The sequence below is a fragment of the Rhipicephalus sanguineus genome, chromosome 7 (assembly GCF_013339695.2).
Source record: "Rhipicephalus sanguineus isolate Rsan-2018 chromosome 7, BIME_Rsan_1.4, whole genome shotgun sequence".
Taxonomy (NCBI): Eukaryota; Metazoa; Arthropoda; class Arachnida; order Ixodida; family Ixodidae; genus Rhipicephalus; species Rhipicephalus sanguineus.
In genome coordinates this window covers 151,471,111-151,542,675 of record NC_051182.1, presented here as the reverse complement: position 1 = coordinate 151,542,675, position 71,565 = coordinate 151,471,111, and the positions used below count along the sequence as shown (strand labels likewise).

Sequence of the window (71,565 nt, the reverse complement as noted above, 5' to 3'; positions counted from 1 at the left end):
ACGTGTCCCAATATTGTTAGCTTGCGGGCGGCGAAACGGCACTTTTTGATGTTGAGCTGGAGGCCGGCAGTGGTGAGGCAGGTCAGTATATCACGCAAGCGAACAAGGTGCGTCGGAAAATCTGATGAAAACACGACGATGTCGTCGAGATAGCACAGACATGTTTTCCACTTGTAGTTACGAAGGATGGTGTCCATCATGCGCTCGAAAGTAGCGGGCGCATTGCAGAGCCCAAAAGGCATTACGGTAAATTCGTATAAGCCATCGGGCGTCACAAAAGCTGTCTTCTCGCAGTCACCTTCAGCCATCGGCACTTGCCAATACCCAGAGCGAAGATCTAAAGAAGAGTAGTACTCCGCTCCTTGCAAGCAGTCGAGTGCGTCATCTATACGAGGCAGCGGGTAGACGTCTTTACGAGTGATCTTATTTAGCCGACGGTAATCTACACAGAAGCGTATTGACCCGTCCTTCTTGCGTACTAGCACCACAGGTGACGCCCAAGGACTGTGGGAAGGGCGAATGACGCCACGCTGCAGCATTTCATCGACTTGCTCGTTAATCACCTTACGCTCGGCTGCCGACACACGGTATGGTCGCTGCCGTAATGGAGGATGAGAACCTGTGTGGACGCTGTGACTGACGTTCTCCGTACGGCCCAAGCGCGTTTGATCGCAATCAAACGATGAGCGAAAATTCTGCAGAAGCTCGAGTACTTGCATGCGGTACGGAGATGGCAGGTCGGCATCCAAGACAGATTCCAAGATGTCTGATGAAGGCGAAGTTGATGATGATGCAGAAGACGTGCGCTTAACGGGAGAAGTAAGGGCGTCGAGCTCATAACAAGGCGTGTCATCCGAAGTCTCGATGATGTGAAACGGATCAACAGGATCAACACGACCAAGAGATTCTCCTCGAAGCAAGGTGACGGGGTGCTGAAACGGATTGCACACAAGCATAGCCGATGATCCAGATGCAGTAGTCAGGACGGCAAACGGGAGAGGGAGAGCCCTGCGACGCAGAAAAATAGGCGATGGCGTAAAAAGGACGGTAGCATCTGGCGCGGTGGAGCAAGAGACGGGCACAAGCACTGACATTGCGGGTGGTATGTCCGTGTCGGACACAACAGTGAGCTTTTGGGCGGTACTTTTAGAAAGTTCAGGCAATGCGTCGTCAGAGAACGGGAAGAGCGCCACCTCGGCCCGTGCACAGTCGATGATGGCACGATGCTGAGACAAGAAGTCCCATCCGAGGATGATGTCGTGTGAGCACGAAGAGAGCACAAGGAATTCGACGATATAGAGCGCGCCGTCAATAACCACCCTAGCGGTACATGCAGCAACCGGTGCTACGTGCTGCGTACTTGCGGTGCGCAGTAGCATGCCGGAGAACGGCGTTGTGACCTTACGTAATTTTCGAATAAAGTTCTCGTCCACGACTGAAATCGCAGCCCCAGTGTCAATAAGCGCAGTTGCGGCAGTTCCTTCTACTATGACGTCGAGTAAATTGCGTGGTGACTGTGCAGGCCTTGTAGAAGTCGCGAAGCTGGCAGTTCGTGCCTGCGGAACTGCAGCAACTAGTTTCCCTCGCTAGGTGACTGCCGACTACGTAAGGGTGAAGGCGAGCGACGACGGGGTGACGGGGAGCGATGGTCGTCGTGGAGGCGGCGAAAAGTCGGAGCTGAGGCGCGTCGCATGGTCGCCAGTAGCGTATGGGTAGCCGTATCCGGGCGTTGCGGCAGCTTGATGAGCAGGTGACATGCGATGGTTGCAGAAGCGTGCCACATGCCCGGCGAAACCGCAAGCGAAGCATATGGGCCGGTTGTCGCGTGTGCGCCAGGGATTCTGAGCATATTGACTCCGAGTTGGCATTGGAGGAGGCGCAGGAGGCTGGGCTGTTCGCGGGTACATTGCTTCAGAGAAGGCGAATGTCGGCGGCGGAGGTCGCGCCGCGACCGCGGCATAGGTCAGAGGTGCAGCTACAGGCAAGCATGGCTGGGTCACTTGGTTGGGACATGGCTGGGGCAACATGGGCTGGGTCAACATGGCTGGGTCAGGTACCGATTCGGCAAGCTGCTCGCGGATGGCCCTCCTGATGGGAGTAGCCAGCGATGCGTCAGGTTGTAGGGATCGATCACCCAGAGGCAGCATAGAGAGCTGGCGCGCCACCTCCTCCCGAATAAAGTCTTTGATTTGGCTAGAAAGTGATGTAGCGGGTGACGGGTGGGAGGCTAACGTGAGGCTCGAGAGTGGTTCGGCAGCTGCGACAGCGCTGCGTGCAAGGACCCTTTGTCGACGCAGCTCATCGAAACTCTGGCAAAGAGTAACGACGTCCGCGACAGAAGCAGGGTTCCGCGCGAGAAGCATCTGAAATGCCTCGTCCTCGATGCCTTTGAGGATATGTTTAACTTTCTCCTCCTCGCTCATGGAGGCATTGACGCGGGAGCAAATATTTACTACATCCTCGATGTAGCTCGTATACGTCTCACCGGGCTGTTGAGCACGCTGGCGTAGACGTTGTTCAGCGCGCAGCTTTCGTAGAGTCGGGCGGCCGAAGACTTCTGCGATCGCTGTCTTGAACTCAGGCCAGGTATGGATCTCGCGCTCGTGATTGTGAAACCAGAGGTTGGCGACGTCAGAAAGATAGAAGATGACGACACGGAGTTTGGCCGGGTCATCCCAGTTGTTGGTCTCACTGACGCGCTCATATCTGGAAAGCCAATCTTCCACGTCAGCCTCACCGGTTCCGCTAAAGATGGGAGGGTCACGGTACCGCTGAATGGCGCCGCTGGAGCTGGAAGCCGCGGCGTCGGGCTGACTGGTGGCAATGTCGGTCATTGCAGCGGTTGAAGCAGCGGCCAACGTTCGGTTACGAAGTTCCAGGTTGAGGTCAGGGATTGCAGCAACCTCCACCAGATGTCGTACGACGGTTTATTAACAACGTCCTGACGACTTGTGCAGTCTAAGTAACGCCGGTCCAACAGGAACGCAGTCCACGCGCACAGCAACAGACGATCGAGCGAGGCTTCTTCTTCCTCTTCACTACATTCTGAATAGACTAGAACACCGCCACACATGCATAAATGACAAACAGCAGTAATCATGTAAGATAACTGCTGTAAACATACAAACTAACCCATGTGCACTCTATCCCCCTTTCTCAACTGGGCCTTAACAGGTGTACTAAATTCGGAAATTATAGATCTTATAGATAAGGAATTTCAATATTTGAATAGCTACGAAAATTTCGACCACCTGCGGTTCTTTAACATGCAAGTAGACCTAAGCACACGGGTGTTCTTTTCATTTCGCCCCCATCGACATGCGGCCGCCTAGGACGTGGATCAAACCCGCGCCCTCGGGCTCAGCAACGCGACACCCTACGTTCTAAGCTGCCACGGCGTGTTGGGGTGTGGTAGTGAATACTAGTGTGTGTGAATGTGTCTGTGAATGAGGGACATCCAAGTCGTGCTTAATTTTCGAGAAGCTCTCCAGGGTTACGGAGACTCCACAGAAATGCATACACCAACTTGTAGAAGCTACGTATATTCTACTGCATAGCATACAGAGATATGTCCATGGAGCGGGACCACACCAGGTCTGTGTCACATTACGTGTCTGTGTCACCTTACATTTTTCTTTAAACCTGTTCTCCGCTACAGAATTCTGCAGCAGCGGTTCCTAGGAACCCAAGTTCTGAGAGCCTTTAGATATGTGCACGATTTCTTAGTACTTTTACAGTGTGGTGCCTTGGGATTGCGTTCTGAGTTGTCACAAATTGTCGGAGCATTTGAAGAACGTCTTTCCCCAGTGTCATAATACGAAAAATTCACACGAGGATTCCCTTCGGTTCTGTAAAAACAGTAAATGCATGTGTATTCAGTGCAGCATTTTGTTAAGAGCGCATGTTGGCATTCTTCTTAGAGGTTCCGCCACCAGCATCTTGAGATTTGGTCCGTGACCGAGCAGGCCACCCCTCACCCCTTCAAACCTTGTCCGATTATCTTTCCCTGTATGGGGGTGGACGGGGGGGGGGGCGCTTGCTCGGGATTATACGACACACAATGACGAACACCACGACAGGAACAACACAGAGGAATGACGGGAGGCTCGGCCTTTGAGGACAACCTTTGGCTGGTCCAAAGCGCAGAGGTGATGGCAACGGCCAGCGAAGACCTGGAATTGGGGCCCCGACTATTTGCGATGCCCCGCCTTATGTGATAATAAAGTTTTGTTCTCTCTCGCCAGGGTTTCGTTACTGGTCCCCCCGTCCGGCATGTGGCAAGTTGCTCCTTCCAATCCTGGGGCAGCCGAGGCTCCCGGCTATGGTCAGCAGTATTACGACCCCGCTGCCCCGTATTACCCGCCGACTGCGTACGGACCGGAGCCGTACGTTGCGCACGCGGAAGAAAGCATCATCGCAGGTACAGAATGTGCGAAGTGTACACACAGATTACATTGATGTCACATCGTGAGGCCGCCATATTTGGGCACTATACTACGTTTGCATTGACATCTTGTCCACGACCATTTCAGGGCACTAGCATACCGTTAAGCGGTGTTGTAAGCATAAACAAACATGGCAGCAGGACAGGTGCATGTTGCACGATAGATCAATCAATAACGATAATCCGCTTCAAGGAAGGGACCCGCTCGAGAGCAAATTGATGCAGGCGTAATGATTCTGTCTATTTACATCACTGTGGCCGCCATGTTTGGGTGCTAGAACATCGATAAATGGATTCTGCAACGTCACATTCACTAAATTATTCTACTAATTAGATATAAATCTAGTGGCTTTTCCATTTGCCTGTTGTGTGGGGATGGTTGCTTACACTGGCGTAGCCATGCGGGCGGGGGGAGGTGTAAGGAGGAGTTCAGACCCTCCCTCCCTCCCCGAAAATTTTCAATTTTGCATGTGTATATATACACGCACAAAACCAAGAACAGGCGCTAACCTATATAAAGGTTAATTGAGCCAACTCCCCTCCCCTACCTCTCCCCCAAAAAGTTTGTGGCTACGCTCCTGGTTGCTTTACAGCCGCATTAACTGTGCACTGAGGCGTGGCACGGAATATAAATACGCCATTGTTGTTGCAGTTACACTCTGGAAACGTATTTACGAATGGTTCATTCCAGCAGTGTACTATCTCTCTGGAACAAAATGCAGTCTGTATTTTGGTTTACTCTACTATGCGGCCCGGCATCCCGTGTGCGAGTTCGGGGGAGGAATGCGAAGGCACTCTTGCCAGAAAGTGACGCCTCTGTATCCTTATATAGACCTTTCTTTAGTAATAATTAACATTAAAGTGTATATTTGCTCTTTATTATAGATTATACAATATAGTTGGCACCTTTCCTTCGCATCACCAAAGATTGCCCTCCACTCTCTCTCTGACTCGAAGAATATCTTTATAATAATAATTAAAAACTGCTCCTGGAAACTCCGTCTCATGGAAAATTTGCATTAATAAACACGTACAAATTGTTTCACCTTCAAATGTAGGTATAGGCTTATTTAGGTTAGCTAGAAGATCACTTTTGAATGAGCACAGGAGTGCTAATAATTCGTATGTTCCTACAGATTCTCCTGCCGAAGCCGGGAATGATTCATCGTAAGTGCAATCTTTCATATCCTAAGTCACGTAACTTCAAGTATGGGGCTGTGACACCCGTGCTATTTCAAAGGTGTCAATCAATCTGCTCATTATTACACTTTAGTTCTCTAACTTGTGATAGGACCACGGAAAATTTTTTCAACATAGAAAACGTCGCGCCTTTCCATTATCTTCGAAGAGATAAATGACTTCGCAGTCCTCGTATTTTTTACGTCCTGTAGCACGCAGGAAAAATGTGACAAGATAAATAAAAATGCCATATAAAGTTTATTGCGAGAAAAAGTGCGGGCGACGTTCGCATGGAGTCTTTGCTGAACGTTGAAACCAGGTGTACGTAGTAACCCGCAACAAAAGACGTCTGTTTATTCCGAGTTTAAACCGAACAAATGCTCACGTCGCTACAGCCTTTTACGGATGAAACAAGTTTTGAAAGCCTGTAGCCGCTCAAACTTGCGTAGAGTTTGTTGCTCTTGCATTACTTATGTTTGTCGTCGTAATAGGAATGCACACAGGCAATAAATAAAAAAAAAAGAAGAGCCAGAGCTGCCTTACATAGCCAAAGAAATATTCTCGCATTTGGAACTGTGATATCATAAAATGTCATCGCACGTTTTCTTTTACTTTTTTTGCAGAGACACCTATTCGCTAACGGCTGTGGTGGTGCTGTTGATAGCCACGTGCATCATCAGCTGCATCTTTTTCTTCTTGATGGTGCTTCAGGATAGTAAGCACGCGCACACTTACGATATCTTTTTTAAAAGCTTACAGGTTTGTTCACGCGTCATTTCGTTACAAGGAATACATAGATAAGTTCACAAAAATACTCGAGGAATGTTTACTTGCATCGCCTGAGTAGGTGGCGTTACTAGCAAGTTTCTGAAACTGTTATTCCCACCATAGGCTTCCAAAGCAACATCGAGTGGCGCCACTGCTCTTATCGTATCTGGGACTATCCAATCCGCGTGTCCTTTCACCACAGCACTGCCACCCCCGATACCGCGCACGCACAGAGCTCTGGGATTGCATCTGTGCGTCAGAACGCAACTATTGCTGAATAGCAGTGCTCCGGATGGAATGAGGAGCGCATGCGCGCACGTGTCCTTGCCGCCGCCGCTGCCAAATCCGGCGACAAACCGCCTTCGCCGGCAGCGTCTACCCCCAGTAACGCATAGTGCCGCCGCGCGATCGTCGGGACCAAACTTGAGCTTGGGTTCCCTACTATGGATTATTACCGATTGTTGCATTTGTTTCGCCTTTTCTGTGCCGAAATGAATAGCATATTCTTTACGTTTCGGCCCCAACATTGTTTTCAATCAAACCTACTCTTCTCGTATTTCCTAAAGGTGTTACTATCGTCTTAGTGGAATTGTAAATGTAATATATACACATCTCAAGAACAAATTACGTGTAAGAAATTCAGTTTTGCACCTTGTTTGCCGCTGCAAATATTTTCGAGGGATGCATTTTGTTTACAAGTGCTTATATCTGCAGCGATCCGTGAATAAACAGCGGAATAATGATCGCAATGTCATTAGAAATAGCTAATAGCATTTGTTGCCCACTATGAATTCTGGTCGGCTGACCTGACCGCAGTCCTTTTCAGAATACCAATTAAAGCCTTATCTCTATTGTATATGTAGTTGTCTATATGTAATCTATATATTGTCTATGCACGGGCAATATAAATAGAGAGAAGTATGTTTGCTTCATATCCGCAGAACATGATCGATTTATATGCAAGACGCAACTTGTCTTGTGAGAAATTGTACGATGAAAACCTTAAAATGTAGAAAGTATCTGATTTTTTTTTTGCCCGACTGTTGCTCATATTCAGCGGGTTGTGGTTAATTCCTGTTATGCCAAAGGTTATCAGTCGTGGGTCGCGGCTGTGGTCGCGTGGCTGTTGTCTGTTTCAGCATATCTAATAAATCTACTTCATAGAACTGCATAACCGCGCGGCACGATTTTATTTGTTCGTAATATTCGTATCATACGAGCGTATCATCATTAGAAGAAGAATCATCCCTATGAACTATTGCACTTCGTTGCTGCATCCCCACTTGAAAAGTTTTATTACAGCTCGCGCAACCGCCCGGTCTTTATCACCCCTGCAGCCCGCATATCTCGTCGGACTGGCCATGACTTACAAGTCACCCGGCCACGCGCAGGCGCAATACGTCATTGTCCGCTTCCCGCTATTCACGTGCAGCCTACGAATGGCACGCTCATCTCCACTTGCTTGAGGACCTCCACGCTTGAGGACCTCCTTCATCCGTGTGGCTGGATGCAACGCCGCCGCGATGCACGCTCCTTTTCCATGACGTCACGACGCTAGCTGAGCGGCTCTAAACTACGCTTTCCATTGTCCTTCTGCAGCCAATCTCTTTGCCAATTCCTCTCTCTTTTAAGCCGAAAGCCTTAAATGCCTCATCAAACGCGAAATTTGACCGTCGGCGTCCCGCAGCGTCAGACAGGAGTGATGCAAAAGATCATCGTCACGTGATGACGTCGTCATATGACGACACGATGACGCAAGATATCGCTTGTGACATCATCATGACGTCCCGGTGACGTCACGTAACGTCACATGATTACGTCATTACATGACATCGTAGCCCGGTCAGATGCGATCTGATCACGGAGGCAATGCAAAACCAGGTGAGGTGCATTCGATGTTGGAGGCAGTGCAAAACTACTTTACATGCAGAAAGCTTTCGAATAGTCGCGGGCCAGGGTCAATACATAGAGTGAGAAGAAAAAGAAGATGGCGTTCGCCTTCAAGTCGTCATTTAAGTGAATGCATAAGGGACCTTGTGAGTTTTCTTTTTTATTCCCCTCCAATGACTACGATGTGTGTCACAGTTGAGCTGTTCTCACCCGAGAGGCAGTTACCCATATCCTCTTCATAGCCTTCATATCCTTCATATCCCCATATACTCTTCCTATCAAGAATCAATATCTCTCACCACAACACTGCCACTATTACCTGCCCGATGTTATTTCTTTTGAGTGTAACATATAATCTGTCGAGCAGTTGACATGTGGTTACTATTGTTAGTATATATGTAATCACTCCCTTGAGTATTACCCGCCAGAAGGGTACCTAAGGAAATAAAGTGACGTGAAGCCTATAACGTTCGCTAGTGGACATGCCTGACGAAGTTTCTGTACTCTCAGGCTCCGCCGACAGTGACACAACAAGCGAGCCCGCAGATATCTTCGGCCAACATGTCTACAAGAAACCAGTCGTTGTTCCAAGGGAGACGTCGAGGGTGGTGCCGCCGCTAGGGTCCACCACGAGAGTGAGCACCGCACAGACGACCCATGCAGGAGACGCTACCACCTCGGAAGAGCCTACCACTAGAGTAGAGGCTACCACCAAAAAAGAGCGCACAATATGGTGGCCCGACGCAGAAGTCAGAGGTAGGTCCGCCAGTAGGGAAAGAAAAAAAAACATGGCTGATCCTTCCGTCATGGAATCGGTACAACACAAAAGTGAAACGTGTCTTCACAAAAGTAGCGCCTATTGTGTAGTGATATATGACAGCTTGTACAATGTCTATTCGTGTTTGGCAGCTATAGCACCGTTTCACGTGGATGCACCCACGTTGACGCCTAGTGGCATGTCTGCATCGCGACGACTAACGCCCATGATCATGAGTAAACCGTTGTGGTAGCTGAAGTTGTGAACATATACCTGGACACAGCGAATCGAGAATCCCGCGTAAAGATTACATCAACAAGCTCATCATCAACACTGGCACCCGATATGCACTTCTTCAAAACGTCGTCAAGGAGGTCGTCGTCGTCAAAACGTCGTCGTCGTTAAGGAGAGAAACGGCATGGTGTGCGCTTTCTAGTAACGGTAACCGACGCCTGTGCTCATGCATACAATACCACACACGGGAGGCAGATATTCGTGGCTTGAGCCACAAACGCGCGCGTCCCGCTGGCCTCTGTCTCGCTCCACCAAGGCACGATATTCGCCCGTCGAAATCGCGTCCTTTCTGCAACGCGTATTGAAGCAATTTTGTTGGCCGGTGCTCTCGCAGTCGAAGCAGTCTGCGGCGGAGAAATCACGTTGGTGCACGTGGAAGCTGCAGTAATCCGATGAGCCGGCGCACGCTAACACGAAGTGAATGGCAAAGAACGTAACTGCGTCTAGGGTGCCTGGGCGACGCCAGCGCGGCCAGTGTCCCTCGCTGGTAACGAGACGCTTTAACCATGCAGAAGTCAGAGGTAGGTCCGCCAGTAGGGAATCCGATATCGCGCACAATCTCGGGGTAAGCGCTAGTAAGTGTCGATCGTGACACATTACTGCTTTTCACCTCTCACAGACGGCGGCACCGCCCCGTTCCGCCACGCCTACCTACACCGCCAACAGAGAGCACCGTGCGAGAGAGAATGTGTGTAAGATATAAGGCGCGTTCGTGGGTTGTCCAGCATCTGCCAGGTAGCTTAGTCATTTGAGCGTCGGGCGCTTACCGTTACGCCCGCAAAGTCGTGAGTTCGATTCCCAGCGGCGGATCCGTTTTATGGTTTTTTGTTTTTCAGCCGTTGACGTCCTCTTTATCAACGTCATATCCGTAACGGATGTACTTGGTGGACCGCGGCATGAAACACTTTCGTTTTAAAAAAAAACAGCGATCTAATCTCCTTACAGCGGTCCTGCAACACTTTTCCAAGTAATTATGGAATGACCTCATTAAAGGTGTTTATTGCCTCACGAATCGACTGCACCAAAAATTTTGAGAATCCGTCAAGTACCAGTGGAGTTAAGAGATTTGTCGCATGCTTCAAGCGCTTTCTCATTTCGTACTATAATGCGCGCTGAAGACGACACAGGGCTCCCCAGGGTGGAATGACAAGGGGGCAAGAAGCTACGTCCGTTCGGCAGCGCGCGTCATGACCTTGGGCACATTTCCATTTTTTTCCCGTGAATTCGCGGCTTACTTTCAGTGAGCATCGCTGGCACATAGCGGCCTCCCGCGGCGGTCGCTGTATCTATGCAGCTCACGATGTTCGAATCAGCCGTGGACTTTGTGTTTATGACGCTATCATTTTAGAGTATGACATTATTTGTCGATAGACGAGTGAGCGATATTTAGCTGACTTCGAAAATTCCGTGCCGCGTGCTGCAATATAATGTTCGGCGCACATGTTCGTAGGAGCCTCGACTACCGATCGCCAGTGTTTCCTGACCACGTTCAAAAAGTATTGCAGGGTCCCTTTAACAACACCAACAGCGATTGTGCTTTTAAGCGTAAAAGAGATGGTGGTTAGACTGATACATGAAATCCCGAAAAAAGTTCGGCAGCATGTTCGAACCGTGGTTTCGGTGCGAGAAACCGCATATCTTAAATAATAATTTAATTACTAACTGACTACCTACCCGAGTAAATAACTTACTAAGCAGGTAAATCCATAGTATCATGGAGGAGTATGTAGAGAAGTGTATTGATCGCTCTCAAGATGGCTCGCACGATTTCCTGAGATTGTACCAGAGCACCGAATTCGCTTTGTCATAGGCATGCGCAAGTTTTTCCATTATAGCCAAACAGCCACTTATGTTTGTTGGTATTCCTTCATCTTAACGCAAAAAGTGGGTTGCACTTTCTTTGTCGCTGTCTGTTAGTGAGCCCCACTTTTTCCATGAAGATTTCTATTAGAGCAGTTGAAATATCACCGCTGTTCCCCTCTTCTCCCCCTCCCCCACCCCCCTCTTGATCCAGATCAAAAGAAAACAAGGTATGAAAATTAAGCGATGACTTACTTTTTACAGAAATCCGCCTCTGTTCCTGGCCTGAAGGGGGTAACGATGAAAAGTAACAGTTCTTGGAATGCAACATCAGAGGCCTTCGGCTGCCATTGTCGTCGGAAACCTGCGTGGCCATATCTGTGCACACTATACAATGAAGCTTACACTCGAACAAAACCACTGAAACGCGGAAATAGGAAAAAAAAAAAGAAATGGGCGACCTTGTACTAAACCACGCAAGGCTTGAAAAATCGAAACTGAACGATTCCGAAGACTAATATGGTTGCTTCTAGGTTGTTTCTAGGCTAGGTGATGCTAGGTTGTTTCTACATTGATTCTCAGCGCAGAGGGGTCCGAGATTAAACTACAGACACTCACAGACACGACACAGATGTCCAAACTCCAGAGACCTCATAGATCTACGGGCACGCCGTCGTTGGCGTAGGCCTTGCAGCGCTTCGGGGTCTTCTCGCAGCCGCCGTTGCCTTTCCCTTTCCCCGGTATTCTCTCGTTGTACGTACTCAGGGTCTTCGGCTCGCCGCCGTCGCTTCGCAGCCATTCGTTGTTGGGCTAACTGTTCGCTTCTTCATTTTTAGTGGACCAGTGGTGCGTAGTGGGATTTGACCACTTTCTGTGTCACATACCTATTTTTGATGATGACAGTTTTTTGGTTTGCTGGATAAGGGACGATTTGCTAAACAGCTTCGTTGTTTAGCAACACAGCGGCAGAAAGCAGGAGACCATGACAGAGGGGTGGCTTTCATTGTGTCACAGTCTCTCATTTCTTCCTCTGAGTTTTTAAAGACGATAGTCTTTCTTGGGGAACTTAAACGCAGAAATTTTGGTCTGTCTTTCTGCCTTTCCGTTTGTCGGCACGTCACCCAATTCAGCCGACCGGCCAAAGTTGAACCACTTGCTTACCGCCCACCCATATTGAACTGGTACGGCTGTTCATACTTGTGAACGTTGTCGATCAAAAAGTAAATATTACGCATATCTGAGGCATAACATCATTAGGTAAGTATTAGGTGGTGTGTTCCTTTAATAGAAACTACATAGATACGCAATTTTAAAGACCTTGATGGTATGCGTTTAACGTTGAGACAGTAACGCGTTTATTAAAAGATTGCCACAGCTGAAGCGATGAGCGGTCCAAGCCGAGCAAGCGCGAGCGCCAACAACCGTCTTCGTCTTCTTCTTTCGCAGGCGTTCTTGTCTACGCCCTACTATGTTACAAATCACTCCCCCGCGGAAAAGGAGCCATCCTGGCGACCTAAGGAACAGGTATAACTGGTGGGTCATAATGCGGCTTCAGTCGATCGACGTGAACAGTCTCGCGGCCGCGACGACGGCGGTCCGTAGATGATTGAACAGGCTCAATCAGTTAACTGGGGATGCTTGACGTAGGACGCGGTAGGGGCCTTCGTAGTTAGGCAGTAGCTTTGTGGAAAGGCCAGGAGCGGATGAGGGAACGCGAAGCCACACCAACGTTCCAGGCGAATACGACTGAGGAGGCAGGTTTTCGTCGTGACGGTCCTTCTGGCCCTACTCGCCCTACAATGTTACAACCCTAGTTTCTTAAGGTGCGCTGAAAATGCGACTGCGCTGAAACTTGTCTTCCTCCGTGCCCTCTGCACAAGCTCATGTTGTGTTTTGGTTTCGGTTCAGTAATTCATTGTACGAATGACAGGGGGCGCCGCTCTGGCATTCCTGCTTTACCCAGGCGACGTGTAAGTAAGAGAGTTTGTGGAGAGTAGTCGTTGAGTGCGGACGTTTCTTCTCCTTCGGCGCATTGCGCCAAACAGCGTGTTCGAGCTGGCCGGCGTCCCCACCGGTCGCGTTGGTCACCGCCGGTCTTCGCCTGCCGCTGCGCCGGGACTACCAGCCCGCAACACAGCACTCATGTTTCCCGACGTATTGCCAGATGGCGTCCATATCTCACGCAGCGCCTCTTCTATCGTCTTTAGACGACATTTGCAGCGAAGCACGCAGATACGCGGCCAATTTTTTTTTCCTTTTTTCCTATTTGCAAGTTTTAGTGGCTTTCATCGAGTATACCATCAAAGGCGTGCACGCGGAAGTGGGGGGGCGGCCGCCTCTCTTATTCGTGTGAAGGGGTGCGCCTATTCTGCTCCATGTCTCTACTCATTCGGACCTCTAATGCCATATTTATGCGCAGGGTTATGGCTAAGCATGCTTTTGGGAAGAAAATGGTGACCGAGGACCCCGGATGTTGGATTCAAAGAACTGCTCACTTCCCAACTCTACCTCCGGAAGAGCGTGAACCAATGGCAGGCAGTTGTGAGAATCACGTCATAGCTTGCTTTTCATTTTTGCATCTATCGTGTAGCCCTTTTGCTTTGGGACTCATGCGCGCGCACGTCTATGGTAACCACGCTCCAACCTGCCCAACAATCAACTCTATTGAAGCAATGACAGCACGGGTCCGACTAGGTAAAGGTATTGGATCTATGCGCTTCTTAACGTGAGCCATCTCAAACCGTCTGCTGTCCCTTCACCGTGTTAATTTCTGTTGATTGTGTCGCAGAATATTGGGGGGGGGGGGGGGGACAGCCTTTCGCCCAATGAAAACCCGTGCGCATGCTTATGCACTTCGTAAACGTCAATCATCTCAACCCTTCTTCTCCCACCGTGTTAATTCCTGTTGATTGCGTCACAGTTCTGCAGGTTCGACGTGGCGTACCTGTACACGCACTTCGCCATCGCCGCTCACGACCTGGAGTACGAAGGCAACTCGAACGCTTGTCTCTTCGCCAAGTCGCACGGGGACTTCTCCCGGCTGAAGTCGCTGCGACAACCGGCAAAACGTCTTCGCGATGAATTTGTATCGTCCCTTGGATGGGCTTGAATGGTGGCGCAGACGCTTCACGTCTAAGGATGGGCGCTACGCAATTTTTTTTTTTTTGCCGAACGCAGTTAGTGACGCAACACGCAATAAACGAGATACGCTGTTTGATAGAAAAGTGATAGTGAAATCTTGTTTGGCGATGTGTTACATTTGTCATCATTTCTGAAAGTGATTTGAAGCCAGATTTGAGAAACATACTGATAGCGATCTCCAGAATGACTTAAATCTGGACACCCATTCTTCAGTACACAGCTTTTGTCCCACGGTTACATTTTAACACGTCGTGACCACATGGGATATCTCACGAAAAAAAATACTTGAGACCAGTCAAGTTTGAGTAGTTCACGGGCTTACTTATGAATCAACAACAAATGGGACAAGGACAGTGATGTGCGGTCTAGTGAAAAGTCCGCAGACCGCGTTTTGATGTCTTTTTTAAACTAATGATTTCGTATGCAAAGCATAAGCTGCTCCTACAACACGCAGAAACAGTAGCGAACACTAACGACAGTAACAAACACAAGGCAGCGTCAAGGCAAGAGTTAACGAACAGTATTCAACATTAGTGAACAGGTAGCGACGGAAATCGGGTAACAGGTAGCCAAGATCACTCCGCGCTAGCGGACTTAGTTAAGTCGGGTATTATGCTTGTAGATTCCTCTCATTTGAAAAGTCGCCTAAACGGCTTACGAGGTTATGTAACGAGTTAAGCTGTAACTAGGGTAAGTTATTTGCAGATTAATTTAAGCCGAGCATTATTAATAGTGCCTAGTGGCAAAAGTAGCCCTCCAAATTCACATGAGCATGACTAGGAAAGTTAAACTCTTTTTCACGAAGAGCACTGCTTAAAAACCACGATAATCAATGTAATGTATTCGTTTGTTTTTTCACGAAGTTTATATTTCTTGTTTAAAAGCCGAGCGTATCAATAGAACTTGTAGGTTTGGGCGAGTCGGTTCATCTTGCGCATAACTTGAAGCAGCGCGAAGAAACGAGGACAACGAAGGTACACGCACAACAGGACTAGCGCTGGTCCTGTTGTGCGTGTTCCTTCGGTGTCCTTCTTTTTTCGTGCTGCTTCAAGTTATTCGCAAAAAATTGGGCAGATCCCACGTGTTGTGAAAATCGGTTTCATGCGAAGCAGTCAGCGAGTACTTCTATGCTGTATTTTATGGCTTTGAGCCAAGCGTTACGAGATGGATCAACATGTTCATGTAAGTGTAGTAGCTGTGTGTACATTGTCGGCTTACCAGGCACGTCGACAACACTGGCGTGTAAAGGGTAACTTATGGTGCGACGTAACGTCCGCCCTCACGTTAGAGTACATACCTCAGTATTATCGAAAGTAAGTGCATTTTGTGGTGCAATCAGGTGAATATCATACGCAACTTTCGTTAATGTATAAATCCGGGTCGAACAATGCTTCAATATAGGTTCCTATATCATAGAAATACAAATGTAATATTTATTAGACTGCTGTGAAAGCCGAGACAACACTGAAACCACAGACGCTAATCTGATATGACGCCTCTATCGTAGGAGTACATATGCAGTGTTTATTGCTCTTTTGTAAAATGAGATAGCCAGCATCACAACTACAATTGACGTGGCATCGACATTACGCCTTCATGGGCTTGTTTCTTCCAAACCAGTTCATAGACCTGGCGAAGCTTTGTGCTAGAATACCTGATTACCACACAGAATGCTTGGGTTCGATTCCTGCTTGGATCCTAATTTTAATTTTTTCCATTCGTCGGGTAAACGCGGCCGATGTCGGTTTTTGTTAACGCTTTTGCATTTAAATTGTCAATCTCTGTTCTCGATGTTCCTGGGTAGATATAAACTGTCAATAACCTATGGCGCATACCCGCACACCGCGGCCCGTGGTAGACGAATACGTGCCACACGTGTTAGGAGGAAAGGGTTTGACGACGTACGCGACGGGATTTCGCATTATTCATGATATGGCCCGACAGTCATATTCGTCAAATCCTCTTACCCTCCCATACCAATTTTGGTCTCCACCAAGTTAAGGAGGCAATCATGAGAGCACCCAGACGTAGGCGGCTAGATAGATAGATAGATAGATAGATAGATAGATAGATAGATAGATAGATAGATAGATAGATAGATAGATAGATAGATAGATAGATAGATAGATAGATAGATAGATAGATAGATAGATAGATAGATAGATAGAAACGCTCAAAGTGCCGAAGGTTTGCTAAGAAATGCTTCGCATTTAAGAAAGACAGGACACGAGAGACAAGCGTCCGTCCCGTCCTTTTTGCGCTCTGCTTTTCTTTTAAGACAACGATGCATGGGTCGAATCCTCTCCTCTGTGCTCGCCTTCTGCTCATTTGCCCTGTGCTCCAGCATACACTCGCTAGTAGCCGTCGAAGAACCTTTCTGGAACACACCACACCGTTGATTACCTGTTATGGGTTCGCATGCTCGCATTGGGGGGAGGGGTGAAGAGCAAAGGGATGTAGACTGACGGTAGGAGCCACTGTGTAGGTGTCGGCTATATATCATCATCATCATCATCATCATCATCATCATCATCATGACTACGCCCACTGCAAGGCAAAGATTTCACCCATGTTCTGCCAATCAACCCGGTCCTGTGCTTGCTGCTGCCACGTTATACCCGCAAACTTCTTAATTTCATCAGCCCACCTAACTTTCTGTCTCCAGCTCGCACATTTGCCTTCCCTTGGAATTCAGTCAGTCACTCTTAATGATCAGCGGTTATCTTGCTCACGCGCGACATGCCCATGTCCATGCCCATTTCTTCTTGATTTCGACTAAGATGTCCTTAACACCCGTTTGGTCCCTGACCCACTCTGCTCTCTTCTTATCCCTAAAGGTTACACCTATCCATTGGTTACGCCTTGCCATTGCTCGCTGCGTCGTCGTCAGTTTAAGTTGAACCCAGTTTAAGTTGGCTACATACCGTATGTTGCTACCTAACTCTTAAGGTGTTGCGTAGCATGTCGACACTGGCTAACAAGATTCCTTCCAGAGGAGGCATCCTGGCGCCTCTATTGTTCTTTTCCCTAGTGACAAACGCGCAACGTGTGTGACTCGCCTTCAACACTCTCGCATATAGGCTCCCTTGATGCCGCGGCCGGGACTGCAGGTTTCGACATAGATCTCAATGTCTTACCCGTTAAGCGTTGAAGAGCCTGAGTGAGTGAGGTCAAGATAAAGGCTGATTGCCGGCCACTCTCCCCGAGTGCTATAAGATCAATCATGATTACTAACTAACCGAGAACAATATTAACATCGGCTGCTTTTGTGGTGGCGAGCGTGGCCGCCTGGGACGCCACGCCCAGGGAACGAAGTACCGGGTGCACGCCGGGACGGCGTCCCTGAAGCAGATAGAAGAAACACAGCCGAGTGCCGAGCGAAGGACCTAATTTTAATAGAGACAATGAAATATACACATTGTGAATGCGCCCCTTGGGGGCAAGAGAATAGGTTTCGAAAGCGGAACCCGAACCAGTATCCCCACTCTTCTGAGAGAGGATGTCCGCGGCATGCTTACACAAGGTATAGATATGCAGTAAGGCATTTTTATACGAAGTTAAGAACGTGTAGCAAGGCATGCACTTTAAAATCATGCTACACAAATGTAGCCAATCGTTACATGTTTTACGTAATACTGAAGTATACTAATTTAGTTGTAAAACATATGGTATCATCTTTTTAAAATGGTTAATGAAATTCTTTTCACAGGCGATTATCTATTTTCTCCCTCTGGGAAAAATGACGTAGTCGGCATTTATGAAGAAAATGACACCAAGAGAAAAACCTGCCGCAGCGTACACTGCAAATCACACTCATTAAAAAATTATATCAGAATAAAGAAATTACACACGTCATACACGTATTGGTGCGTAGCGGGTATATGCCATCGAATATGAACGAGAACAAGAGAAGAAGAAAGAGACGCATCGCGCTGGCTGTACTTCTTTGCCTCGATACACCGAACTTCTTCCGTAGGCGTTACAAAATATCGAAGATCACTTCGGTAAGTGACATTACGTGTTGCATACATTATCAAGCTCGCTCCTGAAAATCGCAGAACTAAATTCGACAAAGGTTATCCGTTCTTTCTTTCGTACAGTTGCTGCACGGTGTGACTCCCGGTGTCACACGAACACTCTGGATCACGATCGGGCGTGATGCGAACCGAAATCCTCCATCGCGATTGGTTTCCTGACGCATGCTATAGAAGGGAGCGAATCACTGTTGAGAGGCTTGATACCGATCTCGTTCAATAGCAATCGGCAGGGCACGGTTTGACACCGCGGTATCAAACACCGAGTGCCATCGGGTTCCCTTCACTTGGATCTCCTTGTGTACGCCTTGACCTTCAAGGCGAGAGCCTTAGATGACTCAAAAACGCGAAAAGTGACCTTCGGCATCGGCGGCGCCAGCACTAACGATGCAAAAGATCGTCATAATGTTATGACGTCACCATGTGACGCCATCACTTTGGCGTCAGTCTCAATTTGGCGTCAATCTCACTTTGGCGTCAGATAAGGTGACGTGAAATGATGATGTTATCACGTTATATCGTCGCTTCGTCAAAGGTGGTCCGATCTCGAAGGCACTGCAAAACCATGTGAGGTGCCCAAAGCTTTCGATAAGAAGGAGGGGGATTGATCAATACAGTCAATTGAGAAGAAAAAAAAATCCACGCATATCCACGAAATGAATGATGAAGAGTGGGGCGAAGCTCGGATTGATCAGTAACCGTGAAGCTCCCGTGACATTGCCCACTCTTCATCATGTACAGGAGGGACACCATGTGTGTAGAGTATATACATTTTATTGGTCATAATTCGTATGCCCTCTTGAGTTCTGGATTTCGTTTTCCTTTCATTATCACCGCTTTACGATCCCGGAAATGTAGAGCCAATGGTTCTTCAGTCGGATCTAACCTGAAGTTGGGAATGACAAGGTATATGCACGTCCCCCTGATGGTTGTTGGCTGTTTACAGTCATACCAAATGCATCGTAGAGCGTATTGAGACGTCAGTACTGCACAAGCCAGTCGTTGTCGGTGTTGTCAACGTTAACGCCACCGACCAACACGATGGGGTTGTTCTTGTGCTTTGTTTCATAATCGCTCATTGCTAGATCGATGTACTTTCCTACGTTGCCTCGGTAGAAATTCGGAAGCAGGTACACTGTCATGACGGCGGTTCCGTTGGATAATTTAATTGTAGCGGGTCCTCCATTGTGAGAGGGCGTGCACCGCAGCGCCCTCTCGTGTATTTTGTTTTTCAGAGATGTATCATTTTTTTATGGAGTTTCGATTTTTCTTCGGTTTTCGGTGCATTTTCTTCAGAGATGTGTTTTTTAGATTTTTCGATGCACACTCTCATGAATTTATTTTTTCACATATATATTTTTTTTCAGTTTCGGTTTCGCTTTCGTGTACCGTGACGGACGCGGGCGGCGAAGAGGGCTAGGTCTTAACAAGGGTCACTCTTAAAATAACAAGATGGCTCTCTGGCAGTTTGGTCTCCCGAAGCAGTCGGTACATGATGACAAAGTGATGGGTTTCTGCACGTTACGACGTAAGCACAGGAGGAGAGATGCTTAGGACAAAGGTTGGACTTGCAACTGAAGTTAACTAAAAGAAGATGTACACTAGAGCACCACCACGCATGCGTAAAGAACCAGCATCAGTAATAATGCAAAGCAAACATACCAACCCTCTTCACCCCCCCCCCCCCCCCGGTCTTATCTTTTATACCTGGACCAAAGACGTGTACTACATGGTGAAATTATAGTTTTTATAGATAGGAAGTTTCAATATCTGACCAAACTGAATGCCACCATTTAGTGCATGTTGTAAGGGCCGGTTAAAGAAGATAAAAATGGGGGTGAAGCGTGTTAGATTGTATGTTTGCACGATTAGTGCTGCTGGTTCTTCACGCAGGCGTGGTGTTGTTCTAGTGTATACCTTCTTTTAATAAACGTCAGTTATAAGTCCAGCCTTTGTCCTGTGCGCTTTTCCTCTTGTGCTCGCGCCGTACCCTGATTAAAGCCTTCACTTTGTCAAGATGGATTTCGGCTTAGAGTCGCCTGAGCCGAATGTATAAGGGACCTGTGAGTTTTATTGCTCGGTGAACTTTAGGTGTTCTTGTTTGCTGCTCACTGCGCTGCGGGGGCAAATAAATTGGCGCTTTGCTTTGCTTTGCAGGTAGGAATACAATCCGAGCACTGTTTGTGGGGTGTGCCAGTAACAAGTAATAATAACTGTTGGGGTATTACGTCCCAAAACCACGATATGGTTATTAGAGACGCCGTAGTAGTAATAATAATCGTTGGGGTTTAACGTCCCAAAACCACGACATGATTATGAGGGACGCCGTAGTGGAGGGCTCCAGAAATTTTGACCATCTGGTATTCTTTAACGTGCATCTAAATCTAAGTACACGGGCCTCAAGCATTTTCGCCTCCATCAGAAATGTGGCCACCGCGGCAGGGATTCGAACCCGCGACCTTCAGGTCAGCAGTTCGAGCACCACAATCACTAGACCACCGTGACGGGTGGAGATGCCGTGGTGGGGGGATTCGGAAATTTCGACCACCTGGGAATTTTTACGGGAACAGATTTAAGTACACTGGTGTTCTTTGCATTCCGCCCTCATTGAAATACGGCCGCCCTGACCGGGAATCGAACCCGTGCCCTAGAGCTTAGCAGGGCGACACCCTACGTTCTAAGCTGCCGCGGCGCGTTGGGGTGTGGGCAGAGAATACTAGTGTGTGTGAATGTGTCTGTAAATGAGGAGCATCCAATTCGTGCTTAATTTTCAAGATGCTTTGAATGGATACACATATTCCAGACAAATACATACACCAACTTACACAGGCTACATCAATTCTACCCCACAGCGTACAGAGATACATGTCCATGGTGTGGGACCACACCAGCTCTGTGTCACATTACGCGGGAGTGCACACTACCGCAAGATCACGAGCAAGAATCCCCCTTCCTCCCCCACCATTTTTTAACCTGTTCTCCGCTACAGAATTCTGCAGCTGCGGTTCCTTGGAACCCAAGTTGGGAGTCTTTAGATATGAGCACGATTTCTTAGTACTTTTACAGTGTGGTGCCTTGGGGTTGTGCTCTGAGTTGTCACAAATTGTCGCAGCATTTGAAGAACGTCCTTCCCCAATGTCATAACACAAAAAAATTGACACGACGACTTTCTCCAGTTCAGTAAAAACAGTAAATGCATGTGTATTCAGTACAGCAGTTTGTTAGGAGCCCATGTGTGCATTCTTATTAGAGGTTCTTCCACCACCACTTTGAAGTTTGTTCCGCGACCAAACAAGCCCCCCCCCTCCCTTCAAATCTTGTCCGATTATCTTCCACCGTATTGGGGCGGAGGCGAAGGGGGGGGGGGAGGGCGCTAGCTCATCAGGATCTACGGCACACAATGAACACCACTACGTGAAGAACACAGAGGCATGACGGGAGGCTCGGCATTTGAGGACCACCTTTGGCTGGTCCAATGGGCAGAGGTGATGGCAAGGGCCAGCGAAGTCCTGGAATAGGGGCCCCGACTATTTGCGATGCCGCGCCTTATGTGATAATAAATTTTGTTCTCTCTCTCTCCAGGGTTTTGTTTCGGGTCCCCCCGTCCGGCATGTGGCAGGTTGCACCTTCGAATCCTGGTGCAGCCGAGGCTCCCGGCTATGGTCAGCAGTATTACGACCCCGCCGCCCCGTATTACCCGCCGACTGCGTACGGACCGGAGCCGTACGTTGCATACGGGCCGGAGCCGTACGTTGCGTACGCGGAAGAAAGCATCATCGCAGGTACAGAATGTGCGAAGACTACACACAGATTACATTGATGCCACATCGTGAGGCCGCCATATTTGGGCACTATGCTACGTTTGCATTGACATCTTGGCCACCACCATTTCAGGGCACTAGCATACCGTTAAGCGGTGTTGTAAGCATAAACAAACATGGCAGCACGACAGGTGCATCTTGCACGATAGACCAATCAACAACGATAATCCGTTTCAAGCAAGGGACACGCTCGAGAGCGAATCGATGCACGCGTAATGATGCTGTCTATTTACGTCACTGTGGCCGCCATGTTTGGGTGCTAGAACATCGATAAACGGATTCAGCAACGTCACCTTCAATCAATTATTCTTTTAATTAGATATAAATCTAGTGGCTTTTCGATTTGCCTGTTGTGTGGGGCTGGTTGCTTACACTGGCGTAGCCATGGGGGGGGGGGGGGGGGAGGGGGTAAGGAGGAGTTCAGACCCTCCACCTCCACCACTCCTCGAAAATTTTGAATTTTGCATGCGTATATGCACATGCGCAAATACAAAAACGCGCGCTAATATACATACATAAAGGGGAACCCCCCTCTCCCCGAAAACGTTTGTAGCTACGCTTCTGGTGGTTTTACAGCAGCATTAACTGTGCATTGAGACGTGGCGGGGAATATTAGTCCGTCATTGTTGTTGCAGTTACACTTTGGAAACGTATTTGCGAATGGTTCATTCCAGCAGTGTACTGTCTCTCTGGAATAAAATTCAGTCTGTTATTTGGGTTAGTCTACTATGCGGCGCGGCCTCCCGTGTGCAAGTTCGGGGGAGGAATGCGAACGCACTCTTTCCAGAAACTGACGCCTCTGTATCCTTATATAGACCTTTGTTTAGTAATAATTAACATTAAAGCGCATATTTCCTCCTTTCGCATAACCAAAGATTCCCCCCCCCCCTTCTCTCTCTCTCAGATTCGAGGAATATCTTTATGATAATTAAGAACTGCTCCTGAAAGGCCCGTCTAATGGCAAATTTGTATTAATAAACATGTACAAATTTTGTCACCTTCAAGTGTAGGTATAGGCTTATTATAGGTTAGTTACAACCACTTTTGAATGAGCACAGGAGTACTAATAATTCATATGTTTCCACAGGTCCTCCTGCCGAAGCCGGGAATGATTCAACGTAAGTACAATCTCTCGTATCTTAAGTCACGTAACTTGAAGAATGGGGCTGTGACACCTGTGCCATTTCAAAGGTTTCTATCAATCTGCTCATGATTACACTTTAGTTGTCTAACTCGTAATGGGACCGCGGAAAATTTTCTCAACATAGAAAGCGTCGAGTCTTTCCATAATCTTTGAAGAGATAAATGACTTGGCAGTAGACAGCACGCAGGAAAAATGTGATAAGATAATTAAAAGGGCTATAGAATGTTAAGTGCGAGAAAAAAAGTGCCGCAGACGTTCGCTTGAAGTCTGCTGGTCGTTAAAACCAGGTGTGCGTAGTAAACAGCAGCAAAAGATGCCTGTTTATTCTGAGTTTCAACCGAACAAATGCGCACGTGCGTACAGTCTCTTACGGGTGAAGCAATTTTTGAAAGCCTGCAGCCGCTCATATTTGCGTAGAGTTCGTTCCTATTGCATTACTTATCTTTGGCGTCGTAATAGGACTGTACACAGGCAATAAACAAAGAAAAAAAGAAAGAAAAAAAAAAGATTGAGCCAGAAGTGCGTTGCGTAGCCAAAGGAATATTCTCGCATTTGGAACTGTGATATCATAAAATGTCATCGCACGTTTTCTTTTTCTTTTTTTTTTGCAGAGACACCAATGCGTTAACGGCTGCGGTGGTGGTGTTGATAGCCATGTGCATAATCAGCTGCATCTTTTTCATCTTGATGGTTCTTCAGGACAGTAAGCACGCGCACACTTACGATATCTTTCTTAAAAGCTTAAAAGTTTGTTCACACATTAGTTTCGTTTCATGGAATACATAAATGAGTTAACAAAGATACTCGAGGAATGTTTCCTTACATTGCCTGAGACTAGGTGGCGTTAGTGACAAGTTTCTGAAGCTATAATTCCCACCATAGGCTTCCCAAGCAACGTTGAGCGGCGCCACTGCTCTTATCGTAACTGGGAATATCTAAGGCGTGTCTCCTTTCACGACAACACTGCTACCCCCGCTACCGCGCAGGCGCAGAGATGTCGGATTGCATCTGTGGTGCGTCAGAATGCAACTATTGCTGACTAGCAGTGCTTCGGACCGAATGAGGAGCGCATGCGCGTACGTGTCCTTGCAGCCGCCGCTGGCAAGTCCGGCGACAAACCGCCTTCGCCGGCAGCGTCTATCCCCAGTAACGCATAGTGCGGCCGCGCGATCGTCGCGCTCAAACTTGAGCTTGGGTCGCTTGGGTTCCCTGTATACTATCGATTATTTCCGATTGTTGCATTTGTTTCGTGTTTTCTTTGTCGACGTGAAGGGCATATTTTTTTATGTTGCGCCCATAGCATTGTTCTCAATCAAACCTACCCTTTTTGTATTTCCTAAAGGTGTTACATCGTCTTAGTGCAATTGTTAATGTTGTTATATACACATCTTAAGAACGACTTTCGCTGAAGAAACTCAGTCTTGCACCTTGTTTGCCGCTATAAACGTTTTCCAGTGGTGAATTTTGTTTCTGGGTTCCTATATATGCAGCGATCTGTGAATAAACAGCGGGCTAATAATCACATAGTCATTAAAAATAGCTAATAGCACTTATTATCCACCTTGAATTCTGGTCGGCTGACCTTCTGGCCGGAGTCCTTATGAGAATCCCAATTAAAGCTTCTTCTCTATTGTATATGTACTTGTCTATATGTAATCTATATATTGTCTATACACAGGCATTAAATAGAGGGAAGTTCATATCCGCAAAGCATGATCGACTTATGAAGTCGAGGCTTTCACGGAAACCCGTCTGGTCGGGAAGTAACATGATAGAATGAAATCAGGACACCGACCATGAAATAAAATACGGAAAAAGGCGTTTTGGCTCCCCTGACAGGAGCCTTGTTCACAATGACTTTATCATTGCGAACAAGGCTCCCGAGAGAGGAGCCGAAACGTCTTTTTCCGTATTTTATTTTATGGTCGGTGTCCTGCCTTTATTGTATCATGATCGATTTATATGCAAGACGCAACGTGTCTTGTGAGAAATTGTATGAGGGTAACCTCCTTAAAATGTAGAAAGTATTATCTGAATTTTTTGCGCGAGTGTTGCTCATATTCAGCGGGTCGTGGTTAATTGCTGTTACGCCAAGATTACAAGTAGTGGGTCGCGGCTGTGGTCGCACGGCTGTTGTCTGTTTCAGAATATTTTTTCGACAAGCCTGGCCTATCCGGTTTGTCTAATTAATCTACTGCATGGCACTGCATAACCACGCGGCACGATTTTATTTGTTCATAATATTCGTACCATACGAGTGTACCATCATAAAAAAAGAATATTCCCTATGAAGCTATAGAACTTCGTTGCCGCATCCCCACTTGAAATTTTTCGTACAGCTCGCGCGACCGCCCGGTCTCTATCGCCCCTGCAGCCCGCATATCTCGTCGCACCGGTCATGACTTACAAGTCACCTGGCCACGCGCAGGCGCAATACGTGATTGTCAACTTCCCGCTATCCACGTGCAGTGTACGAATGGAACGCTCCTCTCCACTCGCTTGAGGACCTCCACGCTTGAGGACCTCCTTCATCTATGTGGCTGGAAGCAACGCCGCCGCGCTGCCTATTCCATGACGTCACGACGCTAGCTGAGCCGCTCTAAACTACGCTTTCCATTGCCCTTCTGCAGGCAATCTCTTCGCCTATTCCTCTCTCTTTTAAGCCGAAAGCCTTAAATGCCTCATCAAACGCGAAATTTGACCGAACACGAGTGATGCAAGAAATCATCATCACGTGATGACGTCATAATATTACGACACGATGACGCCAGAGATCGCGAGAAATTGTGGCGTCATCATGACGTCCCTGTGACGTCACGTGATGTAACGTCGCGTGATTACGTAATCGCATGACATCGCATCGTAGTTTGGTCAGAGGTGGTCCGATCACGGAGGCAATGCAAAACTAGGTGAGGTGCCTTCGATGTTGGATGTAGTGCAAAACCACATAGACTGAGAAGAAAAATAAGACGGCTTTCGCCCTCGAGTCGTCACTTAATGCATAATGCATAAGGGGCCTTGTGACTTTTTAACACGAAAGTGTTTTATGCCGGGTTCCACCACGGCTCCACTGACGCATTTCCGTCGCGGATATGACGTTGTAAAATATAAAGACTAACATATGGCAAAGAAAAAAAAACTTAAAAGTTCCGTCACAGGGAGTCGAACTTACGACCTCACGACCGCCAGCGCGCAGCGCGAAACGACTCCGCCACAGACGGCATGTTCTCTGCTGTGCTAACGGCGAGCTATTTATGTACACCATTTGCCGGTGGCGGTACTAAGAGATCGGCGGCACAGCGGGTTTTCGTTATCACTAGCGAGATAGCGCGAAGGGCTCGAAGAGCGCGCTTTAAAAGTCGTACCCCACGCGGATTAGCGCGCGCCTCGACAGGGCGTGGTCGCTCGTGCGGGCGCTTATCCCGTGATCTCGGTGGTTTTTACGTCTTGCGCTCTGCCTGCAAGTTTCCGTTGAGAGCACGAAGGTCACCTCGCTCACTGCAGCGGCCGCTTTCGCGAAAGGAGCGCGCTGCTCACACAGAAATAAGTTACAACTGTGACAGTTCGCGCTCATCCTGTGTATGTTCGTTCCGCGCGTCCTTTCTGCTTGAGCAGCACAGTGCGAGTTTCGAGCGGCTTGCCGTTCTTCGCGTAACATTACAATTGGATGCTGTAGCACTCATTCCTTCGCGCTTGGGGCGAAAGAATGCACAACAATCGCTGAACTACGTCTGTGAAGACCCGTTTCACTTTCGTGTTATACCGATTCCTATGACAGAGGGATCAGCCATGTTTTTCTCTTTTTTATCCCCCTTTAATGTGTGTTACGGTTGAGCTGTTCTCACCCGAGAGGCAGTTACCCATATCCCCTTCATATGCTTCATATCCCCATATCCTCCTGCTGTCAAGAATCAATATCTATTACCACAACACTGCCACTATTACCTGCCCGATATTATTTCTTCAGAGTGTAACATATAACCCGTCGCGCAGTTGACATGTGGTTAGTATCGTTAGTATATATGTAATCCCTCCCTTAAGTAGCACCCACCAGAAGGGTACATAAGGAAATAAAGTGACGTGAAGCCTATAACGTTCGCTAGTGAACATGGCTGACGAAATTTCTACACCCTCAGGCTCCGCTGACAGTGAGACAACAAGCGAGCCCGCAGAGAGCTTCGGCCAGCAAGTCTACGTGAGATCAGTCGTTGTTTCAAGGGAGACGCCGAGGGTGGTACCGCCCGTAGTGCCCACCACGAGATTGACCACCGCACAGACGACCCATGCAGGAGAGGCTACCACCTCGCGAGAGCCTGCCACTAGAGAAGAGGCTACCACCACACAAGTGCCTAGCACCACGGAAGCGCCTGTCATCACCACACAAGAGTCTATAACCGCAGCAGAGCTAACCACTACCGAAAGGAGTACCACAACACGTCAGACTACCGCCACACCGCAGGCGACCACCGTAGCACAGGACACCTATGAAACAACAACCGAAGATGATTGGTATGTTACAACCGACGTGACGGAGTGGTCGCCCGACGCAAGCGTCCAAGGTAGGTCCGCCATTAGGGGAAAAAAAAAAAACAGCCATCTAATCTCCTTAAAAGAGCCCTGCGACACTTTTCCAAGTAATTATCGAATTACTTCATTGGAGGGGTTTATAGCCTCACGAATGGACTGCCGCAAAAATTTTCATAATCGGTCAAATGCGAGCGGAGTTAAGAGATTCGTCGCACGCTTCAAGCGCTTTCTCTCTCCTTTCGTACTATCGTGCGCGCTGAAGACGACACAGAGCTCCACAGGTTGGAATGACAAGGGGGCAAGAAACTACGTCCGTTCGCCAGAGCGCGTCATGACCTTGGGAACATTGAATAAAAAGACGAAGACGCCGACCACAACAGACTAGAAAATGTAATAAGACGTTTGGGCACCCAGAACGGGAGCCTTGTTCACAATGCATTGTGAACAAGGTTCCCGTTCTGGGTGTCGAAACGTCTGCCCCATATCTTTAGTCATTAGGGCTTTGATGCTATATATGCGCAGGGTTATGGCTAAGCATTATTTTTCACAATAATGGCGACCGAGCACCCCAGATGTTGGATTCAAAGAACCGCTTACTTGCCAACTCTACCCCCGGAACAGCGTGAACCAATGGCAGGCCGTTGTGAGAATGACGTCGTAGCTTCCTTTTCATTTTTGCATCTATCGTGTAGCCTGTTTGCTTTGGAACTCATCCCCGCGCACGTCTATGGTAACCATGCTCCAACCTGCCCAACAACCAACACTACTGAAACCATGACAGGACGGTTCCGACTCAGTGAAAGTATTGGATCTATGCGCTTCTTAACGTGGGCCATCTCAAACCGCTCTCCCTTCACCGTGTTAATTTCTGTTGATTGCGTCACAGAATATAAGGTGGGGGGGGGGGATGAAATCCCGTGCGCATGCTTATGCACTTCGTAAACGTCAATCATCTCAACCCTCCTCCTTCCACCGTGTTAATTTCTGTTGATTGCGTCACAGCTGTGCAGGTTCGACGCGGCGTACCTGTACACGCGCTTCGGCATCGCCGCTCACGACCTGGAGTACGAAGGCAACTCGATCGCTTGTCTCTTCGCCAAGTCGCACGGGGACTTCTCCGGGCTGAAGTTGCTGCGAGAACCGACAAAACGTCTTCGCGATGAATTTCTATCGTCCCTTGGACGGGCTTGAATCTGACGCACTGACGCTTCACGTCCAAGGACGGGCGCTCCACAATTTTTTTTTGTCGAACGCAGTTAATGATGCAACACGCAATAAACGAGATATGCTGTTTGATAGAAAAGCGACAGTGGGAGCTTGTTTGGCGATGTGTTACATTAATACGCGGTAGAATGGCCTGCGTGCGGCAACAAAGAAAAGACTCTTGCGAAATTCTCTTATACCAGGGGGTCTCAAACTCGCCAAGCTAGCAGACCACAATCACGAAATTTAGTGTCCCACAATAACCAGGACCGTGAAGAAGGCATGGGGGTGGGGATGGGTAGGGTAGTTTGAAAAAAGTGTCAGCTGACGTTGCCATTTGTAAGTAGGCATTTGCCATAGCTCACATATGGGTCATTTCTGAATGTGATTTGACGCCGGATTTCGAGAAACGCACCGACACTGACCTCCGGAATGACTGAAATCTGGACGTCGATTCTGCAATACAAATTTTTGTTCCACGGTTACATTTTAACACGTCGGGACCGCATTGGATATCTCACGAAAAAAAGATACGTGAGACCAGTAACGTTTGTGTAGTTCACGGGCGTACTTGCGAAGAATAAAAAAAATGGGACAAAACAGTGATGTGCAGGCTAGTGAAGACCACGTGTTTGATGTCTTTTTTTTTTTAAGCTAATGATTTCGTATGCGAAGCATGAGCTGCTCCCACAACACACAGAAATGGAAGCAAACACTAACGAGCAGTAACCAACACAAAGCAGCGTAAAAGCAAGAGTTAACGAACAGTAATCAACATTAGTGAACAGTTAGCGACGGAAATCGGGTAACAGGTAGCCAAGATCACTCCGCGCTAGCGGACTTAGTTATGTCGGGTATTATGCTTTGAAAGTCGCCTAAACCGTTTTCGAAGTTATGTAACCAGTTAATCTGTAGGTAGGGTAAGTTATTTGCACATTAATTTAAACCGAGCATTATTAATAGTGCCTGGTTATAAAAGCAGCCCTCCAAATTCGTATGAGCAGGAAGCAGAAAATTACACTTTTCACGAAGAGCACTGCTCAAAAACCACGATCCCCAAATCTAATGTCCTCGCTTCGTTTTTACGAAGTTTATATTTCTTGTTTCCCTCCTTTACTGCCCTGCTCATGACATTTTAATTTGTACGATGTTTTAATTTAAAGTAAATGATGTTTTTTTTAAAAAAACTTGATACATTCTTATCGCATACCTACTGCTACTCGATCTTTGGCCGTACCCTTAGTCGGTAGGCGCCATAATAAAACCGAATCACTATCATCGTCATCATTCATAGCCGATCGATTTCTTGGCCAATCCCCCAAGGTGGGTGTGAACCTCTGTTGTTGGCTTTCAACTTCAACTTCGTAATGAATTGATACCGAAATTTACTGCGAACAGTGTATTATATCAAGAAGCCCGAATCCCCACTCCAGCTTGCAGATTCCGCATTCTTACCGTCAAAACGTATTTAAAAATTTACGCATCTTCACTCAGACGATTACAGTTTGTACACATTTCTAAATCGAGAACATTTTTAATGAGCCTTGGTCTCGGGTATATAAGCCTGAAGTTTTGTTTGTGCGAGATCAGCTAGAGCGTTTAAATGTTAACATACGCGACATCGTTTCAAATGATAACTCATTGTCCAAAAAGAAAAATTGAATTGGATGATATATTGCCATCTAATTCAAACCTTATACCGTCTAGATATCTTGTAGGCTTTTTAGAGGACCATTTTCTTCAGTTGAGAAATTGCCAACGTAATTGCTACTTATGCATCCATGAGTGAAGAGAAAGCGTGAGTAGGCATTTTCTCAGAGGCTTTGTCTTGGCCATCCTCATTGCGTCTCCCAGATTGTACTCCCATATTCTAAGCAGAGCTCTTAGCAATTCTTTTAGCCCTTCGAAAACTTTCAGTCAATGATTCGGCAGTGGTGATAGTTACTGATTCGTTGTCCATAAGTAGATCTCTCACTTCAGATTCTCCTTCCGAGTCCTCTGTTTTAAATGCATTTACGTCATTTATTCCTGAAAACTTGTGTACAGTGCGGTTGGTATGGGTGCCAAGTCATCGTATCATATTTCTAAACGAGAAGGCTGATGCTCTAACGCGGTCGTCCCTAGGTGGTCCTGTAATGTCCATTGTACCTGATATAGCTTTTATTACTGAATTCAGATTCCGCAGATATGCCTTGCTTCAAGATTCCATGAAAATGAAACTACCAGGTCAACAATATTGTTATCTTTCTTTTCCTTGGGGTAATAAATGCTGTCCCACTCGTATACTGAAAGTGTCCCTCACAAAATTTCGATGCCATACACCTCCTCTTAATTTTTATTTACACAAGTCTTGTCTGGTGTACCATTTCCTCTATGCTTTTCTTGTAATGAGCCCGAAAAGATCGAACACCTTTTATTTCATGGCCGTGGTTTCACTAACCATAGGAAAAAATATTTCGAAATTTTATTCAGGAAGTTAAGCATTCCTCTTAATTCTGAAAATATTCTTTCCCTTGGGGCATATTCTCTGGGCCACAGCAAGAGGAACGTCTGCATAGCCGTCTGCAAATTCCTTCGTGATACAAGAAGAATTCCTTGTTAATTCATTCCAACTCGAAATTTGGTACTTCGGACTTCTTGTCGCTAATTGATTGAGTTCCATATTATTATTGTATTCTTATTTTTATCGGAGCATAAACTAATCATTCTTCAATTTTCTATATACCCTAGGCGATGGATGAATTCCTTTTCCTTCGTCTAAATTCTAAATTTCCCCCTTTATATTAACCAATCCCCCGTAATGGGTGGCCAATCCCCCGTAGGGGGGGAGGGCCAATATTGAAGGACCAAGCAAGCAAGCAAGCAAGCAAGCAAGCAAGCAAACACAATCAGCATCCAACCATCAAACCCATCGACGAAAGGTTGACAGCCCGAACGACATAGACATCAACAACATCAACCGTCGCCATCAACCCAACCGTGGTCGCAACACACGCTTGCCATGGACTGCGCCGGTGATCGAGCCAACACCACGCGACAGGACGCAGCTGTGCAGCCTGCACATGGCGGCGAAGGGGACCGGGTAAGCGATGAGCCGTCGCATGACTTGGGGATAATTTGTTCTTAATTGATTTCTGTAGCTTTACGTGCCATAACCAAGGATGATGAGTGGTTACAACGCATGAAACACGTTACTTCTCGAAGCATTTTGCGTTAACGATAATTACGACTTCAATAAGTGCGTATCTTTCTGTTCATAACCATACCAAAGCAAGCTTTTGTGACTGTCTCATATTGCTTATATTTCCCTGGTTATGCTCTACATGATCTTACTGTCAAATAACTATATTGATTTGTTATACTGTGTTCTATTGTCTCACCATGTTTCTTTCTCGTTTTTTTATAGCTTCCATTTTTGGTTGAATTTATTGTGTCAAGTGGTTTTTTTATGCCCCCTTGCTTGGTCTTTCGACTGCAGTATGCTCTAAATAAATAAATAAATAAATAAATAAATAAATAAATAAATAAATAAATAAATAAATAAATAAATAAATTTATGACCGCCAGGCAGGCCGTAAAGTGTTGGTGGACTCTTGATGAATTTTGTCAACCTGGGATTCTTCAACGAGTGTCTAAATTGAAGTATATTCAGATGTTCTTGTTAATTAGGCCAATGTGGTACAATGTAATAAAAGGATCGGCAGCTGTTAACACTTGAAGGCAAAGCCTGCCATACACTTGGTGATGCGTTAAGTTATACAGTCGGGCACAAGACTTCTTGCAATACATAACGAGGCGCAGCAGTGTGATAGACACGCATTAAATTACTTTGACATTCTCACTCGACTGCAGACCCTGAACGAATGATGCTATGAATTAATTCGTGAACGAATGAACGAGGATTCGCAATCCACTTATCGCCCTTAGCGTTTGCTCTAATTTCAGTGTACCGATGACGGCACCTGCACCTGCGGCAAGGTGAGTTAAATAGTGAGTGAGTGAGTGAGTGAGTGAGTGAGTGAGTGAGTGAGTGAGTAGAAGTGAGTGAGTAGAAGCGAGTGAGTATAAGTGCGTGAGTGAGTAGAAGTGAGTGAGTTAGTAGAAGTGAGTGAGTGAGTGAGTGAGTGAGTGAGTGAGTGGGTGAGTGAGTGAGTGAGTGAGTGAGTGAGAAGTGAATGAATTAGTGAGTGAGCGGAAGTGAGTTATATAGTGAGTGAGTTGAAGTGAGCGAGCTCTACTATCGTTGTATTTTCGAACAGCAAACACGCTTAATCAGGAAATAAGGTCAAAAATGAAAGAAAATAATCTCGAACTTGGACAGTCGCGTCAAGCACCAAATATTTTTATTGCACGACCAATAACCACACACTCATTTCTCTTCCAAGCACTTCCGGTTGAGCATTTACTTCCGGTTTGAAGAATATTCATAAGTCTTCCAAAAAATAAAACTGGCAGGAAATCGATGGGTCTAGTTCAGGTTAAGTACTATATTGGATAGATACGATATCATAGCATACGTTTACGTAAAATTAGGGCCAGTTAACCGTCAGAACAATTAATTAAAATTAAGTGAATAAGTTCCCTGAAAGAGCAGACGGTTTTCTTGTGAGCAGCTGAGATCGTTGCGGCATCTAGCGGAGCAGATCTCCACCACACGCTTCTTTCAACGTGGCCTCCGAGATTCGCTTCAGCAGCGTAACGAAAAACAGTTAACCCAAGGAATACAGCAGGGCACACTAACGCCGACGTGCGATATCGCACGTCGTATGGTCTGGTAGTCGAACTCGAGTGTGCAACTACCAGACACCCAAGTCGGGGATTAGGGTCGCCTCCGGAGTTTTTTGTAAACGCAGTTATACAGAATGCTTACAGCATGCCGAGGGCAAAACCTTTATAAGCCCTAGGGGACAGCTGCATCCAACTCTACCGTAATAAAGTACATGGTACTCTAAGTCGTTAACCTTTTATTTTAACAGGTGGACGAGTGCGTGTAAGCTCTATTCTGCGGATCGATCTTCTAATGCCTGATCTCCGAGTTATTTGCTGTATTATTGTATAACGGAGTGCAAATTTGAATGTTCTAGTTAACACGTATCGTTCTTCTTTGCTTTTCACGGTGTCCAATCAAAAGCCGGTCAAGCCCTTGATGAAGAGAGTGATAGCCGTAAGTGTGACCTTTCGGAACCTTTAAACCTGTAACATGAGTAGTACACCACGTTAATGAGAACCAACAGACAATCAAGCCAAGGGTATTATGGGGGACGTTATTTGTAGTAATTATGATGCAAATGCGAAGAAATTAAAGTGGACGAAATGACAGCTTTCCGCCGGCTGGGACCGAAGCTGAAACCTTCAAATAACGCGTCCGATGCCCTACCATGCGTTTCCGGGCTAGTTGGGGCTTGTCCATGGTAACTTTTAGCGCAACAAAACGACACAAGAAAGCGTTGTGCCCTGTCGTCTTTCTTGTGTCGTTTTGTTACGCTAAATGTTACTGGGGACTGCGTAAGCTGCTGCCCCTCTCCCCTCCCCCTTCCCCTCCCAAGGGACACGGGCCAACCGATGTCCACTGGCAAAATAGCGATACGTATGCAACGCCAGACAGGTCATTTTCTATTCAAATTGTACAGTAGTGGTATGACGTCATACGTGACGTTTCTGCTTAGGTCATGTGACTCCGGACTGTTCAGTTGCTAAAATAGACGATATTACGCAGCACACATGGGCGACGCGACATTGGGCTGTTAAACGAATTTCTTATTTTTTATATCGCGACATGAATTAGTGAGGCCATGAAACGTCGAATGCATCAACCCAAGCATTTTCATGCGCATGCGGCACGTATGACGTCATACCACCACTGTACAATTTGGATAGAAAATGACTTGTCTGGCGTTGCATAGGTATCGCTATTTTGCCAGTGGTCATCGGTTGGCCCGTGTCCCTTAAGCCTATTCGTTTAGTTGTTCAAAATACAAAACGGCAAGGTTAAGAGCCCAATATGGCGACACCGAACCCCATCCGTAAAATAGCGCCCCCCTCTCCCTCCCAAGTCAATGTAGGGGGCAGACTTTGCGCCCCCCTCTTAGGTGACTAGGGAGGGCGGGCCCTTTCCTGGTCAGTTATTATTTAGCCAGTGCTAACCAACATTAACAGATATTTAACCATAGAGAACCAACATTAGCTGCTGTGTCTGTGTCCCCAGGCCAACTTCTCAGTTTATCATGAATCGACTCTCCCGTTCTGTAACGTTTTCGTTTCTGCTTTTGCCGCTCGCAGTGCGCCCTGGTGATGTTGGTGTCAACTACGGTCCTCAACCACATGGTCGACTTCACGCACTACAGCGTGACAACCTTGGTCGCGTTGGCGTTGCCGGAAAGTGAGTAAAAGGGGTGTCTTTTCTCGCTGGTACGCGAGTTCGCGTGATTATAAGACTCGCGGAGGTCGTAAGATAAAAAGAAAAAAATCACAGTTTCGCCGCAAGGGCAAAGCAATGAATGCGATAGCAAGAAACTAATGCTATACGAAGTGAGGCTCGCCAATGGATACTCTCAGTTTGAACAGCGCTCCTGTTACAAAGGCGGCCGAAGCAGCGAAGGAAACTAGCGTGCTTCAAGTGTCGAGCTGTGACACTTGATAGTTCGCGCTCATCTTCTGTTTGTTCGTTTAGCGGCGTCGTTTAGCGGCGCTCCGTAACATGAGCGCGGACATCACGGTGAAAGCGTGAAAAATCCCTCTTGCCCTCACCACGAGAAAACCGCGCGAGCAGACAGCGGAAGGCCAAGGTTCTCCTTGCGCAAATATAAGAAGCGAGCTAGCTCGCCGACGACTTTTAAATGCGCCCGTAGCGCTACTAGCGCCATCTCGCTGGTAATGAAGAAACGCTTATAAGCGCCGGCCATCTCTGAGTCCGTCCAGCGGTAATGGGTGTGTATATAACGCTCGCCGTTAGCTACGTGGAGGACCTGCGTTCCGTGGCGTAGTGGCTAGCGCCACTCGCTGCGGAGCAAGAGGTCCCTGGTTCGATTCCGCGCTTCGGAAGCATTTTTCTGAATTATTTTTCTTTGGGGCTTTTATATATATATACATACCTATACATATACGGTGCATGACGGCGACGGGGACGGACATTTTCCAGCCGAGACTGTCCATATAATTGCTATCGCAATAATAAAAAAAAAGTGGCCAAGATGTAGCGCCGCGAACTCCCTGTAGAGCAACGGGAGCGCAGGCTTGTGAATACGGAGTCGCGGTATCAAAGCGGCAGGCACAAAGGGACACTAAAGAGAAAAACGATTTTTCTCATATTAGTAAATTACTCTTTCACAACACAAAAATTGCCACGCTGGCCGCGAGAAGACGCTTGGTTAGCGAGAAAACGCACAAAAAGAAAATGCAGGTGGCACCGCCACATTGAAATTTCCGCACCAAAAGGCGTGCTGTCACACATTTCGATGGTGTCTACTGGGTCCTACGTAGCTCCTAATCGGTAAAAATGGAGTACATTGTCCTCTGAAGATACCACAGACGTAACATACCAAGTTTCAAGAAGTTTCGTTGTGTGGATGTCGCCAGAAATACGAAAAATACGCTTTGAACTCCGTGACATCACGCGCGGAGATTTCGGCGCGAAGCTTAAGAATGAAACTTTGACCTAGATTTTCTCTCCTATTAATAAAACTATGATGGTGAAATTAGCGATAGATTTCTCAGAGTACAATTTGTCAGGCTAAATCGATTCGTTGTTTCACTTTAGTGTCCCTTTATTAATGTCCGAACGCGGGTTACTTGGTACGTATCCATAGGCAAAACAGCCCAAAAGGAAACAGTTGCAAAAATCAAGTAAGCAATCTTTGTAACCTGACACACCCGCCACGGTGGTCTAGTGGTTACGGTGCTCGACTGCTGACACGAAGGTCCCGGGATCGAATCCCAACCGCGGCGGCCGCACTTTCTTCGGAGACGAAAATGCTAGAGGCCCATGTACTTACATTTAGGTACGCGTTAAAGAAGCCCATGTGGCCGAAATTCCGGAGCCTTCCTCTACGGCGTCCCTCACAATGATACCGGTGGTTCTGGGACGTAGAACTCCAGCAATTATTACTTGATGCATGCGTCGCTAAAAGTGTCGCTATCGGCTCCCTCCACTACGTACCCCTTTCAAGGTATGTTGATATGTTTTCAGAATAAACAAAAACAGTTGGCTGTCAGCGCTAGTCACATGTCTACTTGTGCGTGTTTCTTTTTGCGTTGTTTTACCAATGGAACTCGGGAGAGTCTATCTGAGCCTCGCCAGCTAGGGGTCACGTGACCTGAACAGAAACGTCACGTGTGACGTCATAGCACCGCCGTACGGTTTGAATGAAAGGCAAGGGTATGCCTGCCGTTGCTTTTAAAGGGGCCATGACACGGTCACCCATCAACTTGCGGTTTTAGCGAAAAGTAGAAGTAGATGGTCTATTCTGCCTACACATATATGAAAAATGCACTGTACAAGAATATTTCGGCACAAAATGAGTCATAGAAGTCGTTGGCTATAAACCCCGCCCACCGCCGGCGACGGCCATTTTGCCACGGCGTGTGTGACGTCATGTGCTGTATGGCGCGGAGTCGTCGTCTTCTACCATAGTTCCAGCCGCTGCGAATCGTTCGATTTCATTGCCAAGCTGAAGGAAGCTGAAATGGCTCGATTGCACGTGCGGCCGACCAGGGAACAAAATCGTTCGCCGGCATGCATGCACTCGCACAGCAAGCAGCTTGTTATGTCACGTCTCGCGAGTGCGCCAGTGTTGCCCCGATTCTCAGGCCGCTCGTGTCTCTATGAAGATATTCCATTATATATTAAGTGTTCGACCAAATGCGCTAAAATTTTGCCAGCTTGTTTGTGAACGCACTGGGATTAACCTACATACCAAATTATGATTGAAAGTTGGGTGTCGGGGCCCCTGTATGTATTGCTACCTTGCCACTATAAGTGGCTGGCTCGTGTCAGTGAGAAATAAGGGGGGGGGGGAGGGTCGCAATAACCTACGCTACGCGGTTCTCTGTTTTGGCGGCATTACTGCGAGAACCGATGTCGACAGAGAGCGAGTCACGTGACCCCCTGCTGTCGACGTGCGAATAGACTCTCTCCTGATTTACATGCCCCTGTGTGCTTCCTTCGAGTGCGAGCCACATGTTTTAACAATTACGAGGTAAGGCGAAAATGTAAACGTGCAAGAATGGCCGAATTCTAATGGCGGTTTATCGCATAAGGATGAGTGGGAGCTATCGATCGAGTGAACGGCATTTCGTTATCGCTACATAATTCGCTCATAAAATTCCAGAATCACCTCTTCCGCTGGTGGACGTCGTAATCTTATAGCTTGCGCGTGCTCAGTATGAATTCGTGCCGTGCGCATGCGTTTCTGACTCGAAGCAAATGTTACGCTGGGCATTTCCCGCTCGCACCTTCGGCGGTTTTGTATGTGGTTTGTCTTTTTATGCGTGCTGCCATTCATCTATTAGCGGAGTGTCAAGTGTAGTTCAAAGCAACGGGACAACTTATTGCAGTGATGGACGAAGACGTCTACGACGAATGGAGCGAACTCGAAGCCGAGGTGTCGCCGCAGTCGTCGCTCATCACGGTGAGCCGAGATTTTATGGCATTTACATACCTGTGTGTGTATATTAAAGCGAGCTTCATTGTAAGAGCAGACAAAGCGCTTCCGATTGTGTTGCATCAATTTTCACACTTGAGCATATGCATGCGCAGGGTCCTCTATTAGGGGCGGAGGGGGCAAGCGTCGAATCGACGCTGAAGTCTTCCGTTTCTTGGCGCGTTATGGCTCCCGTCCACTTTTCGAACTGCCCACTAACATATGGCTTGCAAGGTAGCAATACTTTTCGCTAGTGCCCTTGTAAGCCGAAACGGCACCCCGGTACACTCTAAGCCAAAAATGGGAAAAATGAGAGTAACTGCGGGTTTTAGTCCTAAAGACCAACTGTTACTCCCCTAAAAGACCAACTGGAATAAGATGGCTGACATGTCTCAAGTTGGGGGAGTAACCGTTTAGGGTTAGGTTGGAAGGGAGCAACAGAAGGATGAACGGCAACATTTGCTCTCGGCGCGCAACCGTTGCTCTCCTGCAGGACGCACCCTGTATCGGTCGATGCATGGGCCACATTTCCCTGCGGGCTGGCGTAAGGCAACTACTTTTTGTAAATTTAACAGAGAGATACGCACGCTAATAAGGACATTTAGCTTGTATGTATACTTTTTAAAGTTACCGTGTTACCGGAACACATGTTTTAGGAAAGTTTTAGCTCCCCGTACCTAAACGTTTACGTAAGTACGTAAACGGATATCTTTACGTTTGAATAAACCATGAAATGGTGATGATAACTGCACTTCAATTATATTTAATCCAGATAAGATTGTATCACCGCGGCGGCAAAATCACGAGGGGTTTTTAGCGTGTACAGTACCCCGGTATACGCAAGGGGGTGTAGAGTACCGAGTTATCCGACGATGGTGTCGCCATCTTGTGACGCTTCGTGCAACCATAGTATGGGCACGTTTGTTTTCACCTGGTGTTTTTTAGGGAAAAAATGATTGAAAAGATAACTCATTCGTAATTATGCCGCGGCAAGGCATTTACACCAGAAGTAGAACGCACGATGTTTCTGCAATAGCAATTTTTTGCTTGCCTGGTTCATCTTGTTCCCGCTCGATGGCGTCACCTATTCAGCCTGTCGGAGTATTTATGTCAAGGCTTCTCACGTTTTTACGGCTTCGGTATTCTATTTCTAGCTCACTCTAGTGACTTTAGCCGCTGAAACAAGGTGATCGCAATTGGCGCTCGCACTTCGGCTTATTTTTACTCGGCGGCTGGAGCTTCGGTAAAGCGGGTATCGCGAGTAGCCGCGAACGAAGGTGGATTTGCGAGATAGGGCCGTAAATGTAAAGCCAATCCGGCGAGTAGTTCACGTTCCGTAAAGGCCGCGCATGCACAGATTCCTTCCGGCAACTCGTAACACGGTAACGTAAAGCTAAAAGCCCCTAATACAAGCTAAACGTTCCTAATAAAAGGCATGGTTGCACTAGAACGCCAGCACCTGAAGCTGCTGTCGTGGCAAGTTAAATGGTGTGTTTGCGTATAACACTTGGCATAAATATATAGCCTGAGAATGTGGCAATAAAATGCGAAGCTTCGCGAGACTCCGTATATACTTCACGACGAAGAAGCGGTTGAGAGAAATACACAGTTGATAGACTTTACATTTGCGGTTTTTTGCTGAACGGCAGTCTCCAGTACAAATCAACAAAAGCCCCGACTGCAGGGTTGCAGCAGAGATCACGCGACGAACACTTTTATCGCGATGCTCAGAAAGACTGACAGCGAGCTAACGCCGCTGCCCCCCCCCCCCCCATCTCTCACTGGCTCATTTTGGCGGGAGGGCAGCTATCGCAATCGGGTCCGGTATTTTGACTTTGAGTTTAATCTCAGAGCAAATGGACGTTATCAGCTCGGGCTGTGTTGTCTCTTCAAAGGGGAGGTGACTCTTCCGCAAAAAAATATTATTAATATTGATATTAATAATAATAATCATAATAAAGAAGAAAACACAGCTCCGGGCAAAAAAGAAAAAAAGAAATTGCTGGCCTTTTAGCTAGCGCAAAAGGAAGCTCTGGCATGTTTTCGCGAGAGACTCATTACTCTGACGTTTTCAGATGTTTATACCGTTACTTTCGATTCTCTTTCGAACATCACCACTGGTTCTGCACGCCTATGATCATTTCATTAACGTGTCAGAACGCGCAACGACCCGTCGGTACTTACATGACCCCGTTTCCTTTCAGACGGGGCCGTAGCGTGTGGTGGCTTAGTGGTTAGCGTACGCGCATGGCGATTGAGGGGTCGCGAGTTCGAATCCTGTGTGTTTGTTGCAAATTTTTCGAAATTTGTTTCTGAATGAGATGTCTGTATATCGTTTGTACATCCAAACAAATATCTTATAAAGACGTTTATTAGCGGGCACTCGGCGACGATAAACGACTGCGACAGTCAAGGCGGGGTGCCGATTCTGAGCGCGAGGAGCGTGCTGTCCGAGGAGAGCGGAAGAGGACGACCCACTAGTAAGCGCTCGAGAGGGCGACCCATTACAGGCTTCCAACGCTTCGCTACAATCTGTATAAACCTCAATATGTTCTATAAGTCAATCAAAAACGATTTTTTTTTTCGCCCAAGAAGAAACCAAGGAGTAACGGGAAGGAGCATCCGTTGCTCCCTTAAGGAGCATCAGGAAGGAGTAACAGTTGGTCCTCGAGGAGCAACTGGGGGGACTAACCGTTCATCCCCTGAAGGGGCAACTGAAAGGAGAGCAACGGTTCGTCCCCTTGCCGTTGCTCCTTTAGGAGAGTAATGGGAGTGGCAATGCATTTGCTCCTTCAAAGGAGGAACCCCTATACCCCCGTTGCTCTCTTTTGGCTTAGAGCACTGCACCTGAACGGCATCGCCACGCGAACGTGCCACTTTAAAGCTACAATACCTGAACTTTGCTTTTATCTAAAAGCAAATACATATACAGAGTACACGTGCAAACTTCGAGCTCGCGCCGGCCGTATCTGCGGTCTCTGCGGAATGAACCCGGAGAAAGATGGCCTCTAAGCTACGGGGGCGCGGCAGCATTGTGCGTTTTCGGCGTTTGTGTTTCGCGCGCTGCCAAAGCCGCGTAGAAGGAAGCGCGCGGTGCCGCAACAGGTGCCGCAACAGACCCTCATCCGTCAGGTGCCGCAACAGACCCCCATCCGGTGGGTTTCTGAGATGTAATTGCAGTTTACACTAATGTCTAATAATTATATGACTCCAATTAGAAATTATGACATACCTTAATGTACTAGTCTGTCTATCATTTACAGCGTCTACCTTAACACATTCCATCGCTTTTATATGCGTTTTTATTTTTTTCGGGGTTTTTGAACAACTCGACCCAGCGCTTGACAGGGTGGTCTGGAAGATAGCAAAGAGTGTCGCTCGACACTCGTGCCCATAAAAATGCGAGACAGGGGATTGAAGCTGCAAACATGAAGGCCAACATTTCCATAGAAGACGAAATGATCGCCACCATCAGCGCAGCGTACTTGCTAATTTACCTGCATTGTCGCGTTTGTTTACATTCGGCTTAGTATTACGCATACCTTCTCTAAACGAACTGACTATTGCATGTTAAAATTTAACACTGTGTAATATTACGCTGTCCACCAGAAAATGTTTTGCCCTTGGGGACCCTATTACGCTGGTTATTTGGTATTTGCTCAAGCGCGAATATTCACCCAACACAATCTGAAACCACTATAAGAATATATGGTAATATTCGAATACTGCCGGCATCATGTGAGAGGCCGGCGGTAATCCTGAAATAATGCATAAATAAGTAAATAAATAAATGAGTAAGTAGCAACAACAGCAGAGTTTCGGGTTTGTGTAACTACAGTGTGATCTAAATGAGCATAGGTTGGTAACCTTGCCCAAAGGAGTGCTTTAAATTATGTAAGTGTGTGGTGCAATGTAAATGTATTTTATATGTGACCTCTTCTAGTTTCGTATTTGCTCGAATGTGTAGCATTTTCACAACAATGACAACAAACAAACAATAACGTTGTTAGGATCTGTGCAACAGCTCTAAACTTTAGAATGACGTAAATGCTGAGCTCAAAAGCACCTCTTATATGCCGTCTTTTCTACCACTCAGCCGCCGACGCTGCTGACGAACGCCACCTGTCTCGCATTCGAAGATGGCCTGCCCGGAAATGTGAGTGGCATTGTCATCGGTTGCACACCCTCGCACAGGCGAGAGCAGCGAGATCAGTGATACTACGATCAGCGTCACACCGGCTTTCTGAGCACATCGCTGCACAGACAAGGCCGATATTGTGTATGTGTCTTTAAGTGAACAGCGTAGCAGAAGGCGCTCGTGCGTGAGTGTGCCCTCTGCGCTTGCGCATCGTGTAGGAAATCGGGTTACTTAATTCTGATCACTAATTACTCATTAGATGTGAAGCATCTTATAGCGGAGTTCAATCCGGTGGTGGTGGTGTGCGGCGTGACCACCCTTACTGCGCATGCGCAGACCCTCTCCACTTCCCCTCTCCTCTTCCCTTTCCCCCTCCCTCCTTCCCCCTCACCACTCCCCCTCTGAAACGCGGGCTCTACATGCCGAAACACTGCTTCGCATCGCCCCATGGTCCCCTTTAGCGGGAGATGGTGTGATTTTTTGGTTACTAATTTGTTAGGCGCTACCATGTCCAGGAGTCAACACTCGCATGACATTATTTAAAGTCTTGCGAGGATGTACATAGATCATGTGATCACGAGAAAATGTGCGAATATGCGAAACTTTGACTGCGAATCGTAAAGCGCCTGAAAAGGGATATTCGATAGCTTCGATTATGAAACTGTGGAATCGCGTATAGATGTACAAGTCTTCGTCATTTAGAATCGAATTCGAATCGAGAGGTGGGTGATCGAGATGTCGAACTTTGGTATTCAATTTACATACGAGATACACATGATCTGTCACGTAACCATAACCAAATATTAAAATAAAGCGTTGTCAACCGCAACTGAACGAAACAAACGACGTATGGTTTGCCGTCGTGTGGCTCTCTCGTTAGGGTATCTTTTAAACTTCGCTTAACTAGGTAAATAAGAAACGTTATGCAAGATTTTTAATTTTTTAACGTCTGAGAGCGTTGCAGTACGTTAGCACATTAGCGCAGTCACATAGTTTTATTTCCTATATCGCGGGCTTTCTTTATATTGGAAAAAATCCCGCAGCATGTACGTTTCCGCCAAAAATTGGATAGGTCGTTTTGAAATGCCCTTTACAACGTAACAAAACGCACTTGGCCATAAAGAGAGTATAACCATTTTGCATAAATTATGTTAGTTAATTAACCAATTAAGCGCAGTATAAAAGTACCCTAACGAGCCCCACATGACGGCAAGCCGTATGTCGCTGATATAATTCATTGGCGATTAACCACCTTTTAAATAAAATATTTGGTTCTTGTTACTCGAAACACCCCGCATACCGTTATTAAAGGTTACCGGATTGAAGCGATTTGTCAGGGCCACTTAAACTGTTCAGGTATTGCAAATCGATCAGGGAAATAAGTTTTGCGGATATTCGAAAATTATGATCGGAATTGAATGGTCAGAAATGAAAAAAAAAATGGCAATTTATATTTTGAAGATACGGATTCGAACACACAGTGAGTATCAATTTGTCGTTTGAATTCGATTCGTGAAACTGATGGTCATATACGTGGAACGTTCGCATGTGGCCAACATATGGAATAAATGCTATTATTACAGTAGTGACTTATTACAGTAAAGAAGCATCTTAGCGCAACCATATAAGATACGCGTGTACTGTAACGTGTTCCGTACATAGGTAGGTGATACTATTCGAAATACTCAGTATAGATCAAATAAACTAGCAAATGTAAGGAAACTTCTATTAGGCTCGAATCCGATACAAATCAAGGTGTGTTCGTCATTTGGTTCGAATGTTTCTCGTTCGAAATTTATGCACCTTTGTTCGTAGCGGAATATACGGGAAAATAAGTCTTTTTCAATTTTACGGCAAAAAACCCAGTTTGCACAGTCGTTGACAATGTTCGTTGCTACTATACGTTAAGGTACAATAAGATGACAATTCTCGCAATTACTTTTTCTAACGACAGAGCTTCAAATGACATGGAAGATCACCGCTGTTTCAAATGTTTATTTTTCCCATCCACCATTTCACTAATACTTGGCTTCTCGCCGCAGTGGTTTAGGGGTTACGGTGCTCGACTGCTGATCCGAAGGTCGCGGGATCGAATTCCGGCCAGCGGCGGCCGCATTTTCGATGGAGGCAAAAATGTGCTTAGATTTATGTGCACGTTAAAAACCCCACATGGTGGAAATTTCCTTAGCCTTCAACTACAGCGTTCCTCATAATTATACCGTGGTTTTGGGACGCAAAATCCCAGCAATTATTATTATCTAGTGCTGGGACTTCAGGTATTAAAGGCACCATGTCGCCGAGTGACTTCATGTTCTCAAGTTAGCTGGACCGTGACTAGAAAATAAATTTTTTTTCGGGGGATGCAGGGGTGGGTGGAAACCCCCTTTATGTATGTTTGTGTGTGTGTTTGTGTACATGCACCTATACATAGACTACAAACTGTAAAAGCTAGGGGGGGGGGTTGAGCCCTCCAACCCCCCCCCCTGGTTACGCCACTGCAGATTAGAGTTGTAACATAGTGCAAATGCCATGGTACGCATAAAAGCCAGGCTTTCAACGAACATTTCATTTTTCTCCCTAACCCTTTCAGACGCACCTATGGAGAACTGTCTGTAAAAGCGTCAGATCGATACAACGTTATTTCAAGGCACTCTATATTCTACTCCAACAAAAATAATGTCGTAATACCCTAATTTATGTGTTATAGTCTATTCACAAATAAATTGAAATTAAACGTACATTTATGATGAGGCTGAATTTCGACAAGTGGACATGTCTTCTTTCCAGCCTTGAAAAAGACAAGTCCACTTGCCGAAACGTCGGCTCGAGCACCCACCCCCTGTTTACGGATTTTTTCATCGCAAGCTTCCATCTTACACTTCCTGCCGTTTTTTTAATTTATGATGAAGTCATTCATGCCTTGTTCGTGCATAAATAGAATCGTATCTCAGGCTTGAGATTAATGCAAATTCGTTTTCGGTTATGCCAATTTTGAGCAGAGAAGTATTATACTTCTGACTTGGATCGCGGGAAGCGGCATGTCGAACGAATCGTCGAAGGTGGTAGTGCCTTCAGCAAAGCGATCGTACGCAACAGTACACTGCAAAATGGAGTTAAATGAACACAAATTTACTATGCAGGAGGCTCATGTCATCCAAAGCTCAATGTGTCTGGCTCTTTCTTAGTCCCTGGTCGATACACGGAACAAAAAGAAATGGTGTACACAGTTGCGTACATAGCGTCTCAAAGGATTAAAGGGCTTCTAAGCAACCTGCGAAAAATACAAAGAACGACTGCAACTTATATATTTCAATCTGTCCTAATTCGCAGGAGTCCGACTTCAAGTCTCTCCTGGTCAGACTTGTGGTAAGTGCCGTCGACACTTTGTTTCCCCCAGGGCAACTTTGAGTAAAGAGAAGCGATTTTTAACGAAATAACAGAACAGCCGCTTCACACTCAGGGCAACGTATTTTTCTTCAGGTGGCTCTAAAAAATACACAGCATGAGTGCATTGCGAGTATCCCAGTAGAAAATAATTTAATGAACAAGTGTTTTTTTTATTCACAAAACAGGAAACTTGGTCAGTCAGTATTGACTTAACATGATACATTGTAGCGTGGTGGACGTGACACAAGGCAAAGGTAACGCGCAGACCTAGCATTGCTCCGTAATTTCTTGAATGCTTTCGTGTAATGGGTTCGCTGTATAACGAGATGTAGTTTTTAACGAACTACGGAGGGGCCTTTCAACAACCGGATTCTGCTATGGTTCTGTCTGTAAAGCGTTCGTCGCAAGCGCCTGCTACGCCATTTATGCTACTGGCTGCATTTATGTATACACGGCGTGAGCATTGTATACATTGCAGAACTAGCAACGACAACAAAACAAACAACTAAGCAAATAAAACACACAAACAAACAACCACAAGCAGTGACTAATATTATTTTACGTTTGAAAAGGCATACGTGGCATCAAGGTCAAATCTTGATACGTTGAAATTAGGTCAGCCGGCGAGGAGACGTCTAACAAGCTCATGTAACAGGAGTTGAAAGCAGGTCGCGTAAGCTGCGTCCTCATTGTAATGCACGCTTACTTTTTTTATCTTTAACTTCTTTTTGTGTGTTGTGACATGCGCTCTACCCGAGCGGCGTTTGGAAGCGAGGTTGACGTTTTGGTCCACAGCGGTATTGCATAGTGAGGACGGTGAAAATGAGCACTACCAAACATCGTCCACCACTTAGAGGAACCGCTTTATTCAGATGAATGAAATTGATAACGGGCAGCCACCGTTCGTAGCATGAAGTCACAAGGAAATCCGTACGGATTTCCCAGAAAGGAAAGCTTCTTAGTTGTAGAAAAATTTGTCGTCCTCGTCCGCGGATCGAACCCGGGACCAACGCCTTACCGGGGCGGTCGCTCTACCAATTCAGCTAACCGGGAAGCTGGCTATTGGCAGCGCGAGGGCGAATTAGTCGACTCGAAGCACATGAACACAGAATATTGCAATATTGCATATCGAATATTGAATGTTGCGTGTGGATTTCCTTGTGACATGAGCTACAAGCGGGTGGCTGTCAAGTGATTCGGAACGCTTTCATGATCCTTACGCTACCTTGCAGGATTCCGGAAAAATGCGGGGCTAGTATTCCTTAAAGGACCCCTAAACCATCTCGAGTTCAGAGGAGTGTGGTTTTTGTTTCTGGCCTTCATTACATTCCTAAAGGCGCTTTCTCCTCGTCGCCACTTATTTCTTCATAAAAAACGTGAACAATGTCAGCAATGAGCGTTGAGCCTATCGTTGTTCCGCGCTTTTTGGCTACACGCTGTACGCTTTCTCCGCTTGCGCAGTCGAAAACGTACAAAACGAAGTGAAAACAAGTTGATCGCGCATGATATTCGTGCAATGTAAGGCAGAACGGGCGTGCTACTGCGTGGCACAGCAGGGTAGGAGACCATTCACGACTGATATCCCTCGTATCTGGACCAATCGAGAGGCTATTTTCTCATGACGTCTCGTGAACAGACTGCTGGCGTCACGAATTGTACCGAAGAGACGGGACACGCCAGGCGATAATAGCACGCTTGTCGTTCTTTGCATTTTGAGAAGTTGTTTAGGGGGTCTATAAGGGGGTACTGACTCGAAAATTTTGAGCTCTTTTTTTTGACAAAAAAAAGGTCAATCCCTCAAGAGCCTAGAAAATGCACTGGTAAGCGTGAGCGCACCCTGAAAAATTAATTACAGTATAAAGTTTAAAAGCTAGTTTCGGTTCCAACTTTACCGTGACGTTACAGCATGGTGTGAGCTTCTCGTCACGTGCTCGCACATCGTCGCGCGCTCGCACAAGATATCGTCACGTTTGCATGGCCGCTCCGCTCCGTGGTTCCGTTTGAAGCGGTCATTTTGAATGTTTTTGGTGACACACAAGTGACTATTTTGAATGTTTTATTACCCGACGTCATCACAACTAGCCATACTGGTGGCTGAAGTCGCCAGAATTGGTACTGTAGCCTGACGTCACGATAGTGTCGATGTCAGTAGAGGCGTTATGAGAAGATCGACTTTAATGTCAAAAAAAGATAGTTGATCCCTCCGTCATAGGAATCGGAATAACACGAAAGTAAAGCGTGTCCTTACAGAAGTAACTGAACGTTTACCATACATTGATATCAGAGAGTTTGCACAGTGTATATTGATGTCTGGCAGCTATAGCACCGTTTAACGTGGATGCACCCACTTTGATGATTGGTGGTACATCTCCATCCCGACGACTAATGTCCATGTCAAATGATTAAGCAGACCCTTGTAGTAGCTGTAGTAAACGGTGAAAGCGTAATCAGAGAACGAGGTGTGATAGCCAGAAGAGCGTTCCATATTGGACGCAGAGCTTGGTCGCCATCCCGCGGCATGTTAAAATGTGATTGAACACCCACGGACGGACTAGAGGGAAACGAAAAGCGCGTCGTGCCGCCGCGGTAGCCCATGATTTTTCTCGGAGCGAGCGCGTGAGCGGGGAACGCGGTGTTACAGCCAGGTGAGGCAGGCGCGCGTTGCAGAGCTATTTCTGGTTTGGATTAGCGTGATGCTATGAGCGAGGTCGGCGCTTTTACGACGCTTGGGGTAAGGTCGCCACCTCGTGGTGGGTTTAAGCATTGACAAAATTGAACTTCTATTGAAAACATTCCGAATGGGACGGACGTGTAACGCGTTGCAGGTGCTAATCGCGGAGGCCACAGTAATGACGAATTTACCGCTCTCAAAGGTCAACACCACCCCGCCGACCGGGAGAGTGGTAGATATAAAAGGCGCGTTTGTAAAATCTCTAGAGTCTGTGACCGTGGCGCCGTGGATAGCGTGCCCGGCATCTGTTGTTGCGGACCGAGCGATAGTGGGTTCGATGCCCGTTGAAGGATGTTTTTTTCTTTGCCATCTTATCGTGTAAATTTTTTCGACATCATTTCCGTGACGGAAATACGTCACTGAAAGCTTGGTGGACCCAGGCATAAAACACTTTCGTGTTAATAAAATGCCTTATCGGCAGTCACTGAGCTTCACACTTGCTGAGCGCCGTCCCTGTACATAGATTTGTAGGGCAGAGTGAACTCAGCTTAGAAAATTGGTTTCAGTACCCCTGTAATGTTGTTTCTGTCTTTTTCTCTCTATTTCTCTCTCTCTAAAGCACGAGACTTGTTTCACCCTTCTTCTTTTCCTCCTCACTCTCATACAGCTGCTGCTGACTGAACTGGTGAGCGCGAGCCTGGTGATGGCCGTCAGGAACCGCGTGCTTCCTAGCTACGAGCGCCTTCACGAACTGGCCACGTCGCTTCTCTGATAACGTGGCAGCCTACTATCATGCCGTCTGTCTTATCTACTGCTTCCTTATCAGCTACTACTTCGTCCTTTTCCCGTATCCTTCCAATCCTTGCTGCATCCCGCAACTCCACTGCCGAATATCATCACATCCCTGAGACGCTGGGACAATCTGCTTGTGCTTCATTTGATCTCGTGCTACTGGCTTATCTACTGCAATCGACTTCGTCTTCACAAGCGTGCTCGTGCTTATCTTTTGTCGCAGGGTCTTTTGTGTTGTCGACCCGTTGCCTCTCTTGACGCTGACACCAGGTGTGAGTGTGTGAACACTGACTGTGTAACCACTGTTTCACGCCGTAAGTGTAGCTTAAGAAACTTGATGAGGCATAGAGGTGTCTTGTCGCAGCGTCTCAACTTTTGTGTTGAAGACCCGTCGCCTCTTTCGATGCTGACACCACACGTGTGAGAGCGTCAACACTGCTTATGCAACCGCTGTGCGACATCTTTAGTGTAACTTAAGAAAGTGAACCGGCACTGAGGTTGCTTGTACGGCGTAGTTGCGAATTCGAACAACGAGTGTATAAATGACGTCACAAGGCGACCTTGGCGTAGAAGTCGAGTACTTATGGATGCAGACCCCAGGTCTAAAAGAACGAAATAAAAATTTCGTATTTATTGCTACAGCTTTGTTAGCACGAGTGTTTCTTTTAATAGATATCAAGAAATTTTGCCATGTAGTCTTTCATGCACATTTCTTTACTGACGGCGAGTGCTCCCTAATCGATACGACAATGCATGCAGCCAGAACCAGTGTCTCATTATTTATGGAAAGGAATATGGATGTAAAAGAAATTGCAATCCGCTGCTATCTAAATGTGAGCCTTTATACGGCTTCTGGTTCTTGAGATTTTGGCCAAATTTCGGTGTGTACAACTATTGCTTCGTAGTTTAGTGCACTTGTAACTTCGACGCATTTCGTTGCTCAACTGTTCACACGATGCTGGATGTAAATAATTTTTAGCGACGACCTTGGTCGTTTGTATTTGGAAAATAGAATTCTGATGCGTTGAGTTGCGTTGAGCGAAAAGCACGAAGGACTCACGACAAAGGAAACTGAGCAACTAGTGCGCACTAACTGTCCTGTTCCCTTTGTAGTTAGTCCTTCGTGCATTTCGTTCAGCGCAAGTACATTAGAATGTCGTACCAACTAGCCCAAGTCGAAGCTTTGCTGACCTCAGGAAATATAGAAGAAAAAAAAACATCTTTGTTTTTTGAATTGTGGTTCTTGCTTACAGTCTTGAAGACTTTATAGACTGCCAAAGCGAACCAATCTATCGGTCATAAAGAAGACTGATGTCGAGTGTTCTATCGAAGCAAAAGTCGTGAAACTGAAACTCCGCTACTTTGGTGATGTCACGCGTGCGGCCGGCGAGATGCTCCTCGGCAGGCTCAAGGAAATTATGTAGATCTCAATTGCCTTGCTGTCGTTCTTTATATGCTCGTGTGGCAGGAGTCGTCAGCTACTTGATGTTACGCAACAACGACGACGACGAGGACGAAGACAGCAACAAAATCGTCAACAACAACATGTAGATGTCTCTCGTCCTTCCTTGAGCTGTGTAAACAAGCCTGTGTGTCACTATATGTGTAATATAAAAAATCACGCCATATCCACGAAGTGAATGATGATAAGTGGACGAAGCACCGGAAGTAATCTGGTAAACCGCCAATTCCCGTAAATTTTGCCCACTCGATCATCATACAAAGACCTGACACACAAACGCGGGGGTCCTCATATATGACGTTAAGCTCAGGGGAACGTTTGTTGTCGGCGTTGCCGTTTTGCCTTTAGAGGGCGAGAGCGCGTTCACGATCGTTTTCATCCATGGCAGAAAGAGAATGTGTGGTCTGGAATGCGCTTATACTTCATGGTCATCAGCCTCAGCATCATCGTTGTCACGTGTAGTGGGAACATTCCACTAAACTGGAACGCGCTTATTCTTCATGCTCATCAGTCGTCATCGTCATGGAACGCGCTTATACTTCATGGTCATCAGCGTCATCGTCATCGTTATCACGTGTAGTGGGTACATTCCACTATGCTGGAACGCGCTTTCATGGTCATCAGTCGTCATCGTCATCTTTATCACATGGAGTGGATACATCCCACTATGCGTGGCTACCTACTACTACATACTACTACTACATACTACAAAAGAGGGGCAGGCCTACACCCTGAGGAGCTTCGCCCCTAAAAGATAAACAACGCTTAGAAATATTCTAAAAAGAAAAACAAACAAAAGGTGACCCAGTGCACGGCAGTCCTGTGTGGCCCGTAGATCTTTCGCATCAGGAATGCTTCTACCATCCTCAGCTTTGAGCATGTGTGCAACAGATGGCTGTCGAAATTTAACGTGAAGAGCGCGCTGCGACGGTGTGAGGTTTAAATGGGACAATAAGAACTCTCTGCCTGCGGCGCATTGAAATATATCGCGCCACTTCTAACACGGGCATTGACGATGAAAGAAATCTGCTGTGTGAAGCGTTATAAACGATGACAGGTTGGAGGAACGTGGCTCCACTCTTTGCACCTTGTGTTACAAGTGAATGAATGCAAATTCATTCATTTGTAAATTAATTGATTCACTACAAATGAAATTTGCTTAGGACGACTTGAAGGCGAAAGACATGTTCCTTTTCTTCTCAGTGGATATATTGACCCTTGCCCGCACCCTTCCGAAAGCTTCTGCACTTACCGGGGTTTTGCCTTGCCTCCAAGATCGAAGGCATCCAAGATCGACGTCATCACGTGATGACGATTTTTGCATCACTCGTGTTGCCGCCGGCGACGCGGGACGCCGACAGTCAATTTTCGCGTTTAATGAGGCGTCTAAGGCGTTAACCAAAAAAAAATAATAACAAAGAAAAAAACCTCACAGGGTCCCCATATGCATTTACTTAAGACGAGTCAAAGGCGAAAGCCATCTTCTTTATCTTCTCAGTCGTGTTGTGATTCTCCACCGCCCCCTTCCGAGATATTTCTGCACCTAAGGCTGTTTTCCACTGCCTCCAGGATCGGAGGCATTGCAAGCTTTCTGTACCTCACCCGGTTTCGCATAGCCTCCTTGATCGCCCCAGCTTTGACGAAGCGGCGATGTCCTGTGATTACGTCACGATGGCGTCATAACTTCACGAATTTTGGCAATCTGTGATTTTATGATGACGTCATATGGTGACGCCATCACGTGATGACTTTTTGCATTACTCGTGTTGACGCCGACGCCACCGGACGCCGACGGTTAGATTTCGCGTTTGATGAGGCATTCGCCTTAATTGCATTCGCCTGATTGCTTTCGCCTTCGACTCGAAGGCGAAAGCAATCTGGTGTGGCTACGGTACCGTGCGTTTCACATCGACGTCTAACGTTTACTGATTAACCAACTAACTATTTACTTTGCAAGCGGCCGGCCCCGCTCCACGGAAGCTTTCCATAACATCTCATGAGGCTGGAGTAAAATACCAAATAACTTGAATTGCTTACAGCATCATTATAGAATAGAAAACTCTTTGGAGCAATGGGAAGCACTGCTCACTAGCTCGGACCCGGAGGTGCAACTAGCGCTTCTAAACCGCGTACGGCTGGAGGCACAAGCCAGTGGAGCCTTATACATGGGGCACCACCCATCTAGCTCCCAAGTCCATTCCCTTTCCCTCAATAAAAGTTATTCTTCTTCCATAACGTCCGCTGCTCCAGGGGATCGTCTTTTTATTCTTCTTAAAATTGACGTCTTTGTTCTAACCTGAGTGGCGACGGTACATCGGACCATAAGCTATCTTTTAGGTGCCAGTGTAATCGACGTGCCTGGCAAGTCCACGGTATGCACAGCACATAACTTACACAAGGACATCGATACACTTCGCATACGCTTTGGCATAGACAGCTACTCGCCGACCGCTTCGCATGCATTTGATTCCCACAATGCGTGGGATCTGCCGGGATTTTTTGAAGAGTACCGGACTGTATTACTTTTTTTTATAGAAGCGAATGTCTTTAATAAAGTGGTCATTGTACACATGCGCATCGCCACTGCATGTAATAATCATCGTCATCCTTCATCCCTCTTTTACCTTCCTGATCAAAAAGAGCGTGAAACAACGTGAGGCAAGAAGAAGAAAGCTGCAGTACAAGCGCATGTCCTGTAGCTTGTCCTGCGCTTGTCCTGTAGGTTTCTTGGTCTTGTACCACGCTGGTTCTCGCTCTTTTTAATCATAATGTATCGCCAACTCGCCCAACATTCTATCCTTTCTACCTTCCCCCCAGAGTAACATGCCAGAGCATAGCTCAGCACAAAAGTTATAACACAAGAACAAGGGCGGTCCTTGCGTCCACACTACTGGGTTTGTCCTGGTGTCTGGTCTATGTGGTTGTTAGCTTGCGCAGTTTATACCTTACTAAAGATGCACCAATGCAATTAACGAGTCCTAATACTAGCTCGGGCTGAACTCTCTGCCTTGCTCTAACAAACCGTATCTCTTACTTTACTTTTACGAACAGATCTATATGCAGCCTAAATTGCTTCAGGCGAGTGCGTACCTAGAACACTTCGCATCTTACATTGATTGTGAACTAGAAGACCGATTTCAACGCAGCGCATAACAAATCGAATGGTGGCTGGGATCGTCAGGTGTCGTACAGAGCGCACTCCTAACCTGACTTCACATGATAATTATGTGCGGAGCTAGGGGCCCGGGCTGTCGTATGCTGTCGTATGCTGTCATCGCTTGGCGTAACGCAGGCAAAAACACGCATAGCATAGCCATCTGTAGCATATTGAACGCGCGCTGGCGCCAAGGAGAAGTCTTCCTCTTGTACTTCGAGCACCTTGATGATGATATTAGGTGCGGAGCCCTTTAGGGGCCCGGGCTGTCGTATGCTGTCGTTGCTTGGCCTAACGCACGCAAAACCACGCGTAAAAAAGACGAAGCAGGCGAGAAACAGAGAGAGAGAGAGAGCAAAAAAGGAAGAAAAAGAGAAGTAAATAATAGAGAAGAAAGAGAGAAAGAACTGGAAAAGAGAAAGAGAAGAGGAAAGAAAGAGAAAACCGAAGAAAAACAAAGAAGGCTCCGCAGCTCCGCACTTCCTTCAGGCTTGGCGCTGCTAGTGCGAAGTTGCCTTCATTTTTTATTCAACGTTCAGATGCGGAAACTCGTAAAAGTGATGACAGGTTTTGTTTGTGCGCACGTTAAATGGGTCGCAGCGGTGGCTGTGCGAGATAAATACAGAGTGCCGAGAGGACGAAATGGGACACCACATGGTTGCCCTTGGAGTTTGCAGAATCGGGTCCGTGAACTGAATGTGGTTGTGTCTGCTGCAATGCGGCTGGAGCCACTGCCCTCTGTTAGCAGCGCGTCATTGACTGCGCGTAGCATTTCCGGCTGAACGAGATTTTTCAAATGGTACGTTATAATAGTAACGCAGTAATGGTGATCGATAATAGTAACGCAGTAATGGTGAGTTATAATACTAACGCAAGCGGGAACGCACATGTAAGTGTTATATAGATATATACATGTGTGCATACATACGCACAGTCGGCGTCACAAGTTTGGAGACCACTAAGTCGGAAAAAACTGAATTTCCTAGTAAGTTATGACTGTATTCTGTCGTACACGTATTAGCTAGTTTTAGAGCAGGCCGGACATATAAATTCAAGGCTGGTTGCCGAAGCAGCGTGAATATTCAGCGCTTTCTGGTGCCTCGTGGTCCCTAAACTTTTGACACTGACTGCACATACGTGGATGCATGCGTACATACATGCGTACAAACAATGAAGCAAACAAACAAACATACATGATACATATATACATACATAGATAGTTATATACATATATACATACATACATAGATACTTACATACATACATACATACATACATACATACATACATACATACATACATACATACATACATACATACATACATACATACATACATACATACATACATACCTGCTGCGACGGAAACACTAGGAAGGAAACAGGAAGGGACAAAACGGAAACATGAAAATGCAGAAACTCACAGGGTCCCATATGAAATCGCCTAGGACGACTCGAGTGCGAAATCCACGTTATTTTTCTTCTTAGTCGATGTACTGATCCGCCAAGTGGTGATGTCATGTGATGACGTCAGCATGTGACGTCACGTTATGTGACATCATAGTGACATCACGATGGCGTCATCACGGGAGTACGATTTCCTGCATCGCTCGGGTTGTCGCCCACGGTCAATTTTCGCGTTTGATGAGCCATCTAAGGCTTTCGCCTTAATAAGTGATGGTCGTCGAGAAAGGAAAAAGGATATTCAGACAGAATCGACCCAGATTGTTGTCTGTGCATGCTAGAGATTTAGTGAGTGGAGACTTATTGAATACAACGTTGCCGTTTATAAGAACACATTGTCTTCATTAACTGACGTTGGCGAACAATGTCCAACACATACCGTCACTTACCCGGCACAATTCATCACTTAGCCAGCACGTGGTAGCACTAGCGGACATTCCCGAAAAGGAAACCAACACGAGTGAACGTTACCAAGTATTCAGCAATATCTAGAGGTCATTGAATCAGCAGTAGGAAGTTTATTACTGAAAAGTTAATGAGTGAGAGACACATTAGCGACAGTTAATTTGAAAACGTCGGGCGTCTATGTAAAGTGGACGGTAAAATAGCCGCAACGGATAGCTTTCGCCTTTCAGTCGACTTAGGCGAGAGAGTAAGGAGCCATGGGAGATTTTTTTTCTTTTTTGCTAATTCTGCATCGCCCCCCCGCCCCCATCCAAAAAAAAAAAAAGAAACAGCCCTAACCAGCGCCCGTAATAAGTCGATAAATGCGGTGTGTTGGAACAAAACCGCTCGCGTTTCAGAAATGGCGGGAAATAAGGCAGGAGGTACGTTAAAAGGATACAAAAGAGAAGAACCATTTTTCTCGTTTTAGTCAATTACTCTTTCACGATACCAAAACCACCGCGCTTGTTGTGAGAAACCGCTTGCTAAACAAAGAGAAAAGGCTGGTGGCGACGCCACCTTCAAGTTGCCCATTCACTCGCCGTGACGTCACAGATTTTGATGGCGTCTACTGGGGCCTGCGTAGCTCCTAATCCGTAAAAATGAGGTGCATTGTGTTCTGAGGGAGCCATAGGCTATCAAGTTTTAGAAAATTTCATTCAGCGAATGTGGCCAAAACACGAAAAAAAGGAGTTTGAAATCTGTGACGTCATCAGCGTAGATTAAGGCGGGGAGTTTAAAAAGGCAACTTTGGACGTTGATTTATCATCAATTAATAAACCTATGACGGTGAAATCAACGACACTTCAGTTTTCAGAGTATAATTGATCAGTCTAAACCAATTCATTGTTTCACTTTTGTGTCCTTTTAACACACCAGGTTTGAAAAAATTTCATTCAGGGAATGTGGCCAAAATACTAAAAAAAACACTTTGATATACGTGACTTCAACATCGTACATTAAGGCGGGAAGTTGGAAAGGTCACTTTTTGACGAATTTTCTCATATATTATTTATAAACCTATGACGACGAAAATAACACCAAATATTTCAGAGCATAATTTATGTATAAACTAATCGATTATTTCGCTGTACTGTCTATTTAATACTTCCTATATAAATGTAATAAAGGTTTCACGAGCTTGTAGTCGAACGGTGCAAGGATCCAGTGTTATATTGAAACCTGTAAACCCACCAGGACAAGGACAGCGAAAACAAACACCCCGAGCGTTGTGTCGTTTTCGTTGTCCTTGTCTCGGTGCGCTTACCGGCTTCAATATGACACTTTTACCAACTATCTGGGACCCAGACTCTGATCCAGTGTTACGCACTTCCTTTCTTTCCCACTGCCGAGCGCATGTTTCTATCTACAACTGCTCCTGTCGACAGGTCGTGTCTTCACAGGCCAGGGTCGCCGAGGGCAAAATAGTTTTAAAGAGCTCGACGTAGTCGCGCACGGCGCAGTCGGTATTCGTTTTTCATACCCGACGCTGATGGAGAGGCGAAGGACTCGGCTACCGCTGGGTCTCCTGCTGTTACTGACCTTCCTGGCTGTTGCCTCAGGTATAGATTGATTAGTGAGTGCTCAACGTCACGCTTAAACTTCAACAACCAGCGCAGAACGGACAAGAGACAAGAAAGGGAACAGACAAGTGCTGTCTTCCAACTCAGTTGGAAGACAGCGCATGTCTCTGTTCTCTTTCTTGTTCCTCGCCCGTGCTGCGCTGGTTGCTGAAGACGAATTACCAACTAGCCAAATCTCAAACTTTGCGTCACGCTTAAGACGTTGAGCACCAGGCGAGGTGCAACAACGCCCCTCCCCCACCCCGCCCCCAATCCCACCCCCCAGGCTACGCCAATGCCACGTATACATGCATGCAACTCTCGGAACTCTTCTGTGTTTCCTCGATACCCATGTACGGGAATTGTGGGAAGGGCTGGTTTTATGTATTATACACAACTAATGATACCGACGGACAATTAAGCCAAGAAATGGACAGGGGAGATTATTTGTGGTTTCTTAACCGAAGTGTAATGATTCTCACCTAAACTGAAATCAATTAAAGTGGACGAAAATTCACATTTTCCGTCTGTAGGATCCGAACCCACAACCTTCGAATTATTTGCGACCTATATGTTATTTCTAGCCTCCATACCCGCATTGTAAAAAGAACGATATCGTATGAAATAACGCCAGCTGAAACCTACTTGATTTTTTTGTAGAGAACAATGTACGCGCGGGTGGGCAGTTTGTATGAGATGGATGCTCATAACGCGCAACGTAGATCGAAGTGCAGCATCTGTAGTCAATGATTCCAATATCATCAGTCACTAACTACGTCAAAATTAAAGATTCCTTGCTCGCTCTCATTTTTCCCCACAGCCAAAAACGAGCAATCCTTTGCTCGCCCGGGAAATGGCGATCCAGGTGAGCAGTTTTTTAATGTTGTTTCATTACCCAATTCGTAAGAAGATATGCGCTGTCCTTACGCTGAAGGGGTCGACCGGTGTGATTAGATGCGCGCGACTGGCCCGTGATGAGGACGCGCAATGAAGCCATGAAACATACACAAAACAAATGTGCCCCCCCCCAAACATTATAAACGCATAACTAAAACCGGTTAACATTGTTTGCTACACAAAACCGCAATCCACGCAATTTAATTAATTCGAACGGAGCTCGCCACCGTTGAGGTCTTATGCTGACGATCATATGGCTTCCACAAACAAACCATACCTGCTTACTGGTCGAATAGGTTGAAGCGACTGGGCTGCATCTTGCTTGGGTTTGAGAATGTTACCCTCATGAAGAGCAGATACTAACAGGAGCCGTGGCCACAGGAACGAAATGTCATTTATTAACAGTTACTTTGAAGCAAGGTGAACTGTGGGACATTAGATACTAAGAAGCGTCTGCTGCCTTGCTAGTTGCTACAAAGCTGAAGTTGAAATGCCTGGCTCAAATACTTAGAGTGCGCTTGTCCGCGTCCTGGGTTCTTCGCCTCTGTCTAGGTATTTGTACCAGCCAATTGAACTTCACTTAAATACTAAGTTTAAAGTAGTATAAAGTTGGCGGTGGCGGTGGGCACCCTGGAGCACTGAACGGTCAATCTCGGCCCCTCAGAAACGAACGTGGTTGCTGTAATGGCCCGTAGAAACTTTCCGCTGTGCTGTATTAAGTGCCCTTGTCTTAACCAGCCCCGACCAACTCTTGCTGCAACGTGCACACAGCGCCATGTGACTGGTTTACACCGACGCACTTGTTGCATCACTTAGTGGTGCCATGGCTGTGCATCGTTTGATGTAGCGATAAATCTCGAGAAAGAGAGAGAGAGAGAGAGATGAAGAAGGAGGCTGGGAGGTTAAGCAGATATTAGGATCCGGTTCGTTACCCTACACTAGATTGGGGAAATAGGGGTCGGAAAGAGGGTGTAGAAAGAAAGAGAGAGAAAAAAAGGAAAAAAAAAACCCACAAACCCAGTGTCGAAAATTACCGCAACTGGTGGTCCCTACATGTGCTGATCTGGGTACACCTGTCTTGGCTTTTTACAGGTGGCATTGCGACGGTGCAACCCAAAACAACCCAACCGTTAGCTTTGGGTGAGTCGAAACCGTTGATTACTCTACTTGAAGAATACGGGAGAGACACGAGCATGCTGGAGAGACAAGCGGCGTCAAGAGGTCTTAAAGACGTTTCGATGTGAAACAAGTGCAAAAGAAAAAAGAAAAAAAAAACCAATACGGAAGCCGAGTTTCATCTTTATCAATTAGAAAAAAAAATTACGGAGGTACTCAGATTGTTGTCCATACGTATTCGAGAGTATTATTGGATTCAAATATAACGAGGCCAGTGTTGCCTTTGTTAAAGCCGATAGCCAACATCAGTCCCACACTTAACATTATTTGCCTCTCCACAACCCGCCATTTAGTCAATTTATAGCTATACTAGCCAAAATTTGTCAAGATTAGCAACACATGCCAATGCGAGCCGACCTTTACAATAAGTTAGGATGTGTTCCATTGATTGCCGCAATAAAATAGACTGCTGAACGGACAGCAGTCATCTTAAATGGCATTCCAACTCTCATGTAGCCGACAATATAAGCAGCATCGGGGACAAATAGGACGCAGACTAGTTTGCTGTAGCCTGCAAAAAAATATGCGATCACTTTGTACCACGTCCCGCAAAGCTTGGAACATCGAAGCACGGGCCTGTCGCCGCTCGTACCCTCCCCGTCGACAGACACGTCTAGCTTCGAGATGTGCGGCTGGGGAGTGCGCACTTCCTTAGGACGCCCCATGACTCCCTGGACACTATCGGCTGGAGCCGGGCTATGCACTACAAAGCGGAGGTTGCGCGCGATGTCTCCGTCAGTGGGCGTGGCTTAGCTCCTGCGTATGCGTGGATTGGCCAGGTGGTGCGGTATCTAGACGACGCGACGCTTGCTTCCTCTTTCTTTCTCTTCTCTCTCTTTTTATCTTTCGTTGATGTTCTCTCTGTCTCTTTCTTCTTTCTACATTTCTTTCTCTCTATTGCTTTCTCCTTCTTTCTGTGCTACGCCCTACTCTATACCCTCCTCCTTTCTTCCTAACAATCACATCTCTCCTCCTAATGCTCACTTCCCTTTCCCGCCCCATTGCTGCACTATACTACACAAGGCTGTGCTATGCTCTGCTAGCGTGCCTGGATAGCCGAGTAGTTAGAACGCACGCCTCCGGATTGTGGGTATGCGGGTTCGAATCCCGCTTCTTGAATAATATTTTTAAAGAATTTTTTGTCTTTCTCTTTCTTTATATCTTTCTTTCCGTCTCTGCTTGTTTCTCTCTTTCTTTGTCTCTCTCTCTTTACTCGTTCTCAGGGTTATTACAGGCCACGCCGTAGCGGTGAGCAGTGGGATTTGCTCAAATTCTGTGGTACACACCCGTTCATTATGACGATACGTTACGGGCACGGCCACACATTTTACGCCGAGCTAGGACAACTTCGATGTTAAAAATTGGCCGCGTATCTGCGTGCTTCGCTGCAAATGTCGTGTAAAGACGATAGAAGAGGCGCTGTGTGAGATATGGACGCCATCTGGCAATACGTCGGGAAACATGAGTGCTGTGTTGCGTGCTGGTAGTCCCGGCGCAGCAGCAGGCGAAGACCGGCGGTGACCAACGCGACCGCCGGGGACGCCAGCCAGCCCGAAAACGCGGTTTGGCGCGAAGCCCTGAGGCAGAGAAACGTCCGCACTCAACGAGTACTCTCCACATACTCTTTTATTTACACGTCGCCTGGGTAAAACAGGAACGCCAGAGCGGCGCCCACAACCGGCAGCCTGAAGGCCGCCCACAACGCTGCTTTTTCATTTTTTAAATATTTTTTTCACCTTCCTGGCCTTCTCAAAACTAAAGTTTTTCAACACCAACCCATGGCATTCGTACAGTGCAATACAGAACCGAAACCGAAACACAACAATGAGCTCGTGCGAAGGGCACGGAGGAAGGCAAATGTCAGCGGCGCAGTCGCATTTTCAGCTTTGTTGAAACAGCGCTCACTAGACGACGACGAAGTAAAAGAAGGCACAGGACAGGCGCTGCCTGTCCTGTGCCTTCTTTTACTTCGTCGTCGTCTAGTGAGCGCTGTTTCAACAAAGATGAACGCATACCAACTCGCTCAAGCTTCCATTCTTATGCATTTTCAGCGCAGCTTAAGAAACTAGGGTCCTTAAAATTACGTATGTATGCATTTTCTATTAAAGGAACACGCCACCTAATACTTACCTAGTGATGTTGCACCTCAGATATGCATGATATTTACTTTTTGATCGACAACGTTCACAAGTATGAACAGCCGCACCAGTTCAAGACGGCTGGCCCTTGGGCAAGTGGTTCAACTTTGGCCGAGTGGCTGAATCGAGGGACGTGCCGACAAACAGAAAGACAGACAGACAGAAAGACAGACCAAAATTTCTGCGTTTAAGTTCCCCAAGAAAGACTATCGTCTTTAAAACATCAGGACGGCGCGGAACACGCAGCACATTCACTGCGAAAGCTGGGAAGAGCGGCCTTTCTAGAACCCGTTGCAGACTCTCTTGGGGCAGCCACTACACTTGCAAGGTAACCACTGGGCCATAAATCGTCATAATTTTTGTGAAGTAGGGAAACGCCCACTATGCCATTATTCGTCATTCTGCGGAGAAGCGAAGTACAAGCTGCACATCTGTAAGGCATTATGAGTACTTTGTTGATGCTGTGGCTGATGACGATGAAGAATTATGGCTGAACCCCTTTGTGATGGGGTGGAAGGTTTAAACGACCCACTCGTTACGCAATTAGCACTGTGTGACGCCTGTTTGTTATTTTACACTTATACCGCGCTATATTACATATGTTAACGTGATTCCTTGCCGCAGGTGACGCCTGTATAGTGTCTTTTAGCGAAGGAGTTTCAAGTACCGGTGTGGCTCTGTGCTAGAATGCTCAACTGCCACACAGAAGGGCCGGGTTCAAGTCCCTGCCGATCCTGGATATGTTTTTTTTGCTCATTTCGCGCGATCGTGGTTACGGACACCGGCGGTGGCAGCTGACAAATACGCCATCAAAATTGGCTGTTGTTGTGATCTCATAATAGCTTTCGCTTTAAAATGGACGTGGGCAGGTCACGTCATCAGAAGGAGAGATAAATGAGGGGGAGTTAGAGCATCGGAACGGAAACCATATTCGAAGCGATGGCCGAGGGCGGCAGTTAGTCAAGTGGAGCGACGAAATTAAGAAATTTGGAAGCATAAAATAGAATCAGTTCGCGTAGGATATGGGGGGTTGGAGATCGGTGCAAGGCCTTCATCCGGCGATGGGCATAATGCAGGTTGATAATGATGGCACATTGCATATGATATATTGTGATTATGAGACATTGTATAACTTGTATATATGTCCATGTACTTGTCATTTGTTCATGACTAAGTTCATGTACCACCCTGTTAAAATCGCCCAATGGCGATTGAAGTACCTGTAAATATATAAATAATAAATAAATGATGATCATCTTGCTTCTCAAGAAACCAAACAAAACTATAATTGGCCGCATGCTCGAATATTTTTGCGTGATGTAGAAGCCACATAGGAAATGTGATACCAAAAAACTGGAATCCACTCAAAAAACAGCTATGCGTTTCGTATACAAAAGATATAACAGGAATTTTTCTCAATCGAATTTTCTTCCCCAGCTAGCTGTCACTACTCTTTCGAAGTGTCGCCATGTTGAATTTCAGTAACACTGTTGAATGCCTGAAAAAAAGTAACACTGTTGAACGCCATGTTGAATGCCTGAAATTTTTTTACACACTAATCAATTCTCGCCGCCTTGACACACTAGACAGTTATCTTAAGTTTTCAAGGCCTTTATCTACAAGAAGCGACCACGCCCTTAACATTGCAACGTTTTTTTACCCGCACTGACATGTTCAAATATAGCTTTTTTCTTTCAACAATCGAAGCCTGGAGTTTGTTGCAAAAAAGTGTTCGTTCCTTACAACTTAAAGAATTTCTGGAAGCCTGTTCATGAATGCTCATTTGTTGTTGCAGTTTTTTTTTACCCCACTCCTGCAATAGCCTCACTGAGGCTGCAGTATGTAAAAAAATGATGACAGCAATGTGATGTCACGAGACGGGCGAATTGTTATTCCAAAAGTAGTCCTGTTGCTGTCTGCTAATAACCGTATAGACAAGCCGGAAAACGGGCTGTATTAGGGCTCGTTCTCACAAAAGCCGTTCTTCTCGGGATAAGAGATAGTATACGTAGTAATTAACGCAAGGATGACTCGCGAATGGGCGCTAACTGTTACGCAACCCTCACCTCGCAGGAGGAGCTGAGCCACCGGTGGGCTTCCCGCGTCCACCAGGTGAGACGGCTAGAGGTGAGTAGCCCAGGCTTTCGATGAACGACATGACCTTTGCACTAGGGGGCGAGCGAATACCAAATTTTCAATTTCGAAGCGAATTCGAATAATGAAAACCAAGTGCGAACCGAATGGAATATTTTATCTTCGGAGCTGTTCAAACCGACCGTTAGTCCGGGCAGAGCGAACAGAAAACTGCCATCGTCACGAGCCGGCAGGCGCTCTCTTCGTTCTCTTCTTCTCCTCCTTCCTTCCCAGTACACGTGCGCCGATTTGTGCTGCGTGGGATGCAATAACTATAATGGGCGGCAGATACGAGAGAAAGAGATGGAAAGGGAAAGAGATAAACAGAGAGGAAGAAAGGGAAGGAATGCAGAAAAAACAGAAAGACACAGAAAGAAACAGACAGAGAGATATAGAAAGAAACAGGCAAAAAAAGGAGAAAAGACAGAGCAAGACAAAGAGAAAGAGAGAGAATCAACGAATGAGAGAGAAAAAAACAGCGAGAGAGAGTAAGAGATGGAAAGAAAGAGGAAGCGAGAAATAGAGAGAGAGAGAGGGAAAGAAAAGGAAGAAAGAAAGAGGTAGAAAGAGCGAGAAAGGGAAATAAATAGAGAAAGACAGAAATACAAATAGACAAACAAGAAAGAGATAGCAGGAAATACAGAGAGTAGGAGAAAAGGAGAAAGAAAGAGAGAAAGTAAGATAAAAGTAAAGAGAAACAAGGCAGGCTGCCCAGCTTGGCACTTCCTTCAGGCTTGGCACCACTAGTGGGAAGCTGCGGCCACCCCACGAAATTTTGGTGAAGTATGTGTTTTTACCAGCAATAAATAATAAAACCAGGTGTTTTTCTCAAAAAGTCATGGGTTTTATAGCAAGTGGGCCCCTCCCGAAAAAAATTCCTGGCTACGGGCCTGCGAGTCTGGCTACTGCACTTGAATACTGACTCAAAATTTGCAAAAGCACACTGGGGGAGCGGGGAAGTGGCAACTAAAATAATTTGTCTATTTGCGGATGAAATCTCGCGAAATTTAGTATGCTATTTTTTGTGCTGGTTTCAATATTGTCTATGAAGTTTTGTGGTGTTGGAATACTTCGAATAGTCAGTGGCTTGCGAATCGAATCGAATGCCGAACTATTGGAGTCGAACATTCGAAGTTTCGGTTATTCGTATACCCCTGCTTTGCATCCTTCAAGGACTAGAAAAGGCGGACGCTGAAGGAGGACAAGTGAAATGGGAGAACTTATTTAGAGTCAATACGCTCATGCAAAAGAAAACTGTTGCTTATGTCACTGCGTTAGTGGGGAATGAGAGTGTAGAGCGGAGAAGTGTGCGAGGTATCAAGCGGTGAAGAAGGGTGAAGGAGGAAGAGAGGCAACCGGAAACCTTGCAGTCCCTACACATGTCCCTACAGAAATATTAAAACACCACATTTAGCTAGCCTAACTACAGCCCATCCCAGCCCAACGCATATACAGTTGGACTCTCGACGGCACCAGAATTAGAGATGAAATTCGCTCGCGCACAAAGTGGACGCTTTACCTCAGGAGGGCAGCTTCGGTATGTTGCTGCTGTCTCGCTAGTCTGATAAATTTATTGCTCTTACATATCACCATCGGACGAAGCTGTTTGCAAGTAGCCCTTGCGTACGTTTCACATAGCAAGAGTGCATCGCGGGTGAAATCAGAAGCGAAGTAGTAAAGAGGGAAGGTATCTTAATAATAGATACGGCGTTTGCGCTGACGTTTCATCAGTATCACAGTCTGGGATAAGAGCCCAGGCACAAAGAGGCTCTGAGAGTTCTCAGTCTGTGCATACACCTACACATATGAAGAAAGCGCACTGGCCGAAAACGAGGCCCAAGTACATATGCACCCACTAGAAGTACTATGCACCCACAAAGTACAATCTCTGTAGCAACGGAGTGGCGGGTGACTTAGGAGGCAAATGCTAGAAACCATTTTAGTGGTCGTTTTGATGTTGACTGTTCCACATATTTCATGTCTACTCAGATGGTGACAAAGGAATAAAGAATCCAAAACCAACCAAAGGGGATACGGGTACGTGAGGAACCAATGCTGGCAACAATTTTAGTGTTCGTTTTGATGTTGACTGCTGCACAATTTTCTCGTCTAATCCCAGGCGGTGACACAGGGACAAAAAAGCCAGAACCAATCAAAGATGATATGGGTGAGTAAGCAGCTACATGGTAGCAAAAATTTTAGCGGTAATTTTGATGTTGACTTTGTTAATGCTTGTCGACGGGCTAGTTGGTTTTGAAGCATTGTAATGAAAAACATCGCAGGAAGACAGGGACGGAAAGGGGCACACACACGAGCGCTTACTCGCATCTGATTTTATTTCCAACAGTGTACGAAACATAGTATACACATGAAAATAAGGAACTGTTCATCAACCACGTGCACTCGTCGGCCGCTCGTTAGAACCGCTATCTCAACTAACTATAAATATCAAGAACCGGCTTTTCTTTTTCTGTATATACCCTTTCCTTTCTCTTTCTATACCCTTCTCATGCAGTTGAGTGTATATCGGCAAGACTGGCAGGTGCTTAAATGAAATGCTCAAGGAGCACAATTATAACCTCAACACAGCTGTTTCCGCTCATTTAGGGTTACACTGCAGAAATTGTGGATGTGTTCCACACTTTGAAAATACAATGCTTAGCCGCTGCTCCGACAAGATGACCAGATTAATAATCGAAGCTGCAAACAAGATAAAAACAGAATGGCGCATGTGTAAGCGGGGCGTCGCTAGCGCTGATTGAGAAAGAAAAGCAGTTTCTTGATATGTATAGTGGGATAAGACAGCGGCTGCAAAGAGTGGACGAAAAGTGCACGTGGTTGTTGAACAATTCTTCGTTTTTGTGTGTATGATACATATTTTATACAGCACTGGAAATAAAATAAGTTGTCAGTCAGAGCTAGGGTGTGTGCCCTTTTCCGTCGTTGCCTTACTGCGCTATTTTTCGTTAGAGTGATGTTGACTGTTGCACAACTCTCTTGTATACTTCTAGGTGGTAACACAGGCACAAAGAAACCTAAACCAACCAAAGGTGATAATGGTGAGAAAGGAACTACAAGGGAGCACAAATTTAGTGGTCGTTTTGATGTTGACTGTTGCACAACTTTCTTGTCTACTCCCAGGTGGTGACACAGGGACAAAGAAGCCTAAACCTACCGAAGGTGGCAATGGTGAGTAAGGATATACGTGGTAGCACAATTTTAGTGATCATATTGATGTTGACTGCACAACTCTCTTGTCTACTCCCAGATGGTGACACAGGGACAAAGAAACCTAAACCAACCAAAGGTGATAATGGTGAGAAAGGAACTACAAGGGAGCACAAATTTAGTGGTCGTTTTGATGTTGACTGTTGCACAACTTTCTTGTCTACACCCAGGTGGTGACACAGGGACAAAGAAGCCTAAACCTACCGAAGGTGGTAATGGTGAGTAAGGATATACGTGGTAGCACAATTTTAGTGGTCATATTGATGTTGACTGCACAACTCTCTTGTATACTCCCAGGTGGAGACACAGGGACAAAGAAACCTAAACCAACCAAAGGTGATAATGGTGAGAAAGGAACTACAAGGGAGCATAATTTTAGTGGTCGTTTTGATGTTGACTGTTGCACAACTTTGTCTACTCCCAGGTGGTGACACAGGGACAAAGAAGCCTAAACCTACCGAAGCTGGTAATGGTGAGTAAGGATATACATGGTAGCATAATTTTAGTGGTCATATTGATGTTGACTGCACAACTCTCTTGTATACTCCCAGGTGGAGACGCAGGGACAAAGAAACCTAAACCAACCAAAGGTGATAATGGTGAGAAAGGAACTACAAGGGAGCACAAATTTAGTGGTCGTTTTGATGTTGACTGTTGCACAACTTTCTTGTCTACTCCCAGGTGGTGACACAGGGACAAAGAAGCCTAAACCTACCGAAGGTGGTAATGGTGAGTAAGGATATACGTGGTAGCACAATTTTAGTGGTCATATTGATGTTGACTGCACAACTCTCTTGTATACTCCCAGGTGGAGACACAGGGACAAAGAAACCTAAACCAACCAAAGGTGATAATGGTGAGAAAGGAACTACAAGGGAGCATAATTTTAGTGGTCGTTTTGATGTTGACTGTTGCACAACCTTGTCTACTCCCAGGTGGTGACACAGGGACAAAGAAGCCTAAACCTACCGAAGGTGGTAATGGTGAGTAAGGATATACATGGTAACACAATTTTAGTGGTCATATTGATGTTGACTGCACAACTCTCTTGTATACTCCCAGGTGGAGACACAGGGACAAAGAAACCTAAACCAACCAAAGGTGATAATGGTGAGAAAGGAACTACAAGGGAGCACAAATTTAGTGGTCGTTTTGATGTTGACTGTTGCACAACTTTCTTGTCTACACCCAGGTGGTGACACAGGGACAAAGAAGCCTAAACCTACCGAAGGTGGTAATGGTGAGTAAGGATATACATGGTAGCATAATTTTAGTGGTCATATTGATGTTGACTGCACAACTCTCTTGTATACTCCCAGGTGGAGACGCAGGGACAAAGAAACCTAAACCAACCAAAGGTGATAATGGTGAGAAAGGAACTACAAGGGAGCACAAATTTAGTGGTCGTTTTGATGTTGACTGTTGCACAACTTTCTTGTCTACTCCCAGGTGGTGACACAGGGACAAAGAAGCCTAAACCTACCGAAGGTGGTAATGGTGAGTAAGGATATACGTGGTAGCACAATTTTAGTGGTCATATTGATGTTGACTGCACAACTCTCTTGTATACTCCCAGGTGGAGACACAGGGACAAAGAAACCTAAACCAACCAAAGGTGATAATGGTGAGAAAGGAACTACAAGGGAGCACAAATTTAGTGGTCGTTTTGATGTTGACTGTTGCACAACTTTCTTGTCTACTCCCAGGTGGTGACACAGGGACAAAGAAGCCTAAACCTACCGAAGGTGGTAATGGTGAGTAAGGATATACGTGGTAGCACAATTTTAGTGGTCATATTGATGTTGACTGCACAACTCTCTTGTATACTCCCAGGTGGAGACACAGGGACAAAGAAACCTAAACCAACCAAAGGTGATAATGGTGAGAAAGGAACTACAAGGGAGCATAATTTTAGTGGTCGTTTTGATGTTGACTGTTGCACAACCTTGTCTACTCCCAGGTGGTGACACAGGGACAAAGAAGCCTAAACCTACCGAAGGTGGTAATGGTGAGTAAGGATATACATGGTAACACAATTTTAGTGGTCATATTGATGTTGACTGCACAACTCTCTTGTATACTCCCAGGTGGAGACACAGGGACAAAGAAACCTAAACCAACCAAAGGTGATAATGGTGAGAAAGGAACTACAAGGGAGCACAAATTTAGTGGTCGTTTTGATGTTGACTGTTGGACAACTTTCTTGTCTACTCCCAGGTGGTGACACAGGGACAAAGAAGCCTAAACCTACCGAAGGTGGTAATGGTGAGTAAGGATATACGTGGTAGCACAATTTTAGTGGTCATATTGATGTTCACTGCACAACTCTCTTGTCTACTCCCAGGTGGTGACACAGGGACAAAGAAACCTAGACCAACCAAAGGTGATAATGGTGAGAAAGGAACTACAAGGGAGCACAAATTTAGTGGTCGTTTTGATGTTGACTGTTGCACAACTTTCTTGTCTACTCCCAGGTGGTGACACAGGGACAAAGAAGCCTAAACCTACCGAAGGTGGTAATGGTGAGTCGGATATACGTGGTAGCACAATTTTAGTTGTCATATTGATGCTGACTGCACAACAATCTTGTATTCTCCCAGGTGGTGACACAGGGACAAGGAAATCTAAACCAACCAAAGGTGATAATGGTGAGAAAGGAACTACAAGGGAGCATAATTTTAGTGGTCGTTTCGATGTTGAATGTTGCACAAATTTCTTGTCTACTCCCAGGTGGTGACACAGGGACAAAGAAGCCTAAACCTACCGAAGGTGGTAATGGTGAGTAAGGATATACGTGGCAGCACAATTTTAGTGGTCATAGTGATGTTGACTGCACAACTCTCTTGTATACTCCCAGGTGGTGACACAGGGACAAAGAAACCTAAACCAACCAAAGGTGATAATGGTGAGGAAGGAACTACAAGGGAGCATAATTTTAGTGGTCGTTTTGATGTTGAATGTTGAACAACTTTCTTGTCTACTCCCAGGTGGTGACACAGGGACAAAGAAGCCTAAACCTACCGAAGGTGGTAATGGTGAGTAAAGATATACGTGGTAGCGCAATTTTAGTGGTCATATTGATGTTGACTGCACAACTCTCTTGCCTACTGCCAGGTGGTGACACAGGGACAAAGAAGCCTAAACCAACCAAAGGTGATAATGGTGAGAAAGGAACTACAAGGGAGCACAAATATAGTGGTCGTTTTGATGTTGACTGTTGCACAACTTTCTTGTCTACTCCCAGGTGGTGACACAGGGACAAAGAAGCCTAAACCTAACGAAGGTGGTAATGGTGAGTAAGGATATACGTGGTAGCACAATTTTAGCGGTCATATTGATGTTGACTGTTGCACAAATTTCTTGTCTACACCCAGGTGGTGACACAGGGACAAAGAAGCCTAAACCTACCGAAGGTGGTAATGGTGAGTAAGGATATACGTGGTAGCACAATTTTAGTGGTCATATTGATGTTGACTGTTGCACAACTTTCTTGTCTACACCCAGGTGGTGACACAGGGACAAAGAAGCCTAAACCTACCGAAGGTGGTAATGGTGAGTAAGGATATACGTGGTAGCACAATTTTAGTGGTCATATTGATGTTGACTGCACAACTCTCTTGTATACTCCCAGGTGGAGACACAGGGACAAAGAAACCTAAACCAACAAAAGGTGATAATGGTGAGAAAGGAACTACAAGGGAGCATAATTTTAGTGGTCGTTTTGATGTTGACGGTTGCACAACCTTGTCTACTCCCAGGTGATGACACAGGGACAAAGAAGCCTAAACCTACCGAAGGTGGTAATGGTGAGTAAGGATATACATGGTAACACAATTTTAGTGGTCATATTGATGTTGACTGCACAGCTCTCTTGTATACTCCCAGGTGGAGACACAGGGACAAAGAAACCTAAACCAACCAAAGGTGATAATGGTGAGAAAGGAACTACAAGGGAGCACAAATTTAGTGGTCGTTTTGATGTTGACTGTTGGACAACTTTCTTTTCGACTCCCAGGTGGTGACACAGGGACAAAGAAGCCTAAACCTACCGAAGGTGGTAATGGTGAGTAAGGATATACGTGGTAGCACAATTTTAGTGGTCATATTGATGTTCACTGCACAACTCTCGTGTCTACTCCCAGGTGGTGACACAGGGACAAAGAAACCTAGACCAACCAAAGGTGATAATGGTGAGGAAGGAACTACAAGGGAACACAAATTTAGTGGTCGTTTTGATGTTGACTGTTGCACAACTTTCTTGTCTACTCCCAGGTGGTGAC

At 46.3% G+C, this 71,565-nt stretch overlaps 2 protein-coding genes and 1 long non-coding RNA gene across 3 annotated transcripts in view; all 3 read left to right on the top strand.

Annotated features, from left to right (window-relative positions):
- The first annotated feature begins 32,003 nt into the window (after positions 1–32,003).
- Positions 32,004–49,796, top strand: LOC119399159 (uncharacterized). The gene is made up of 8 exons (XM_037665974.2): positions 32,004–32,084; positions 32,948–32,980; positions 34,134–34,166; positions 35,282–35,381; positions 38,555–38,628; positions 42,737–42,796; positions 46,109–46,144; positions 49,504–49,796. The coding sequence occupies exons 1-8, from the start codon at positions 32,004–32,006 to the stop codon at positions 49,606–49,608; spliced, it is 522 nt and encodes a 173-aa protein (XP_037521902.1). The 3' UTR covers positions 49,609–49,796.
- Positions 49,797–59,620: 9,824 nt separating this feature from the next.
- Positions 59,621–66,227, top strand: LOC125759218 (uncharacterized). Its single transcript, XR_007416754.1, has 4 exons — positions 59,621–59,750; positions 63,998–64,051; positions 66,047–66,094; positions 66,177–66,227. It is a non-coding gene; the product is annotated as an uncharacterized LOC125759218 (long non-coding RNA).
- Positions 66,228–66,735: 508 nt separating this feature from the next.
- LOC119399158 (uncharacterized transmembrane protein DDB_G0289901-like) overlaps positions 66,736–71,565 on the top strand; it is a 9,634-nt gene continuing 4,804 nt past the window's right edge. The window contains exons 1-27 of the mRNA XM_049417560.1: positions 66,736–66,790; positions 67,199–67,246; positions 67,326–67,373; positions 67,456–67,503; positions 67,710–67,757; positions 67,967–68,014; positions 68,221–68,268; positions 68,348–68,395; positions 68,478–68,525; positions 68,735–68,782; positions 68,862–68,909; positions 68,992–69,039; positions 69,246–69,293; positions 69,373–69,420; positions 69,503–69,550; positions 69,630–69,677; positions 69,760–69,807; positions 70,016–70,063; positions 70,143–70,190; positions 70,273–70,320; positions 70,400–70,447; positions 70,530–70,577; positions 70,660–70,707; positions 70,790–70,837; positions 71,301–71,348; positions 71,428–71,475; positions 71,558–71,565. The exon at positions 71,558–71,565 is cut by the window's right edge and continues 40 nt beyond it. Coding sequence (XP_049273517.1) covers positions 66,736–66,790; positions 67,199–67,246; positions 67,326–67,373; positions 67,456–67,503; positions 67,710–67,757; positions 67,967–68,014; positions 68,221–68,268; positions 68,348–68,395; positions 68,478–68,525; positions 68,735–68,782; positions 68,862–68,909; positions 68,992–69,039; positions 69,246–69,293; positions 69,373–69,420; positions 69,503–69,550; positions 69,630–69,677; positions 69,760–69,807; positions 70,016–70,063; positions 70,143–70,190; positions 70,273–70,320; positions 70,400–70,447; positions 70,530–70,577; positions 70,660–70,707; positions 70,790–70,837; positions 71,301–71,348; positions 71,428–71,475; positions 71,558–71,565 — 1,263 coding nt within the window. The remainder of the gene's footprint in view (positions 66,791–67,198; positions 67,247–67,325; positions 67,374–67,455; positions 67,504–67,709; positions 67,758–67,966; positions 68,015–68,220; positions 68,269–68,347; positions 68,396–68,477; positions 68,526–68,734; positions 68,783–68,861; positions 68,910–68,991; positions 69,040–69,245; positions 69,294–69,372; positions 69,421–69,502; positions 69,551–69,629; positions 69,678–69,759; positions 69,808–70,015; positions 70,064–70,142; positions 70,191–70,272; positions 70,321–70,399; positions 70,448–70,529; positions 70,578–70,659; positions 70,708–70,789; positions 70,838–71,300; positions 71,349–71,427; positions 71,476–71,557) is intronic.

Excerpts from the sequence above, each read along its gene's own strand:
- LOC119399159 (XM_037665974.2), top strand. The coding sequence starts at position 32,004 with ATGGACTGCGCCGGTGATCGAGCCAACACCACGCGACAGGACGCAGCT. Across the intron at positions 34,167-35,281 it reads TGATGAAGAGAGTGATAGCC|TGCGCCCTGGTGATGTTGGT; the intron begins GTAAGTGTGACC and ends TGCCGCTCGCAG. Across the intron at positions 42,797-46,108 it reads AAGATGGCCTGCCCGGAAAT|GAGTCCGACTTCAAGTCTCT; the intron begins GTGAGTGGCATT and ends CCTAATTCGCAG.